At 39.0% G+C, this 72,089-nt stretch overlaps 2 pseudogenes; both read left to right on the top strand.

Moving 5' to 3' along the window:
- Positions 1-37,244: 37,244 nt before the first annotated feature.
- LOC119507709 lies at positions 37,245-40,105 on the top strand (annotated as a pseudogene).
- Positions 40,106-40,803: 698 nt separating this feature from the next.
- Positions 40,804-42,679, top strand: LOC119507708 (annotated as a pseudogene).
- Positions 42,680-72,089: the final 29,410 nt, after the last annotated feature.

Below are 72,089 nucleotides of genomic sequence, written 5' to 3'. Positions count from 1 at the left end.
AAAAAAAATTTTCCTGAGCTAAAAAGACTTATGCATGTAGAGTGAAAAAAGGTCACTACATCCTTGAAAAAATTATTAAAATAAATAGTGTTTTCACCCTTCTCTACCTTATCCTATTCCATTTTATAATTCAAGATGTTATTCATACCCAAATCTCTTCTGTAAAACCTTTACTTTTTATAACTTTCTGTACCTTACCCTAGCCAGAGTTTATTACTTTATCAGTCATCAGAAAAATTTAGATACTTCTACTGTAGCATTTATCATGCAGTATTGTAAATGTTTCCTTTTATTATTCTTTTTTATTATTATTAGAGCAGTTGCAAATTTACAGAAATATCATGCAGGAAATACAGAGTTCCCATATCCCCCCCCTTCACATACAGTTTTCCTTATTATTCACATTTTGCATTAGTGTGGTATCTTTGTAAAAATTCATGAGACAATATTATTATAAATATGCTATTAACTTAATATTATACTGTTTGCATTGTGTTGTACAGTTCTATGACTTTGTGTGTGTTTGTGGTACATAGAAATCATATACAACTTAAATTTTTCCTATTTTCACTTTTCAAATACAATAATCCACATAATCCATTGCCAAAACATTTCCATCATCCAAAACAGAAATTCCAACCAATTAAATATTAAATCCCCATTCTCCTTCCCAACTTGGCCCCTGGTAACCTGTATTCTAGTTTCTGATTTCATGAATATGTTTATTCTTCTTATTTCATATCAGTGAGATCATACAATATTTGTTCTTTTCTGTCTGGCTTATTTTACTCAACCTGATGTCTTCAAGATTCATCCATGTTGCAGCATGCATCAGAACCTCATTCCTTTTTTATAGCTGAATAATATTCCATTGTACATATATACCACACTTTTTATCCATTCATCTGTTGATGGACACTTGGGTTGCTTGCATATTTTGGCAGTTGTGAATAATGCTGTTAAGAAAATTGGTTTTCAAATATCTGTTCCAGTTCCTGAATCAATTCTTTTGTGTATAGACATAGAAGTAGGATTGCCAGCTCATATGGTAATTCCATACTTAACTTTCTGAGGAATCTCCATACTGTTTTCCAAACTGGCTGCACTGTTTTACATTCCCACAATGTACAAGTGTTCCTATTTCTCTAGATCCTCTCCAACACTAATAATTTTCTGCCTTTGTAATAGTGGCCATTCTGGTGGTGTGAGATGGAGCTCATTGTGGTTTTGATTTGCATTTTTCCTGATAGCTATTGACTTATTGACCATTTACATATCTTCCTTGGAGAAATGTCTACTCAAGTTGTTTTCCCATTTTCTAAATGGGTTGTATGTCTTTTTGTTGTTGCACTGTAGAAGATTTTATGAAATCTGGATGTTAAATCCTTATCAGATATATGGTTTTCAAATATTTTCCCAATTCTGCAGGTGGTCTTTTTACTTTCTTGATAGTTTCCTTTTATGAATAAAAGTTTTTAATTCTGATATAGTCCCATTTACATATTTTTTCTTTTGTTGCTCATGCTTTTGTTGTAAAATCTAAGAAACCACAAAAAAAAAAAAACAGAAGCTCTTAAAGATGTTTCCCTATGTTTTCTCCTAGAAGTTTTAAAGTTTTAGTTCTTATATTTAGGTCTTGATCCATTTTAAGTTGTTTTTGTATATGGTGTGAGGTAGGGGACTACTTTCAATCTTTTGCATATGGCTATCCAGTCCTCCAGCACCATTTGTTGAAGAGAATATTCTTTCCTTGCTGAGTGGATTTGGCAATTTTGTTAAAGATAAGTTGCTGTGATGGTTGGGTTCATGTGTCAACTTGGCTAGGTGTCCTAGCTGTCTGGTCAAGCAGGCACTGGCCTGACAATTGCTGTGAGGCTATTTGAGGCTGGTTGGTTTGTCGGATCATCAGTCAATTGACTGCAGCTGACTGATAACTCATCAAGGGGCGTGCTTCCACAGTGAGAGAATGCAATTGGCTGGATTTGGTCCAGGTGATCAGTTGGAGGCTTATAAGCCGGACGGTTAGAGAACCTTCACTTCTTCTTCAGCTGCTCAGTGAAGCTTTTCCTGGGGAGCTCGTCGAAGTTGCCAGTTCGTTTCCTGAGGAGTTCGTCAAAGTTGTCACTTCCTTTCCCGAGGAGTTCGTCGGACGTCTTCCTTGGAGTTGACAGCTTGTGGACGGCTCTGCAGAATTTGGACTCGTGCGCTCCCACAGTTGCGTGAGACACTTTTACAATTTGATAATAAGAGACATCTCTCATTGATTCTGCTTCCAAGCAGAACCCTAACTAATACAGTTGCCAAAGGTGTGAGGGATTATTTATGAATTCTCTATTTGATTGCATTGTCCTATATATCTGTCCTCATGCCAGTAACAGATGTTTTGATTACTGTGGCTTTCTAATGAGTTTTAAAATCAGGAAACCTAAGTTCTCCAACTCTGTTCTTCATTTTCAAGATGGTTTTGGCAATTTGGAGCAGTTGACCTTCCATATGAATTTAATGATTGGTTTTTCCATTTCTACAAAAAAGTCTGTTGGAAATTTGGAATTGCATTGAATCTGTATATAGCTTTGGGTAGAACTGTCATCTTCACAATATTTAGTCCTCCAATCCATGAACACAGAATATCCTTGCATTTGGTTATATCTTCCTTCACTCCTTTCAGCAATGTTTTATAGTTTTCCATGTATAAGTCCTTTACATCTGTCTTAGTTTGCTAATGCTGCAGAATGCAAAACACCAGAGATGGACTGGCTTTTATAAAAAGGGGGTTTATTTGGCTATACAGTTACAGTCTTAAGGCCATAAAGTGTCCAAGGTAACACATCAGTAATCACGTACCTTCACTGGAGGATGGCAAATAGTGTCCGGAAAACCTCTGTTAGCTGGGAAGGCACGTGGCTGGTGTCTGCTCCAAAGTTCTGGTTTCAAAATGGCTTTCTCCCGGGATGTTCCTCTCTAGCAAGCTTGCTCCTCTTAAAAACGTCACTCATAGCTGCACTCCATTCAGTCTCTTTGAGTCAGCATGTTTTATATGGCTCCACTGATCAAGGCCCACCCTGAATGGGTGGGGTCACACCTCCATAGGAGTATCCCACCGAAGTCACCACCCACAGCTGGGTGGGGCACATTCCAAGCAAATCTAACCAGCACCAAAAGGTCTGTCCCACAAGACCACAAAGATAATGGCATTTGGGGGACACAATACATTCAAACCGGCACATTCCACCCCCTGGACCCCAAAATGACATTATCTTTCCAAATACAAAATACATTCATTTCATCACAATATCACAAAAACTTAAACCATTTCAGTAACAAAAGTTAAGTACAAAATCCCATCAAAATCAAATATAGGCGTGGTCAGTCCTAAGACATACTTTTCCTTTAGCTTGGATCTGTGGACTTAGAACAAGTTATATGCTTCCAATATACAAAGGAGGGACATTCATAGGATAAACATTTCCATTGCCATAAGGAGAAACAGTAAGGAAAACAGGGTTAACAGGACCAAAACAGTTCTTAAAACCTGCAGGACAAACTCCATTAGATTTCAAAGTCTGAGAGTCATTTACAGAACAACGTTGCATCCTTGGGCTTGAGAGAGCGGGAGCTAACCCTTCCCAAGGGCCTTTTTGGCAGCTGTTTCCTCTCCAAATGCTTGGGTGAGTGCTCCAACATTTCCACACATTGGGGAGACCACCTTCTTGGCCCCACCTTCCTCAAACCACGGGGCAGCTCCCGGATTCCCTTCCATCTCCGGGGCACATGCTCAACCCCTTCATCAGATTTTGGTACCAGAAGTGGGGTGTTTTTGCTGCTGTGTTTGCAAATACCGAACATGTTGGAATGGCTTTTTAAGTGGATAAAGGGGAGTTTCTGGAAGAATTGTGAGGAGCTTTCTAGAAAAGGCCAAAACTGCTTTAAAGAGACTGTTTATGGAAATATGGACTCTAAAGATACTTCTGATGAGGCCCTGAGCAGAAATGATGAATGTGTTGTTGTAAACTGGAAGAAAGGCAATCCTTGTTTTAAAGTGGCAGAGAATTTGGCAAAATTGAGTCCTGGTGTCAGATGGAAGGAAGAATCTGGAAGCATCAACCTGGAATATTTAGCTGAGGAGATCTCCAGACTACGTGTGGAGGATGTATCTTGGCTTCTCCTTGCAGCTTATAGTAAAATGCGAGCAGAGAGATACAAGCTTAGAACTGAACTCTTTGGTTCAAAGAAACCAGAAGTTGATGGCTTGGAAAATTATGGGCTTCCAGTGGGTGGAATCCCAGAAGCTACAGCCCAACGTGAGGATATAACCAAACATGGAACCCAGCCGCCATTTCAGTACAAGCCAAGATTGGAAAAAGAGTTAAGCAGAAAGGATTTGTGGAAAGTCCTGTTGTCTGATGGCTTTGACCCCTGTGTGCTTCATGCAAAGCCAACAGAATTTTTGCGAGATCTTTACAGACAGAGCCATTGCCAGTCTGGACTGGAGAAGACAGACAAGGAAAAAATTAAAGGAAAAATTTCTTCAAAGACAGAGCCATGGAGGTTGAGGTCTGGAGTCAAGAGGTCTTGGGCTGGGAGAGCGGATCAGCCCACATGCATGGAAAGGGTGAGTCTGCCCTGGAGGTTGAGGGCGGGCTTTCTGCCTCGATGCTCTGGAAGAGTTTTGCCACCTCAGGTCCCAAAGAGGGTGGAGCACATTTCCAGGGAATTGGGGAGAGCCTGGCTGCCACCACACTGTTCTGAAGGGGTTGAGCGTGTGCCCCGGAGATGGAAGGGAATCCAGGAGCTGCCCTGAGGTTTGAGGAAGGTGGGGCCAAGAAGGTGTTCTCCCCAATGTGTGGAAATGTTGGAGCACTCACCCAAGCATTTGGAGAGGAAACAGCTGCCAAAAAGGCCCTTGGGAAGGGTTAGCTCCCGCTCTCTCAAGCCCAAGGATGCAACGTTGTTCTGTAAATGACTCTCAGACTTTGAAATCTAATGGAGTTTGTCCTGCAGGTTTTAAGAACTGTTTTGGTCCTGTTAACCCTGTTTTCCTTACTGTTTCTCCTTATGGCAATGGAAATGTTTATCCTATGAATGTCCCTCCTTTGTATATTGGAAGCATATAACTTGTTCTAAGTCCACAGATCCAAGCTAAAGGAAAAGTATGTCTTAGGACTGACCACGCCTATATTTGATTTTGATGGGATTTTGTACTTAACTTTTGTTACTGAAATGGTTTAAGTTTTTGTGATATTGTGATGAAATGAATGTATTTTGTATTTGGAAAGATAATGTCATTTTGGGGTCCAGGGGGTGGAATGTGCCGGTTTGAATGTATTGTGTCCCCCAAATGCCATTATCTTTGTGGTCTTGTGGGACAGACCTTTTGGTGCTGGTTAGATTTGCTTGGAATGTGCCCCACCCAGCTGTGGGTGGTGACTTCGGTGGGATACTCCCATGGAGGTGTGACCCCACCCATTCAGGGTGGGCCTTGATCAGTGGAGCCATATAAAACATGCTGACTCAAAGAGACTGAATGGAGTGCAGCTATGAGTGACGTTTTTAAGAGAGCAAGCTTGCTAGAGAGGAACGTCCCGGGAGAAAGCCATTTTGAAACCAGAACTTTGGAGCAGACGCCAGCCACGTGCCTTCCCAGCTAACAGAGGTTTTCCGGACACTATTTGCCATCCTCCAGTGAAGGTACGTGATTACTGATGTGTTACCTTGGACACTTTATGGCCTTAAGACTGTAACTGTATAGCCAAATAAACCCCCTTTTTATAAAAGCCAGTCCATCTCTGGTGTTTTGCATTCTGCAGCATTAGCAAACTAGAACAACATCCTTAGTTAAATTTATTTATATGCTTCTTTATTAGACATTAGCACTATGAAGGCAAGTTCTCCCATTTCTATATACCCTCCTTACTCCTCCATAGGCCCTCAATAAATGCTTGTGGTGTGTGGTTGGGTGTGTGTGTGTGTGTGTGTGTGTGTGTGTGATTCAGTACTGAGAAAAACAGAAGGCAGGGCTAAGAGACTATTGCTTAAATAGACACTCACAGAAAGAAGTAGAGGTAATGGGAGTCAGAAGTTCAAAATCATACACTGGTTTTTTCCTGTGTAACAGCTGGACTAGGTTTGTACTGCAGAAAAAAATTATAAATGTTAACAACCATTTATAAGTGGAAAAAATATTCAAAGGTACTACACAGTGGACAAATTTGGACTAAATTTCAAGTCAAAAGAACACATTCAACTGAAAATATTTTAAATAAAACAGAAACTCAATCTGCTCACTACCTTTAGGAAAATCAGTTTCAAGATGTTTAAAAAGCAAGTAGAAATTGACAAATTGCACTCATATTAGAAGAATATAAAAGCTTTTCTTTTGCTTTAGGGAATAGGGAATTGAATTTCAAAATTAATAATTTATTATTAGCAGTATCATTCAAACAGAAGATAAAACATCATTAAGTCCCTAATAGTAAAAGTTGAATAGACCACATTCCTTAACAAAAATGCAATAAAATTAGAAAGTCATAGCCAAAAACATATATTAAATTAATTGAAAATTAAGACAAAATAAAACAAAATACAAATTTTCCAAATCACTATCCTAAATGCTAAGCTTTAATTATAGACTATTCAGTAACTTAAAGTAATGTTAAATGCCAAGAAAAATTTGTAGGGTATGGGTGAACTTACACTCAGAAAAATAAAAAGCAGTCTTAAATTAACATGAGTATAAGCTTTGAAAAAGAACTGTATAATTAATTTTTTAAAAAGAGGAGGAGAATCAATATATCTAAAAGCAGAATCCAATAATGACCGTTGCTATATTCTAACCATGTGGCTCACTCTATGCAAAACTGTTTATATTTACTTTATCATCAAAACTTCATGACACTTCTGGTCAACCAAGATGATAGAATAAAATACTCCAGAGTGCTGTTCTGGCATGGAACTTTTGAATAACTAGCTAAAACTGACAGAATAAACATCCTTAAAACTCCATAAAACAGTTAAAGATTTGAAGCAACTGCATGAGTGCATTGAATCAAGAAAACACAGCATTAAAAGTGGCGGGAGAAGAATGTGGCGCCCTTGCTGGCCATCCCCCAATCCCTCACCAGTGCAGTATGGAGCAACTCCAGACTCTCAATGTGGGTCCCTGGCCCTGTTCCAGAGGGATCAGAGTAACCTCTATGAGCATACTGGGGTGTCTATATATCATTGCCAATCTAAAGATATAGCCTGAAAGACTGAACCAGGAACCCTGTGTCTGGCTTACCCTCCTGAACTTGTCCTGAGGCAATTGATTACAAATAGTCAAAGCAATGTTAGAAACAATTAATATTAAGCAACCTAGAACAAAGAATTGCCTGCTTTAAGATGTATAATAAAGCACTCAGGACAGGGATAAAGTCTATTACATAGGAAGTAGAAGGAATATTCAGACTCCTGTAAATGGGGGAATTTCTAAGGCCATGAGCAAGTGCAAACCCATGACAACACAGGTTAAAAAAAAGGCAAAGAGGATCTCCATTTCACTTTTGCCTCTGGCTGAGCTTCCTGATAGGAGAGTTAAACTCTGAAGAAAAGCACCAATGCATGCAGGGCCAATTTGGAAACTATGAAAGGTGTTTTTTGCATTGGTTTGTTTCTTTTTTATTACCTCCTGGAACTCAAGGAAATCTCTGTCATATCACTAGCTGGAAATAAACTTAAGAAACAGAAAACTCAGGGACTAAATCCTAGAGTTAACACATTAAAATATTAAAATTTGCAGTGTTCAACAAAAGATTACAAGACAAACAAATAAACAGGAAATGACAGCCCATCCAAAGAAATAAGATAAAAATTCAGAAACCCATCAGTGAAGAAGACCAGACTTTGGACATACTGAACAAAAGGACTTCTAAAAAATGATCTTCAATATGCTCAAAGAGCTAAATGAAAACAAGGAGACAGAAGTAAAGGATATCAGGAAAATGATTTAAAAATAATATGAGAATCTTTTCAATAGACAGAAATTAGGAGAAAGAATTAGCAAACTCAAAAAAACAACAATTAAAATGATTCAGGCTGATAAGCAGAAATAAAAAAAGGAATTTAAAAAACAGAGCCTAGGAGACCTGTGGCACACAGTCAAATGTACAAATAAATGCCTTGTGGGAGTCCCAGAAGGAGAAGAAAGAGAAAAGAGGCAGAAGGTATATTCAAAGAAATAATGGGAGAAAATTTCCCAAATTTAATTAAAGAAGCCCAATGAACCCCAAAAAGATAATCTTGGGAAGAACAATGCCCAAAACATAGTAGTTAAACTGTCAAATGCCAAGGATGAGAGAGTTCTGAAAGATGCAAACAAAACAACGTGTTATGCAAAAGGGAGCCACAATAAAATTGTGCCTACTTTTCATTAGAAACAATGGAGAAAATAGGCAATGGGGTGGAATATTTAAAGTACTGAAAGTAGCAATTGCCTGCGGTTCCAGTTTGCTAATGCTGCTATTATGCAAAATACCAGAAATGAATTGGCTTTTATAAATGGGGTTTATTTGTTTACAAAGTTAGTCTTAAGGCCATGAAGGTGTCCAAGCTAACACATCAGCAACAGAGTGCCTTCACAGCAGAATGGCCAATGGTGTCTGAAACACCTCTGTTGTCTGGGAAGGCATGAGGCTGGTGTCTTCTTCCTTCGCTCCCAGGTTGTGTTTCAAAATGGCTTTCTCCCAGGATGTTTCTCTCTAGGCATCTGGGAGGTATTCTCTTAGCTTCTCCCAGGCAAACTCCAGAGTAGCAAAAGTCTACTTTCAATGGCCATTTACAAAAATGTTTCTCCTGGCTGCAGCTCCAAAATGTCACTCTCAGTTGCTCTCCAAAATGTCACTCTTAACTGCCCTCCAAAATGTCTCTTTCAGCTGCTCTGCATTCCTTCTGTTTGTCAGCTCTTTTATATGGCTCCAGTGATTTAATTCAGACCCACTCTGAATGGGAGGGGTAACACCTCCATGGAAATTATCCAATCAAAGATCTCGCCCACAGTTGATTGAGTCACATCTCCACGGAAACACTCAAAGGATTCCAACCTAATCAACACTAATACATCTGCCCACACAGGATTGCATCAAAGAACATGGCATTTGGGTGACATAATACATCCAAATCAGTACACCTGCAAGAATTTTGTATCCCACAAGGCTGTTTTTCAGAAGTGAGGGAGAGATTAAAACATTCCCAGATAAAAAAAAGCTGAGGGAGTTTGTCACCACTAGACCTGCCCAACAAGCAATGCTAAAGGAGTTCTTCTGACTGAAAGAAAAGGACACTAAACAGAAGATCAAAGTGACATAAAGAAATAAATACTTCTGGTAAAGGTAGCCATACAGGTAATTTAAATGCCAGTACTATTGTACTATACTTTTTGGTAAGTACCTCCACTTTTTACTTCTTACAGATGCAAAAATACAAATGTATGAAAAATAATGATAAATCTAAGGTTTTGGATATATAATGTATAAAGATATAATATTTAACAAGTACAACAAAAAGGTGGGGGGATGGTGGGGTATTAGAGCAGTATTTGTATATGCAATTGAAGTTAAGTTGGTTTCATGTCAAACTTTATTGTCATAGATTTAGGATATTAAATTTAAGCTCCATAGTAACCACAAAGAACATATGTGAAAAATAGATACAGAAGGAAATGAGAAAGTACACAAAATTGTACTCTACAAAATTAAATAAATATGAAAGTAGGTATTAAATGAAGAATTGAGGTTCAAAAATAGTATGACTTACAAAGGTAAAATAACAACATGGCAGAAGAAAGTTCTGCATAATCAGTAGTTTCTTCAAATATAAGCACATCAAACTCTCCAGTCAAAAGGCAGAGATTGGAAGAACGGAAAAAAAAAAAAAATAACCCAACCATATGCTGTTTCCAAGAGACTCATCTTAAATTCAAAGACCTAGTAGGTTGAAAATGAAATAATGTGAAAAAATATACCATAAAATTAAGTTACCAAAAGCTAGCTGGGGTAACTATATTAATATCAGATAAAGTAGACTTTAAGTTAAAAACTGTTAAAAAGGTCACAATTATCAATAAAGGGGTCAAATTAACCAGAGGATACAACTATAAATATTCATGCACCTAGTGGCAGAGCCCCAAAATGTATGAAGCAAATATTGGCAGATTTGCAGGGAGAAACAGACTGCTCTACATTAATCAGTTAATTAAGTTAGAGGACTCCCACTTCCTGATTTTAAAACTTATCACAAAGTCACTGTGGTCGAAACAACAGGGAACTGGCATAAAGACAGATATCTAAACCAATGGAACTGAATTGTGAGTTCAGAAATAAACCCCCACATCTATAGGCAATAGATTTTTTAAAAGGGTATCAAATCAACTCAATGGGGAAAGAATAGTCTCTTCAGCATTGATGCTGTGAAAACTTGATATCTATGTGCAAAATAATGAAAATGGACTCCTACCTCACATAGTATACCAAAATTAAATCAAAATGTGTCAAAGACTTAAATAAAAGAACAAACACTATAAAACTCCTAGAAGAAAACAGAGGGAAATTTCTTCAGGACCTTGTGTTAGGCAATAGTTTCTTAAACTTTACACCAAAAGCATGAGCAACAAAAGAAAAAAAAAACTTGATAAATGGGACTTTATCAAAATCCAAAAGTTTTTGCATCAAAGGACTTCATTATGAAAGTAAAAAGATAACCTACAGAAAGGGAGAAAATATTTGGAAACCATGTAACTAATAAGGGGTTAATATCCAGAATATATAAAGAAATCCTACAACTCAGCAACAAAAACACAAACAACCCAACTTAAAAATGGGCAAAAGACTTGAGTAGACATTTCTCCAAAGAAGATCCACAAATGACCAATAAGTACATGAAAAGATGCTCAAAGTAAATAGCCATCAGGGAAATGCAAATCAAAACCAAAATGAAATACCATTTAGCACCCAATAGAATGGCTACTATTTTTAAAAAATGAATATCAAGTGTTGGAGAGGATGCAGCCACTATGGAAAAGTTTGGCATATCCTCAGAAAGTTAAGTATGAATTATCATATATCCCAGCAATCCCACTTTTAGGTATATACACAAAAGGACTGAAAGCATGAACTTGAAGATACTTGCACACCAATATTATTCACAATAGCCAAAAGATGGAGGCAACCCAAATGTCCATCAACCGATGAATGGAGAAACAAAATGTGGTATATACACGCAATGGAATATTATTCAGCATAAAAAGGAATGAAGTTATGATACATGCAACAACATGGATGAACCTTGAAATATCACAAAGCGAAATAATTCAGACGCAAAGGGTCTTTATCAAAGTCACTGATATAAAATAATTAGAATATGCAAATTCATATATCAGAAACTAGAATACAGGTTACCAAGGCCAGGGTGGGGGCTTTGCGAGTTAACGCTTAACTGCTACAGTTTCTTTTTGGGGTGAAAGAAAAATTGGGGGAAAAACGGTGGTGATGGTAGCACAACATTTTGAACATAGGTAACACTACTGATTTAAATATCTGAATCTGCTTAAAAGGGGAAATATTAGGTTGTATGTATTTTACTAGAATAAAACTTTTAAAATAAAACCATAGGACTGTCCAATACAATGAAAGCTAATGCATATTTAATAGTATAATTATAATAATATTGTTTCATCAATTGTAACACAGGTGCCACACTATTGCAAAGTGTTAACAATAGGGAAAACTGTGTGGGGGTGAGGGAGAGGGGGTATGTGACAATTCTATTTTCTGCATGATTTTTCCGTGATCCTGCAATTTCTCTAAGAAAAAACAAACCCTCATGACAACATTGACAGGTAGATATTATCTCCAAAATACAGCTGAGAAAGATGAGACTCAAGAAAGTCCCAGCAGTAGAATTGATAAATAAACCCCAGAGCTGGGTTATTGAAAAAATGCATATTTAACAAAGACAAATTCTGGTAAAACTGATCAAGATAGAAGAAAGAAAGAGACATCAGTCAAATACACACTAGAAACAAGAAATGAAATATAACTTAGGAAGTACAGAAGATTTCAAAATTCTCTAGAAAATATGTTAGAAAACATAAAATTGTACATCAATATATTTGAAAAATTTAATGATATTCTAGGAAAGCACAAATTATCACATCTGGCTCAAGAAGAATCAGAATACCAGAATATATCAAAAATCTTACAAGAATTTGAGAAGGCTGACAAAGATCTATTCCTCAAATGGGGACTGGGTCTTTCACATTTGTTGACAGATAATTAACTGGTGCCAGAAAATTAAAAATAGAATACAACTTCTCAAAATACAGAAAGCAGCATAATTCTGATATTAAACCTGTCAAATTAACAAAAAGAAAAGGCAACACAAATAAAACTCACTTATGAATATAAGTGAAAAAAAATTTTGAAGTATCAAATTTAGCAACAGACTTTAAAAAATCCATCATAATAAAATAAGGTTTATTATAGGAATGCAGCAATTATTCAATATTAGGAAAAATAGGGAAATATCATAAAAATGATAGGCAAAAAAAGAAAAAATATATGACTAACAGATACAGGATAATCATTTTAAGAAAATTTAAGATCTAATCTTGATTTACTAAAAATCATGATTAATTAATAAATTATTAATAAATTTATTATTTTTAAAATATGAATTAATAGTTTTTATATCTATTTTAAACTAATAGCTAATATCATATCAATTGTGAAAAAATAAGGGCAATCTCAATAAAGAAGAAACAAACCAAGAATGCCTATTATTACCACTATTATTTAATATAATGCTAGAAGTATAGCCAAAGAAATTAGAGACGGGGTAAAGAGAATTGTAATATTTGTAATAATGTTATAAAATGAATATTATTTTCAGACAATATGATGTATCCTTGGAAAACTCAGAATAATTAAACATCCTAATAATAATAGATTAGAATAAATGAGTGATCAAAAGTATAACACTAAAGTCAGACTGCTTTTTTCAAATCCAAAGTCTGTCCTATACTTTTCTCTATATCTGGCAAATAATTTGATAGACTTTAGTTTCTTTATAGGTAAAATAGAACTTAATTCGTACCTAACTCAAAAGAGTATGAGAGAATAAAATGTTTGCCATTCGATTTGACATGTAAGCAGAGTTAAGTATTTAATTAATACTAGCTCTAATTAATGTTAATAATTTCTTATATACCAAAAATAATTCACTGGAAAATATGGAAAAAAAAGCCTGGTTTATAAAGAAATACACCTAACTCATAAAGAGTCAGAATCTAGAATACAGGTTACCAGGGGACAGGGTGATGGTAAGGAAAAGGGAGTTAAAACTTAAAATATGCAGTTTCTGTTTGTGATGATAGAAAAGTTTGATAATGGATGGCAGTGATGGTAGCACAACATTGTGCATGTAATGAACAGCACTGACTTATTTATATGAATGTGGTTAAAAGAGGAAATGTTAGGCTGTATATATGACACTAGAATATACATTTTTTTTAAAAGCCATGTAATTACACAGCAGACACAGTGAACCCTAAGTTAAACCATGGACTATAGTTAATAGCATAATTATACTATATAAAATGATACATTACACTATAAAAAATATATCATTTTATATAGTATATTGATAAAAATGCTTTTATCAATTGTAACAAATGTACCACACTAATGCAAGGTGTTAATAGCATGGTATATGGGAAACCTGTATTTCATGCATGATTGTTCTGTAAACCCACAACTTCACTAATATAGGAAAAAAAAACAACAGAAAAAAAGAAATACACTTAAAATTTTGCTGAAAGGCCTTAAAAAGTTGAATAAATGGACTACATACCTGAATGGAAAGACATAGCTTAAAGATGTCATTTTATCACTAAAGTGTTCTAAAATTTAAGAGAATCCCAATCAAAAACTCCAGTGGATCTTCTGAAGAACTTTAAAGATGATCCTAAGGATCACCTAGAAGAAAAAAATGCAAGAATACATTAGATATTATTTTTCTTTAAAGATGAGTAACAAGCAGGATAGAATGGATGATCTCATTGGTTAAAGTGTATTACAAATGTTACAGCAATTAAAACTTGGTACTACACAAGAAACAAATTAGACCAATGGATCAGAATAGAAAATCCATAAATAGACCAAAAGTAAGCATATGATATAAATATTATTTAAAATTGAAAAGTGAAGGATGGATTATTTACTAAATAACATTAGGAAAACTGACAAATCATTTCAGGGGGAAAAAGTAAGATTATCTACTTTGAATCTCATCCTTCAGTAAATGCAGATGGATGAAAGATCTAACTATGAAAAAAAAAGCTATGAAATATTTTAAAACATAAAGATGAATATTTATATAATATTTGGTGAGAAAGTTTTCCTCCCCTAAAAATGTCACCATATGCAGAAACCATAAAGGGAAAAAGTAGATTGATGTGACTATGCACAAATTAAAAAGAGAGAGAGCTCCATTTCCACTGAGGTTGCAGAAAGCCATAGCAAGTGAACATCACTCCTAAACTAACGAGAAAAATGACAGATGATCTACAAAATTATGACTTTTCTGGAGCCCATCAGAGAGCTAAGGCCAGTATGGAATAGCTGGAAACTCCAGGCATATGGTCAGTGTGCACTCCCTGGTGAGCGCTTTTCCCCAGGCCTTCTCTGGGCGCTCACAAGAAAGCCTGGACGAAGGCAGGAGGCCCTAGTCTCCCCTTGGTGACGTGAGCCTGCAGGAGGAGCTGTGCTGCTGGGGGAGAGGCACAGAAATCCTGCCCACCTCCCCAGACCCTTCTCTGTTAGGAAGCAAATGCTGGCAGGGGCAGCAAGCTCTCTTGCCCCAAGGCCCAGGCACGCATCCATTGCTTTCCAGGAGGGATAATATAAAACATGTCTACCGCTGGGAAGGGACGGGAAACCCTCCTACCCAAAGCATAAGGCAAAGATCCATGCTACCAGGTAAAGGGTAGAAGCAAAAATGCTCTGCCCCTGGGAGAGGGACAGAAAACTTTGCACCCGACTCCTACCACTCTCACATGCTCCCAACCTGGCTAATCTACTCCTCGAACGCAGCCAGTGTGTACTTGCCTTAATGTCTTTTTTCTAATTGAGGTAAAATTCACATAACATATAATTAACCATTTTAAATTGTACAATTCAGTGGCATTTAGTGTTTTCACAATGTCATCAAATCATCACCTCTATCTAGTTCCAAAACATTTTCATCCTCAATGGAACCTGGACCCATTACCAGTCACTCCTCATTCCCCTCTCACCTTAGACCCTGGCCACCACTGACCTGCTTTCTGTCTCAATGAATTTATCTATGCCGGACATTTCAAATAAAAGGAATCATACAATATGTGATCTTTCTGTCTGGCTTCTTTCATTTAACATAATGTTTTCAGAGTTCATCCACATTGCAGCATGTATCAAAACTTCATTCATTTCTAAGACTGAATAATATTCCACGGTATGGATGAACCACATTTTGTTTATTCATTCATCAGTTGATGGACATTTGGGTTGTTTCTACCTTTTGGCAATTATGAATAATCCTGCTATGATACTTACAAACCTCAGTGTTTTTGCCCTAACTATTCTCTCTGCCTGGAAAGCTTTTCTCAAGGATTTCTGCAAGGCTGGCGCCTTCTTGTCATTCAGGTCTCAGCACAAATGCTATCTTCTAATTGGTCTCCCTGACCACTTTTCTAACATAACTTCCCAGTCACTTGCTGTCCCATTTCTCAGCACAACATTTCTCACTATCTAATATTATTTTGTTTGTTTCCCTATTGGTACACCCCAAATAGAATTATATTCTTAATGCATGAGAGAAAGGAATTTTTTTCTGACTTCTTTAGCTATGTATCTCCCCACCCCAACAGTTCCTAGTATGTAGTTGGTGCTCAATAAATATCTACTAACTGAATGAATAGAATAATTAAATAAACAAAATAAAACAACACTTTATTTTTGTCTATCAGCTTGACAAAGATTTAAAAGAACTCCAGTAAATAAAAGAACTTCAGTGCAGTGCAAAGAAAAGAGCACTTCCATATACTTACTCCTGGAGAGAAGATAAAATGATAAAAACTTTCTTGAGAGCAATTGGGCAATAAGTATCCAAAAGCTGAAAATTGTGCATATTCTTCATGGTAGCCATTCTCTACTTCCACATGTTTATACTGAAGAACAAGAGCTCAAAAATATAGACTGAAGGGTATTTTTGCAGCAGTTTTATAAAAGCAAAAAGGTGAATCCCCACAGTATTCAATCATAGAAGACTAGTCCTACTCAGGGCATCAGTACAAGGGACTCTTTTAGGCCATTAAAAGGGATGACATAGATACATATTTATTAAGATGAAAAATTATCATGGATTTTTGTCAATTTAAAAAAGCTTATCACAAAAAACAGTATGTTAACAAAGATCTAATTTTGGTAAAAATGATGCACGTGGTGATGATTGAGTGAGAGGAAAAAAGACCAAAATGTAACAATAATTATTGTTGGGTGGTGTAATTATAGGTAATTATTCTTTTTCCTCTTTTTATTCATATTTTTTGTAATTTATTTTAAATCTTCTAAAAGATTTACATTGTAAAAAACAAATGTAAATAAGTAGAAATAATAGCAGGTGCATAATACAGTTTTTCTCTTGAAAACATGAAGCAGAAATAGTGCACTTATCTGAGGCATGTATTTGATTTAAGCAGATGCCAAATTTATGTGGGAATTTTCAGAATTTCAGCATATTTAGAGTCTGTATTGACCTTTCACCATATTAGCATCTCAAGTTTGACCAACAATTGCTTTTCCTCTTAAAACTTCCAAAGCTAATAACAGCACTTTATAGCAGATTTTCCCAGATTATAAATAATGAATGTTATAAAGCATGCTAATGATGTCACACCTCTGGGATCCTTTTGGATTCAGTGCACTAAGTCACAGACAAACAGGACATTTTCGTGACATTCTGTCTATCCTATCTCCAGGCCAAACTGAATTTAAACCTTTCTTGAGGAGACAACGGTCTTGCCTTCTGCTAAACACTGCATAGGTGGAAAGGACATGAATACCCCTGAAAATAGGACTCGAGAAGCCTGAAAGAGTTAGGCAGCTTGCAAAGACCCCCTATATTAGGGTCAAGATGCAGCATCAAGGGAAGCCCAGATCACGGTGCCCGGCTTGGGTAGGGTTTAGGTAGGTCTTGATGCTTAAACGGTTAAATCGTGGTGGCCAGTGAGGCAGCTGTGTGGGTCCAAGCAGCAGGTTTAAGTCTGTGAAGAGCCTGGTGATTCTGGGCCACCCAGTGACTCCCTGGGGGGCTAATGAGAGAAACCAAGATAGAATCCCAGATGGAAAGTCCAGATCAACACTCTGAGATAGGGAAAGGCCACGGCTTAGAGGCCACGGGCATGGGTGGGACTCATCTCTGGTACGCCACCTGCCTAATCCAGGACAAACAATTTAGTTTGAAGCCCTGACTCAGGTAGGCCTGCAGCTGCCCTTGATTAACAAGAGAAGAGGGTGGAGTTAATCTTCGGTGGAGGAGGCAAAGAGACGTAAGAGATTTGGGAGGGGCAAAGGAAGGCCAAGGTCGATACTCTGAATGATATGAAAGTTTTTAAAACAGATCCCTGTCAATAAGGTGATGAAATCAAATTGGGAAGGAAAGACATATATATATAGCAGAAATAAAGAACCTCACATGTAGTAAAAATGGTGTAAGGGTGCATTTTGAGGTAGAAAAAATAATAGCTGGGGCAAGTCTCGAAGGCCTAAATGCAGAGTTCACACTTTTTCCTCTGGGCTTGGGGCGGGGGCACATTATATTTAGTGAGCATGAAAGTGACTTCATGAATATAATGTTTTCAAGTGTTGTATCTGGTGGGTATTGTGAGACTGGTGTGCTTTCTTAAATATACATTTTTCAAGCATGATTTCCCTTCTCCACTTGGGGGTTTTTCAACCTTTCCCTTTATGTCTTCTTAGAGATGTCTGGTTCTGTTCTGTCATATCTATCAGCATTCCAACATTCCAGAGCCTAGATGCTCCAGAAAGGAGTACAGTAGTGATGGCAGCTGGCCTGATGATAGCAGTAACAGTAAATATCATTTTGTAGCCAAGTGGTGCTCATGGTTGAAAACAAACTTCAACTTCATTTAGGGATTTTTTTTTTAGACATAGCCTGACTCTATTGTTCTTCACATCTCATGTTCAAAACAGAATAGAACTGGCTCAGGAACCTTACCTGCCAATGAGCAAATGGCCAGAAGTCACTTAAAATGTTCTATCCCTTGTTTTAAGAATAAAGGAAGCCAGGAAACTGCAAAAGAGAAACTCCGTAGTGAAGCAAAAGGTATGAGTTAACTGTATCCTCAAATTAGAATAATCATTTAAAGAACCTGGCACTAGACCTCATGACACTAAATGTCACTGGCCATCCTCTTTTCCAACAACTTACCTATAACTTGATCCTCCTGGGAATTCTTTGATCTTAGGGAACCATGAACTCATCTCTGCCTTCTATGTTGCATCTGGTGATGATCAGCTATTGGAATGATAAGCTGTTTCTCATACTACCCATCCTCCATCCCCAAATTCTTTCTCTCCTTTGGAGCTGATGTCCATTTTCCTCTTCATTTGCATTATCTTTCAAACCCCTGGACTTGTTCTGCCCTTTGCCTAGGACACTTGAGGGCCTCCGTGTTCTAAGAAGTAGTAACAATATTGCCATGATGACATTAGAAAGAGTCATCAGTAATGACACTTTTCACATTTCTATCACTATCTCACTAATTGCAACATGACCACAAAGCTTTGGGGCTTGAAGGAGAAAAGAGATGATGAGGTCATATGGAGCTTTAGTCAGACGCTCTAATTGCTAGCAGGCAGTTCCAGGGTTTCCAATAGAAACACTTATTTTCCGGATTTTATAACCTGGCACTTGTGACACTGTCAACTTAAACTTGACATGAAAGGCCCCAGGCACAGGAATATAATCACCTCATTCTGAGTTACATTTTTTTTTTTAAAAGGGGGGGATGATAAACATAAATTCCAATAATTCACCAAAGGCTATGTTTAAAAATGACATTTTACAAGCGGTCATTCCTCAGGTGACCATTCTGCCATCTGTGCAGGCTCATCACCATCGATCACCCACAGAGATTTCCAGAAGGAAAGCAGGAGCCACATGCACCGTGAAAAAACCTCATAGGCTCTTTGGGACAATATGTTATTTTAGGCCAGGTTTCTATGTCAACTGTTTCAAGCACATGAAAAAGGTCTGGATACTAAGGATTTTATTACTACTTAATTTTTAAAATGTGTATTTGTACTAAAAATGTAATTGAAATGCATTTTGCAGCAGTTTCAGCACTTTCCTTCCTCATCTGCATTGGTCTCCTAGTGGTGACTGGAGGCCACAATTAACCAACCAGCTGCCCTTGGCTAGGCCCTGCTCAGGGTGTTCAAAGCCTATCGGATGATTCTCAACATGTCATTATTATTGCTAAGCAACAACTGGCTAGAACTGACCCTGACCAAGTGAAGCAAATGATGTTTCAGAAATTCTACAAGAAAGGATCTCTGTTCAAAGACCCAGCAGACTATCTAAAGAACAAAAAAATAAAGCAGTGCTGATGAAAAATAGTAGCAATGACAGTGATGTTTATTTTAGAATATACATACAAGTAAGAAACTCAGCAATTTCCCACCATATGGTGCCACTCAAGCTGACACGGGCAGATTTCCTTAGCCCACACATATTTACCAATCATTTTACACACATTCAGAATTGAGAAAGGTCAGAATATAATTCCCATCAACAGGGATTTATGATCTAGTTATAAAGATACAAGCACACGAGAAACAATCTGTGGAAACGTCATGACTATAATTAAATGTAAATTTTTAAGAGTTGACAGATGAGAAGATGAATGAGACTGGAATAGAGAGGGGAGCCTCAATGAATAGTGGGACCCTGATCCGTGCAAAGGAGAGGAGACATATTCCAAAGGAGAGCTTCCATGTTAGAAGGGTGAAGTGTGGGTGTGGGTGAAATCTTCATGTTACCAAGCACCTAAGATCCAGACTGGGACATCATAGTTACACAGTTAAAGACTGTTGAATGCTAACACCTGATAGCATGTTAGAAGGAGAGACTCGGGCATTTTAACAAGACTGCATTTAACAAGATCCCCAAGTCATTCTAAAGTGAATTTGAGTCTGGTAAGCACCACTGTAGCCCACAGAGGAGTAACTGGGAGAGCAGGAGTTCTAAGTTTACCACCCAGTTCAGCCACTCACTTGCAAAAGGAACCTGGAAAATCATTTAACTTGACAGTGCCTCAGTTTCCTCATCTATAATGGAAGGTAGACTAGAAATGTCTGTGGCAGAAGAATTCTTTTTGTCTTAAATGAAACCCAAATACGTAAAACAGATACTATTATAGGGTCCATCACAGTTGTACACACATAAAATACACCTTGAGGGCAGAATAAGAGGGTTGTATGTGAGGCTGACAAGTCTTGTTTTCACTAACTTTGAAGAAACATGGTAGAATTTTTTTTGTTAACCAGTGGGAATAAATGTAGAAGAAATACGGGAGAGAACAGTTGGTTATATTCCTCTTTTCTCTGTGTTAATGTTGCTCCAGCCACTATGTTTCCCACCTAAAAGTGGACACCAGCTTCATTATCCACTTCTCATCAGCAAATATTAAGAGCTTTCATTTTGTCTAGAAAATAACCAATGCCACTGGAAGAAGTTTAATATGATTATTAAATAAGTGTCCACACACGTATAAATTTTAGAATGTGACTGGCTCAAATAGAAGGACAAGGAGAAGAACAGACAGAAACTAGCATTTATTGGGCACTTAACAAGCATCAAGTTCTAGGCTAAACACTTTACATGAATTATCTCATTTAGTTTTAACAACCTACAGAGAGGTACTATTATTATCATCATTTTAAAAGTAAGGACACACGAACAGAGGCTAAACTTTGGACAAAGGTCCAAAGTCACACAGATAGTGATGGTGACAACTTTTGAACCCAAGTCTCTCTTTCTCCATGGTGCTTTGCTTAACTCCAACCCATGCTGATGTAGCTAAACCTAACTGTCAAAGGGGAGAGGTTTAAAAACTTCAACACAAAAGCAGCATCATGATTGTCTCTAGGTAATCACCAAACAAATGATTCTCAAATTTGGTTGTTCATTAGAGCCACCTGATGGGGGCAGGGCTTTTCAAATCCAGATGACTAGGTGAAACTGAACCCCAGAACAATTTAATGGGACACTCTTAGGTTTGAACCAAGTCCCAACTCAGTCCTCAAATTCCCAATTTCTATTGATATGAAGTCTGAGGATCTGAAAGATAGTTAACTTTCTATCTAGGAAAAGTTTTGCCAGGGTCAATGAATGAGGACCTGATCAACCTATACAATTATCTATGTCTTAGGTACTAGGCACAGTAGGAAGCCCTTACTTTTAAATTTAGGTCTTCAGATCAAAACATCACATTTTTTAAATTTTCATAAAACTTTCTAATTCATATGCAAATTCCTTGTATTTTTAATTAACAAAAGAATACATGATAAGCTCTGTGAGTTATTTGGTGGAGCCTCACTTGAAAAGCAATTTCAGAAGATTCTGGGAAGATGGCAGTACAGAAAGAAGTGGAAGACTTAGTCTCCCCGAGAACAATTCATAAATGAACAAAAAACCACTAAATAACCTGGAATGGTAGCGGGGAGACAAATGTGACCATACACTCAACAGCCACCGACATGAATTGGGAGGAATGCCTGAGATCACAGCATAAAATCTGTAAGTAAAATTGCAGACCCGTGATGAGAGCCGAGAACCTAGAGCCGGGAGCCCCTCCCTCACGGAAGCCGCACCATGCACTTTCTCAGCCCAGCTCCAAATGAGGTTTTAATAATAACTGCTCAATACAGACAGCAAATCCTCAACAAGCAGACAGAGGCTTTTGGTGACAACTGACCTTGGGAGAATCGGGGGAAATATTCTGTCTCTCGTTCTCTCTCTGTGGAGAAAACCTCAGCTGCTCTCAGCCCACAAGGTGTTGCAGTAAAGACAGCCTCACACATTCTGTATTCTGAAGCGAGCTGAGAGCCAAGTGGCCCAAGGCTTCCCTAGAGGGACGGCGCACAGTGATGATGTAGCACGGCATCCCTCTCAGCTGAGGGAGGATCGCGGTTGGGAGGGGGGATCCACTCAGAGAACCCAGGGGTGCTACGCCAAGTCTGGTGGTTTATGGGATACTGAGAGAGAGCTGCCCTTCCTCCCTGGCCACCTGTGCGCGCGCCCCACACTCAGGGTGGGCGACTCCAGCGGCGCGCCCAGGCTGAGCTCTCCAACTGAACACACAAGAATCATTTCCCCACACTACGCAGGAAAAAAGGTTGAGAACTGACTGGAGGGATACAGGTGGCTCACAGACACCATCTGCTGGTTAGTTAAAGTGTATATCACCAAACTGTGTCTCTGAAAAATTATATCAATATCCTTTTGTTTTGATACAACTTGAAAGAACCCTATCAAGCAAAACAAATGCCAAGAGGCCAAAAACAACAGAAAATCTTAATGCATATGATAAAACCAGATGATATGGAGAATACCCTCCAGACACACAAATCAAGATTTCGGAAGAAACGTTATACTTTGCAAAATTAATTAAAGAACTACAATCAAAGAACAAAAACATGGCAAAGGATTTAAAGGACATCAAGAGGACCATGGCCCAGGATATAAGCGCCATAAAAAAGACCCTAGAAGAGCATAAAGAACACATTGCAAGAGTAAATAAAAAAAATAGAAGATCTTATGGAAATAAAAGAAACTGTTGGCCAAATTAAAAAGACTCTGGATATTCACAATACAAGACTAGAGGAAGCTGAACAACATCACAGTGTCCTAGAAATCCACAGAACAGAAAATGAAAGAACAAAAGAAAGAATGGAGAAAAAATCTGAAAAAATCGCAATGGATCTCAGGGATACGATAGATAAAATAAAACGTCCAAACTTAAGACTCATTGGTGTCCCAGAAGGGGAAGAGAACGGTAAAGGTCTAGAAAGAGTATTCAAAGAAATTGCTGGGGAAAACTTCCCCAACCTTCTACACAATATAAACACGCAAAGCATAAATGCCCAGTGAACTCCAAATAGAATAAATCCAAATAAACCTACCCCAAGACATATTCTGATCAGACTCTCAAATACTGAAGAGAAGGAGCAAGTTCTGAAAGCAGCAAGAGAAAAGCAATTCACCACATACAAAGGAAACAATATAAGACTAAGTAGTGACTACTCAGTGGCCACTATGGAGGCAAGAAGGCAGTGGCATGACATATTTAAAATTCTGAGAGAGAAAAATTTCCAACCAAGAATACTTTATCCAACAAAACTCTCCTTCAAATTTGAGGGAGAGCTTAAATTTTTCACAAAGAAATGCTGAGGGACTTTGCCAATAAAAGACATGCCCTACTTCAGATTCTAAAGGAAGCCCTACCAACAGAGAAACAAAGAAAGGAGAAAGAGATATAGAGAATTTTAACAGACTTATATAGTACCTTACATCCCAAATTACCAGGACACTCATTTTTCTCTAGTGATCTCAGATCTTTCTCCAGAAGGGACCATAAGCTGGGACATAAAACAAGCGTCAAGAAATTAAAAAAAAAAAAGAAAAAAATGAATACACTCAAAGAACATTCTCCAAACACAATGGAATACAAATAGAAGTCAATAATTTTTGAACTATAACTCCACTATTTACTTCCTACATGATAAAAAATACACAAACTCTAAGGACAAATCAATGGTTTTGAACTCAATGTAAAATATGTAATTTTAGACAACTATATAAAGGTGGGGGAATGAAGGAGTATAGGAACATAGTTTATGTGCCCTATTGAAGTGAAGGTGGTATCAAAGAAAAACAAGATTGATAGGGATTTAAGAGGTTAATTTTAAGCCCCACAGTAAATACAAAGAAATTATCTGAGAATATAACCATAGAGATGAAAAGTAGAGTTTGGGTTAAGAGAAATGGGGAAAGGGGCAATGGGAAGTTAAGAAAGGAGTGTAGGGTTGCTGTTTGAGGTGAAGGGAAATTTCTAGTAATGGATGGTGGGAAAGAGCATAACATCATTCTAAATGTGATTAATCCCACTAATGGAAGGCTAGGAAAGGGGTGGAATGGGAAGATTTAGGCTGTATATATGTTCCCACAATTGAAAAAAGAAAAAAAAAAAAAAAAAAAAACAGTCTAACTAGACGACAATTGAATGCTAAGGATGAACTTGGATGGGATTGGAGGGTGGAGGACAGGTGGCTCGAAGGGACACAGTTGAGACATAAGGAAAAGGAAATATAGAATGTAAGCATTGTATCATTGTTGAATCTCTTATACTTCTTAGCTGCGCTTAATGGAATTACGTAAAAGAACATTCTTGTTCATGGGAAGTACATACGTGAATTATAGTGTATGTTCAAGGATGTGTGCAGCTAACTCTCATATGTTCAGAAGACAGAGCAATAGATGATGGATGATAGATAGGGAGGGAGGGATGGAGGGAAAGAAATAGTGATGTGACAGCATGTTAAAGTTGGTGGATTGAGCTATCGGGGGAGGGGAGTCAGGGTATGATGGAATTTTGTGTATGGGGCTAGTATTGTTTTTGCAACTATTCATGTAACTTTGAATTTATTTCAAAATAAAATTTAAAAAAAAAAAAAAGAAAAGAAATTTCAAAATGAACTGTCCAGTCCAGCTGTTTGACACATCTGCTGTGTCCTGTTTATTTCCTTGGCAGCTGCCTCTGTACACAGGTTCAGGGTCTGAGGTCAACAGGGTGCCTGCTGGCTTCCAAAATCCCAAGCAGGGAAATGAGAGGAGGATCAAGAGCAGAGACTGTCTTACACTCTGAAACCTGAGCAGCTTCAAAACATGATCTTTTTTTCATTTATAAATGCAAAGTGATGCTTTAATTGAGACCAAGAAAAACTTGGACTGGGATTTTGTAAAAACCTACAGATAAGATTTTTTTTTTTTTTTAATTAGCATCCTGCAAAATAGGTGCTTACCCTAATGCTTTTTTCTCTCTTAGGAGCACTGGTTCCACATCCACCACCCATGAGGCACAGAGTTGTTGAATTAGCATGTGGAGTCTTCTGCCCTGCTCTGATTGCCACTCATTTAGCAACCCACTCTTTATTTCTTCCAGCCCCTGCTAGATTTATTCAAATAGTACCAAACTATTACTTCATGGAGGGTTTCCAATTCCAACAAGAGCCTCCAAAGTGGGAGGTAAAAATATATCTAAGGTGAACTATGAGTGTGGCTTTGCCAAATTCAAAGAGCAGGAAAATTTCCAAGTACCAAATAAGAAAGTGGGCACTCTGACCTAACACTGATGGGTACTTTGTCCTAAGAGAGTCACAAATTATTCTTCTCAGAGCCCAGCTTATTCAAGTCCTAGCTCTACTACTTCCCAACTTAGTGACCTTTCCAAGTTACTTAACAATCTCTGACTCCATCTCATTTTCAAAATGGGGCTTATAATAGTTTCTACCTCATAGGATTGCTTTGAAGAGTCAGTGTGATAATTCTAAGACTAGGGCTTGGCATATAGTATATTCTCAATCATGAGAGGTATTATTATTATTCGTGGGGCTGGTCTATTTAAAAATGAGAAGTAAAAGCACTGGCCAGCTTGTTCCCAATTGCCATTGGAAGTTAATGAGCCAGTGATTTTCTAGAGGAAAGAGCACAAAATTGAACATAGCATTGTGGGTGGAAAAATAAAAACAAAATAAGAGTCATGCAGATCCCCTCCCTGTGATACGTATCTTTTTGTCTGTCTGTCTGTCTGGGTACAGCCTCCACTGTGTATTACAGAAAGCAATCCTGACACTGGTCTACAAGGTGTATATGCTCCACTTTAACCTACATTTTCCTTACTGCAAACTGCTTTCTCTATAGTCAAATTGGCCGAATTGCATGGATATATGCTCAGATATAAGCAGCAAGGAAAGGAAAAAATCATGGCAGAGACAAGCTTTCAACTATTCATGCATTGGAACCGTCAGAGCTTAATCTAGTATTTGTAGTTTTTTACAAAAGGGATGAAACATCGGACATATGTGCTGGATCAGATAGTGGGTTATTGGCCCCAGTTAGGATACAAAGTCCTAATTCTGTTTTGCTTACCAAGTATCTACAGCAATAAAAACTGATTTAGCCCTACATTAAAGAATGAGATAGTAGTGGTATAAAATAGCCAAATACTAGACTGATTGATGGATGTTTTGATTAAATAATATTTTTGTGATTTTTTAAGAGCATCCATAGGTAATGTACAAAGTAAGCAAAAGCAGGTCACTAAACTTGTCATTTAAAAGTTACCTTTTACAAAACATATTCAGATAAGCCTGGTAGCATTATGGTGAGAAACAATAGTGTATTGGCCAATAGTGGCAGCCTAGCTTTAAATCCCATCTCCACTACTTACTGAAGGAAATCAGTGAATCTCTCTGTGGCTTATCTTTAAAATGGGAATAATATTATTAACACAACCTTAAAGGATTGTTTTGACATTAAGTAAATTAATTTATTTAAATGAGTTAGTATATTTAAAGCACTCAGATTGGTGCCTAACATATAGTTAGTGCTATTTAAGTATTTGCTTTCAAAGTTATTATTTCATTTTTTTTTTAAAAGTTTTTTTTTTTTTGAAGGTGAGTATCGATTTGGTGTTTGGTTGGGGTGGTTCCTCCCCAAGATATAAATAATCACAGTTCCCTCTTGGGTTGACGCTCATAATCATGTTTTCTTTTCTGAACTTCTAGCGCATTTAGTAGGTGTGTTTTTCCATCTATCATTTGCTGCTTTGTATTTTTTCTTCCACCTTCCACATTTAGATATCAGAGACGCTCCAAGCTTTTAAAGGAAAGGAAGCATGATTGTTTTTGTTGTTGTTGTTCTGATCCCTTTAACGGCTATTACCTAGTAAGTACTCAATAACTCTTTGGTTAAATGAATGAATTAATGAATGAGCCTGATCCATTGCTAATTAACATATTTATAGGCAACATGGAGGAACTTATGGGTTCATTATCATGCAGTTATTTAATGATTTAAAAGTCTTAGCTTTCTGAGGACCAGACAGTAAGACTAACAGGACGTAGCCTCAGGTCCTCAATACAGGAACCTCCACAATCTGTCAACTTTCTACTTTCTAGCCCTCATTATCATTTTAGTCTCAATAAAACTAAATTGCTTATATTTTCCTAAACATACTGGGCTGTTGACTTTTTCCTCTTACTTTTTTTCTTGATTTTCTTTTTTGGATATTGGACTCATTTCGTTAATTCAAAATAAGTGTTGATCTCCTATAAAAAACCTCTAAAACCCAAGATGACTATTCCAGTTACCAACTTCAGCATCACAAATCCCCGACAGATATAGTGGCTTAAAATAAGATTTTAAAAAGTATTTATTTTGGCTCTTTGGGTTGACTGGGCTCAGTTGGATGTTTCTAGTACCGGGTGTCTCATAAGGTTGCATTCAGATGTCAGCTGGGACAGCAGTAATGGAAAACTTCGATTGGGCTGGTCATCCAACATGGCCCATTCTCAAGACTGGCAGTTGATACTGACAGTCTGCTGGGAGTTCAGGTGTGGCTATTGACGGGGAGCACCTGCACAGGGCCTCACCATACAGCTTGGGGTTTCTCACATCATGGCAGATGAGTTTCCAAGAGGGAACACTTCAAGTGTGAGCAGTCTCAGAGACATGAAATAGAAGCTGTCGGTCCCTTAAAGCCATGCCTGCACACTGGCACAGCATCACTTCTGCCATATTCTATTGCCCAAAGCAGTCACTAACCAAATCCTATTCATAGACTAAACCCATTTTAATTTATAATTCCAGAAAACTGTGTAAGGTACTAACACAATTGTTTAAGAAAAATATTGACTGGATGCTTGTAGCAGACAGATTTAAACATAATAATTATAAACAAAATATTGATAAAATTTATTTACTTGTGTCACTCATGGAAAATACAACAGATTGTCTTATTATTCTCAGATTCAACAATTAATACATCCAATATGCTTTCCCCAAATTTCTTTTTAGTCCCTCATCATTTCAATGCTCTCCCAGCCAGATTTCCAACAGGCAGGGCAGCACCTGAGAGCTGCCAAAGCAGTCCTTACCCAGTGACTGATGGATGTAGGAGTATAAATGCCTTTGCCCTTTGGTAAGATAATCCTAAGGCTTGTGATTTGTACTACTTCCCAGAGTTTCCTCATACAGTTATGCTACCCACATGGCTGACAGCATAATTCACTCATTGCTTTCTGCCTACCTCTCCCTATATCCATTCCCTTTTCTCATGCTAGTGATCCTCATACCTCCCAGGGACTCAGATCATTGACTCAAGGTCAGCTTCTGGAGGAACCTACACAAAGATGGGCAATGAACAAACTCTTGAGATGACTAGAATTTCATTAAAATATAAGCCTACTCTGGCCTATGTCTGTCCCTGTGACAGACAGAACCACAAAAATATTCCATAAACACATCACTATTTATCACCTGTCAGAATCAATATTTATAAGTAACAAGCTGGATTTTTATCCAGCCACTGAATGCTTACTAATTCAGAGGCTGAAACAATCTTGTGAAAATTAAACACAGACAAACCTAGGAAAGCAAAAATGTGTTCTATAAAAACAAGATTATAAAATAAAATAATAGAAAATGTCCCCCAGGGGCTCCAAGATTTGTCGTTACTGCCTCTCCTAAAATGGCTCCATGGAGCTCTGCAAAGGGTTTCTGGGATGTAAGGATGGAGGACAATGTGTCCTGAGGAAGTGGTTTGTATGGGATGGTCAGAGTCAGATGAACAGTGTTTAATAAGGTTGGTTTATGTGTACCAAGGAGCCAGTTCTTCAGGTCTGTAAGGGCTCCAGGACTGAATAGTCAGATGGAGCAGTGAGCATTTTAGAAGTGATCAGTTTCTTTAGTCACTTCGAGGCATAAGCATTACTACATTTCTCACATACTTCCTGGGAAAAGACCCGCTATTCTAGTTTGAATTGTAGACGGAGAATGAATGTAAGGGTCAGCATGACGACTTTCACCAACCCCCTACTGATTTCCTCTGTACTAAATATGCCCCTGCAGCCAGTCCACTGGGTATCTGAAAGGAACGATCCCTCACCCGTAGCTTCACCTCCTGTATTCAGGATGCCCCATGGGCAAGGAAGAGGCAGGAGAGGCCCATCTTACCTGGGTCTGTCCAAGCCTCAGGACCCAAGTGATGTGGAGAGCACTGAGCCTCCACATAGTCTTTCACCCACACTAGGCCTGTCAGCAGCCTAAGAACAATGACCATTATGGCCTAGCAGCCACCATGTTCATTATCAGGCCGTTGTTCTGTGTGGGCCAGATATGGTAGCACAGCCAGTCACGAAAGAGAATAGCTCTAAGACCAAAAAGCCGATGGGAGAACCCCCTTGCATCTTGTTCCTGACAGTATCACCTTGGTCATGTCACTTTCTTGCTCTGAGCCTCAAGTCTCATCTATAAATTTTATGTTTAAATGAGTTCACACTTGGGTAAGTGTTCGATAAATGGTAAATATTATCTATCTTCTACCGAAATGCCCAGATATTCTTTTTCAAGACTCAGCCAGGCTTGGTCATACATTTATTAGCTAGCTATGTACTCACCCCTAGATTCCTGCCTGATTTCAGTAGATGAGTCCTTCCTTTTGTACAGAGGACATTTTAGAAAATACTGATGCTCAGGCCCCATCCATATCAGTTGAAGCCAAATGTCTGCAAGTGAGATGTAACTTTTGATTCAGATGCTTTGGGAGGGTTGAGAGCAACTTAGTCTAAAGTGCTCCTCCTCAGCAGAAACTAAGCAGAATATTATATAAAGAGATTATAATTTTGCCCATAGGGAGCCTGTTTGGTGAAACTCTGAAAATTTTATCCTGTGAGAAATGGTTGTGAATACGTTTAAACTTGGGGAAGAATTTGAGGGGAAGACTTAAGTGGGGACATGAAAACTTTCTACAAATATTTAAAGAGGAATAACATAACTTCTTCTTTATATTGCTTTGTATTGCTATGAGATGTAGAAATTACAAGTGTGCAGATTTAATTTCAAGCCAAGAACTTCTAGTAATTTTCCCAAAGAGAAAGACCAAAACATAATGAGTTTCTAATCACTAGAAATGCTCAAGTAAGGCCAGATGATTATCTTCAAAAGAGATTAGACTGATGATCTCAAAGGCTGCTTCTAATCTAAAATTTTATGAATTAGGATTAAGTACTTCTAGTTTATTCCCTTTTGTATGAGACTTCCCCCTCTTATACACCATGGCCAAATAATGCTTTCAAATGAAGAAGAGGGTTTTCAAAAGCCATTTGAAATAATTAAATAAAAAATAAAATAAAAGTAAAAGGTATTTCTTTAACTTTACCTTAAAACTCATACATTTCCAAGAGTTTTGACAGAATAATAAAAGAGACACTTTTCTTAAAAAAAAAAAAAAAAAACTCAACCTTATCACCATGCCTGGGTATTGTGGTTGTAGGTTTTATGGAAACATATGGCTACACAAATCCTGTGTAACCTTGCCTTTGTGAGCCAATTCCCATATCAGATAGCATCTTTCTATAGAGAAGCTCACACAAAGTAGACAAATTCCGGGTCAAACCCTGAACTGAAAAAAGTGATTATTTAGAGGGAAGAGATTAGGGAGGCCCCTCTCAGAAAACCTTCAGGGAGCTCTAGCTCTTCTTCCAGTTAAGATGTCAGACACTGCTTCTTTTATTACTTATTATTGTACAGAAAAATGAAAGGTATCCGATTATTCCTACCTAACTTGCTCTCCAACATGATATTTTAGATGCCATAATGGGATATTTTTAAGAAGTTGGCTTTGAAGAATGATTTCCCACTCTTTTTTGTTTTGTGTTGTGTTGTTTTTTGGATACACTCATCTGCGGAAGGGAAATTTGTTCTTGTCATATGCCTATCAGGGTTTATTCATCTTTGACCAAAAAAAAAAAAAAAGGATTAAAAAAACCTTCCAAAATAAATAGCAATCACTCCCAGAGCTGGATATTAAGATGCAAAGCAATAATTTGCAGTTTCAAGAAAAGATTTCAAAAGCATAAACATCAGAAATGAAATTCATTGAGTTTCTTCCCATACATCTGACTTTAACCTTGAGGAAAAGGATAAAAATGAAATGTATTTTCTCTCTTCTTTTCGCCTAGCTTTACATATTTGTGTGGCCTAATTTTGATGACTGGATTAAATTTTTCTCTAACTTATACCTTGTCTCTTATTCTTTGCTTAGGACTTACTTCAGTCAAAGAGTTTAGAGATATGGATTCTGATTGTCCTCCGCACTGGAACAAATTATATTATATACTTATGAACAGTCAGAAAAAACACAAAATTTGCCTTTTCACTTTGATCATATACTCTTCTCTCACCCCTCCTGGTACGAGTGTGTCAGCCTGTTTTTTGCCCTTGTAACAGCAGTTTCATAAACATCCCTTTTGTGATAAACCTCTATGAAAACGTATAAGAAAAAAACCAACATCATTAGATTTCTGTTATTATTAAACAGAACAGATTGCAATACCATTACAAGGAAGACAGTGGTACAAGCACAGCACTTGATTAAAGTCATTTTAGGAATGTAGCTAAAATAAATCCTTATTCTTGTGGGAAAAAAATAAGCCTCACCCAAACTGGACTCCCATCTCTTGTTATAGATGGTGTGCGTGCCTCCAGGATTACTGACCACAGGCCACCTGAGACTTTGCTTGGTGAATGAACCAGTAGAAGAACTCTCCAGGGAAGAAATAGGAAAACCCCAAAAGATCCCCACATAGAAATCTTTTAGTTTCCCACCTTCCTTTGCTAATCCTAATTTCCTTGTCTAATTGATACAGAAAATAAACAAGGGACTCTTTAAACATCAAATGTTTAATTATGTTACCCACTTTAATAAATGGAATCCGTGACAAACGCATTTTCAATTCAAAATGGTTGGCATTCACCAATATAACTGCTTTCAAATTTCTGATAAAACACCTAAGGAAACGTGCAAATAGATTAAAACTCATAAACACACTAACATAAGACAAATAGGTCACCCAATACCAAAATCTTAAAGAAATATCCACTAATCCAAAACCTTTGGGGTGAATTTTGTTTCGTTATTAGCACGTCACAAAATCTTTGCTACCAGAAAGCAAACAAATTCACCATCCTGAAAAAAGGTAGGGAGACTTGATTGGGTTACTCTCCTGCCTGTATCCTGGCTCAGTAATCCAGCTCTGTACCAGTCAGAAAAGTTAGCCAGAGCCCTTCTGTGAAAGGAATGTATCCCAAAAGAAATCCCTATTATATTCACTAGATGGTTTCACTCCCCGTAATAATCAAATAGGATGCCAGAGAAGAAGCAGCCATGTCTTCCGGCTCCTGGGTAGGCATAGTTCCTGTAAATCAGTCAAAGCATAGAAAGAGGAGGAAGTTATTTTAAAGCCACCAAGCAGTGCATTCTTGGGATTGTGTATTTTCATAAACTGCTAGATCAGAGTACCAAAGACTGGGATTAATATAGGAGGGGGAACTTTTTACTGTATCCATTGGCAATCACTGGGTCTGCAGAGATCCCCTTTCATTCCAAGATGAGTAAGCAAGAAGCCAGCAAAAACAAAAAGCAAGGTACTTATGAAAACATACATCAGAACAAAGAGAGAGATAACTCATCCTGAAGCTTCAGTGTAAGATTATTACAGGTGTTTGTTCTATTTGACTACCCACAATCTGTTCTCCTTCTTAACAGCTCCCCTTTATATCTGCAGAGTTAATACTTTCCCATTGGGGATCATATGTTAACACTATACTTGGGGGCCCTGCTGGTCCCTAGCCAAAAGACAGTTATCTGGCTCCATTAAGATAAACTAGGTTCTCTTGCCTGCTATTTCGATCTTCAGGAGGGGTCGGAGTTTTCCATCCCTGCAGTAGTGGATGGTTCCTACCCTGAGCCTATTATTGTGGCTTCTCCCAGGCCCACTGACTTGGTGAGCCGTTCATAGCATTCAACTTGTTCCCTCCTCCTTAATTTAACAAGCATCCAATTTTGTTATGTGTGCCAAAACAGCTCCAACTGAATGGAAAAAAAAAAAACAAAACAAAACAATTCTGATCATTATTTCTGAAGGTAACCAGAAAAAAAAATTAGAAATGAATGAAGGAAGTACTGGGTTTGAAGAAATAGAGGAAAAGCAATGATGAAAGAAGTAGACGCTAACATGAAAGGTGGCAGTGACATTCACAATCAAAATATACTCCGGAGCTAGTGTAAAGAACATTGATAGACTTCAGGAAAATGGAGTCCTTTTGGAGAAGACACTTGAGAGGCTCTCTCAGAAAGGCAGAGAGATGAAAAATATTAGAGACAAAAAACGGAATAGCAGACGGTTACATAACTATGCATACATATATATGTATGTACAGTTATATATATTTTAATGGGACAAAAATAATTAAAAGAAGAAAGAGGAAAAGAAAAAAGAAAAAAGAAAAAATGCAATTTTCCAGATCTTGCAGATTGAAAGTACTATCAAAGGGTCAGCAGAATTCATGAAAAGATGCATGTACTGGTTTGGATGTATTATGTACCCCAAAACAACATGTTCTTTGATGCAATCTTGTGGAGGCAGACATGTTAGTGTTGATTAGGTTGGAACCTATTGATTGAGTGTTTCCATAGAGCTGTGACTCAACCAACTGTGGGCCAGACCTTTGACTGGATAATTTCCATGGAGATGTGGCTCCACCTATTCAGGGTGGGTCTTGATTGATTTACCGGAGTACTTTAAAAGAGCCACACAGGCCCAGACGCTTACTGCAGCCTAGAGAGGAACGTCCTGGGAGAAAGCCCTTTTGAAACCAGAACTCCAGAGCAGTTGCCATCCATGTGCCTTCCCAGCTAACAGAGGTTTTCCGGATGCCACTGGTGTTTCTCCAGTGAAGGTACCCTATTGTTGATGCCTTATCTTGGATACTTTATGGCCTTAAGACTATAACTGTGTAACCAAATAAACCCCCTTTATAAAAGCCAATCCATTTCTGGTATTTGCATAACGGCAGCATTAGCAAACTGGAACAATGCACATGTAGGTACATGCTGATATACAAAAGTACAGGAAAAAATCTTATAAGTATCAAGCAGAAATGAAAACTTATCTACAAATGAACAAAAATTAAACTATCTACAAAATTACCTAATATAACACTCCATCCCCAAAGAGACTTGTTAAAAATCATACATTTTGAATCACCTTACTAGTGTTAAGTATATATAAAATGAAACACATCCATTTTAAGTATAAAGTTCAATGAGTTCAGACAAATGTAGGCATTTGTGTAACCACTAACTCAATAAAGATACAGAACATATCTATTAGTCTCAAAAGTTTCCTCATTCCTCTTAGCCTTCCCTATTCGAACGCCTGTCCGAGGCAACCACTGATTTGTTTTTTGTCACTATAAATTAGTTTTACCTGGTCCAGAATTTAATACAAATGGAATAATGCAGAATACGTTCTTTTTTGGTTCTGTTTTCTTTCACTCAGCATAATGTTTTTGATAATAATCCTTGTTTTCACATGTATCAGTAGTTTGTTCCTTTTTATTAAGCAGAGTAGTAAATCACTGTATAAATGTACTACAATTTGTTTATCTTTTCACCTTCTGAGGGACATTTGGCTGGCTTCCAGTTTATGGCAATTATGACTAAAACCACTATGAATATTCATGTACAAGTTTGTGGATATATATTTCCATTTCTCTTGGCTGAGTGCCTAATTGTATGGTTAACTTTATAAAAAAAATGCCAAGCTTTTCCAAAATGATTTTACCATTTCATGTTCCTACTAACAGTGTACAAGAGTTCTAGTTGCCCACATCCTTGCCAACATCTTGTATTTTAAGTCTTTTTAATTTTAGCCTTGTTAGTAGATACGTAGTGGTAACTCATGTTTATAATTTGAACTTTCCTGTTGACTAATCATTTGAGCATCTTTTCATGTGCTTATTGGCTATTTGTACATACTTTTCCTGATATGTCTGTTCAAATCCTTTGTCCATTTTATTGGATTATTTGCTGCTTATTACTGGACAGAACTTTGTGTAGTCTCTAAACAAGACCTTTGAAAAGTACATGAATTTGTAGTATTTTCTGGGTCTGAGGTTTGCTTTTTTATTATCTTAACACTAATTTTCAAAGAATTTTTACAACTTAGTAAAAAGACAAAAAAAAAATCCAATTAATCAATGGACAAAGGACTTGGACAGACACTTCTAAAAAAGAAAATATAAAAATGATCTGAAATAACATGAAAAGGTGGTCAATATCATTAATTATCAGAAAATGCAAGTCAAAACCTCAAATAAGATACCATTTCATTCCCACAAAAATGGCTAAAATAGAAAAGACTGACAACACCAAATGTTGAGAAGCATGTAGGATAACTGGTACCCTCATACACTGCTGAATTTTAACTTGCCACAACAACTTTAAAACCTTCTTTGATATGTCTTATAAAGTTGACAAACATTTTTCTTGTGACTCATAATTCTAGTCCTAGGTATTTATCCAAGAGAAATGAAAACTTGTGTTTTTCACAAAACATTTTGTACAAGAATGTTAATAGCAGCTTTTCCTAATTGCAGAAAACCTGGAAATAACCCAAATGTCCATTGATGGGAGATTAGATAAGCACTTTGTGGTACTTTCATATAAAGGAATACTACTCAGTAATGAAAAGAAACAAACTACTTATACCTACCCCAATATGGATGATTCGTAAAACCATTATGCTGAGCAAAAGAAGCCATAACAAAAAGAATATATACTGCATGATTCTATTTATATGACGTTTAACAAGAGGCAAAACTAATTTATGGTGATATAATTTTAAAAGTAGCATCTATGGAGGTGGGGATTGACTGGAAGGTAAAATAAAAGAACTCTTTGGGTTGATGGAAGTGCTCAGTATCTTGATCGAGATGGTGCTTACAACACATACACATTTATGAAACTTGTAAAAATATCACAGCCATGAGAATTCATATTCTGAATAGCTTCGTCTCAATATAAAAGAAAAAAATTTAGAGAAAAACGAGATAGAAATAAAAGTAATTGTTATGGATGTCTTTAGCAAATCTCTACATACGTTTCATTTGAAAATCCTAGTAAACAATAGTAATAATAATAATTTTAAAGACTGAATAATATAATGAATGAAACTTAAGTAATATATTAAACCCTTAGCTTATCAAAAGAACAAAAAAGATTAGAAGATGTGATGGTTAGGTTCATGTGTCAACTTAGCCAGGTTATGGTGCCCAGTTGTTTGGTAAAGCAAGCACTGACCTAATTGTTACTGTGAGAACATTTCATGGATTTAAATCATCAGGAAGTTGATTGCATCTATGGCTGATTACATGTACAATTGACGGAGGAAACTGCAATTGCCCTCAACAATGAGACATCTCATCCAATCAGTAGAAGGCTTTCAAAGGAGAAGTGCAGGTGGGAGGGTGCCAGTGGAGATTGATGGGGAGGGGAGCAGGGAGACATGGTTACCCGGCATCCCCACAGCCTTGGCTCCCCCATTCAGAATCCTGGAGCCCAGGGACCCAGGCTGCCCGGCTGCAGCCACTGTAGCCCAGAGCATGGTGGTGCAGGGCCCGGCAGAGCAGCCCACTGAGTGAGGCTTGTGCCCCGCCCCCCAGGACTATGCTCCTTACAGCAGCAGCAGGGTTTGAACTTGGCATCAGCTCAGGCCTGGAGCCCAGCAAGGCCCTGGGTAGGCGATGCCCACAAAAAGTGATAAGATGATTGTGAAGACGAGGGCCATGCCGATATCGCCACCTCTAACTCCCTCAGCCTAGAGCACCTCACCTCTGACTCCCAGCACAAGAAAGCAGCATGGTCAGGAGGAGTTAAACTTCAGCTGAAACACAGGCGCAGTGACCCAGCAAGCCAACCTCATTCTTGACATTCAAACAAATTCGGGGAGAACCAACCTGATGTCAGCATGATGCAAATATCTCAGCACAACTGGCACTCTTTGGCACCAAAGCTACCACTCCATTCCAGCTCCTCTACAAGTGACCTCTTCAATTATACCATGCTCATCTGAGGCAGAGCCCTCACCAGTGTAGCTCCTAAGGGAGCATGGAGAACCTGGAACCTAGTAGGAGGTACCCACCCTGCATCTTCTTTCCCCTGCCAAGCCCACCAGCAGCAATGATCAGTTCAGTCACCTCCATAACATGAGAGACTGGCTCACAGCTCCTTCTCCACCAGTTCTAGTGTCCTAGAATATCCACACCCTTGCATCTCTAGTAGTGAAAGTTCAAGCTCCATGGACACCACTTCTGCTTGAGGTGGCCTCCTAGAAGGGATGAGGCACACAGGCATTTGCTATGTCAAAACAGTCTGTGATCTCCAGAGAGGAGTCTCAGCAAAATATGAGGTGAACACTTCAACCCTGTTTTTCCAAGGTCAGGAGACCCGAGCATCAGCAGATGGCCAGGGCTTCAATAAATGGCATAATGTTCCTTGGGGAAAGGGAGTGAGTCCCCTGTCCTGGAACCTGCAGTGCCTCGGTTCCTTGGAGAGTGCCACTGACAACCTGCCTCCTAAAGTGACTGTACCCCTGACCTTGGCTCGGAGTGACAGTTATGCAGCAATCTTGCACCATGAGTGGCCCAGCTCCTGGTCTAGCCTTGATCAGAAATGGTTCTTTCAGCCTCAGGCAAACTCTTCAGGCTCCCTGAAATCTCCATTCATAGTGGACAGCTGCATATTGTACCAGAGTAGAGTCCAGAGAATAGCCCTCCAGTGAAGCCCAAGCATAATGATACCTAGAAGCCTCAACCTGCTCAGCCTCTGCTCCCAACTGGTATCTATGCTGTACCTTCACGGGAGCCCCAGTTTGCTCAGGTGCCCCTGCCTTCCATGAGTGGCAATGGTATGCTCTACCCTGCAATGATCTAGGAGAGTAGATACACAGCCCCTCAGGGAGCTTGTGACAAGCCAGCTAGCTTTGATGAGAATGAGAACCAAAATAGGTCTAGCAGGCCTGGGTTTGCCCTCTCCCAACCCCAAGAACGTGATTTACTGACCCCAGTAGAGAGGAAATCAGAAACTACAGTCAAGTTTGTTCCCTACAAAGTCCATTTCCCAGCAGTGCCTGAACACGAAGAAGATACCTCCTGACGAGACGCCTCACATCTCCCCAAGGCAACAGCCTACATCCCAACGAGAGTGCACCCACAGCAACAAACCATATTCAAACCATGACAGCCTCAAACCCCCTCAGACTCAAGCCTGGCAGGTGGGTGAAGACAAAAGATCTTCCAGCCCCTGGAACCCCAGGAAGCCGACTTTCAGGAAGACGACAATGCCAATTTCTGGAGGAGACTGGAGAGAGAAGGCCTAGGCCAGAGCCCGCCAAGCAACTTTGGCAAGACCAAGTCAGTTTCATCTCTCCAGAACATTCCTGAGAACCTAAGAAGGCACAGCAGCCTGGGGCTAGGAGACTGAACCCAGGAGGATTATGTGGATGGTAGGCTTGCCTCTGCAGTTAACACCAAGGCTGAGTACCCTAGGGCAAGCTGTCTCTGAACAGGGGAGCCATGTGGACAGGTGATTTCCTATCCAAGGACCAAGGGGAGAACCAGGGGCTCTGCCTCTTTCGGTAGCTCAGACTCAAACTATAAAGAACCCCCCTCCCCAGCACACCATAGACATCCTGTCTGGGCCTGGAGGAGGCTCAGCTCAAGCAGTGCTTTCAGTACCGGAAGCCCCACTGCTGTATGCTGTAGAAGGTTTCCAAGACCTAGCAGCGAAAGCAAGAGAGCCAGAGATCCCCGAGTGTGGGCAGCTTCACTTATGGCTGTAACTATAGGCCTAACAGGATGCTTTCCACTAATGATACTTCTGAAAGTGACTTTGGCCAGACAAGAGCCGATACACGTTTTTCTGAATCTGCTGACCTCCTAGCAAAAACGCAAAGGCAAAGTTGAAAGAGGTTCTCTGACAGCCACACGATGAGCCGCTGAGGAAGGGGGCAGCCGGCGGCCGGGGCCCCCACACCGAGGGAAAGAGTCGCCAAGGCGGACGCTGGCCTCCGCAGCCAGGGCACCTGCAGCAAGGCCGAGGGGAAAGACAGCAGGCCCAGCACACCCGAGGCCCCCCTGCTGGATGCCCCCTTCAGCAGTGCTTACCGGAATAGCTTCAAGGACGCAAAGTCCCGTGTCCTGGGGGCCACATCCTTTGGACGCGGAGACCTCGAATTGCGTGCGCCCGCTGCGTGGAGGCTCTGGAGGCCCAGCCCACCTCGGCCCATGTGGGGCTGCCGAGCCCCGAGACGCCACGCGAACCGCACAGCAAGACCGCGGCGGGGGGCGACCCCGCTCAGCTCACAACCCCAGCAGTCCAGAGAGGGGTACGCCGGCGCCTGACCCCCACGCCGAAGAAGGGCTCCCACTCGGAGCCCAAGAAGATGAACGAAGTGGGGGTCTCGGAGGAGGCACAGTCGGCGCTTTGGTGCCTGCAAGGGAGGCGTGTGCGTTTCCCCTAGAGGACACCATAGCATTCGACTCCTCATCTTTGAGCCTGAGGAAAGGCCCTCTCGACGCTCAGCCTTTCAGGGCCACAGATGAAACAGTTTCAACAGAGCTCCCTGGCCGACTACTGTCAAACCAAGACCAGCAAGCGATCCTCCTACTCCTACTTTTCCTCGGGTTGCGGCTTCCCAGGCTTCCTATCTCCGGCTCGGCCCCGCGGCTCACAAAGCCTTCGGCCTCTTCTCGGCCTCTGGCCTGAGTGCGGGAACAGAGCCTACAGCCTTGCAAGGAGGCCGCCCTCCTGCCGGCCGCAAGGGTCTAGGGGGAGACCCCATGCGACCCTTGAGATTGTAGCAACCCTTTCCCTAGGGGGCGCCTCGCAGGGAACATCAACGTGGGGAGCAGCAGACCTGGAAGGAGCAGGCTGGGGCCGCGCGGCTCAGTGGAACTAACTGCAGACCTTGAGGCACCCAGAGGATAGACAGGTCTCCTGGGGAGCCATCCTCCGGGGTGGCCGCGGCCAGGAGTGCCGGGAAGTCCAAGTCAGCCGGGGCTCTGAAGTCTGACTATCCCTGTCCACGTGAGGTCCAGATCACCCCCATCCCCCTCGCCACAGCAGACAAGAAGCAGGATAAGCTTTGGCAGGGGAAACAATGGCTTTGGTCTTCTTGTGAATGATCCATGCTATTTGGCTGACCCTGGTAGGATGGCCACTCAGTTATTCAGAAAGAGGTGAGGAAGAGATGACATTGCACCTACACAACCTAGCCCTTGTTGAGGTGGCTCAGGCTGCAAAGGAATTGGTGGCTCCTCGGTTCCCAGTGAATATCCTGGAATCCTAGACTGTCATAGGCAAGCCAACAGAACACCTTGCCCCAGGCCACTGCCAGCAGGAATGCAGGGGCATCTTACAGACACCAGGACTGTACCATTGACCCAACCCCTCTCTAATGAGCTTTGCCTTCAACTGTTGGTCCACCTACTGCTCACAGCCTGCTTCTGAGGGACAGACTAGAAGGGATGGTCAGGTGGGGCTCTGCCTGTACCCCTACAGTGACCCACAGAAGCAACAATCACAGCTTGACCCAGCCTCCAAGTCCTAGAGGCCCTGAGTCCAAAAGTCCAGAGAATGGGATAGAAGAAGGAATGAGGAAGATGTCCTTGCTGCCTCAAAGGCCTCCTCCTTTTCTAGGGATTGGGCCCACATAGTTGGAGAGGACAGCCTTTCTGAGGAACCCTTGTCACCTGAGTTTGCAAACCTGAAGCACTATAAAAAAATATTAAAAAAAAAAATTAAAAAAAGACAGGAGAGTCTTCAAAGTTCAAGCACCATTTCTGAACCAGACATGCCTTTTCGTATCTGAGTCTGTCATGCAGGCGTCCTACCACCTTGGGAGTTTAGGATGATGCACTGTTTGTGAAGGACTTGCAACACAGTGCCTCCTCCAGCCCCACATTTGAAGCTCTTTCCCCACCCTCATCTCCTCCACCAAGCCTGGACACACACTGATCTCTGTTTTTTCACTTGGATGACTTTCCTCCACATCCTCCCCAAGCCATGTACAAGGCACAGCTGGACAGTGAGGCTTATGAGGAACCCCATACCAGCAGCTCCAGTAAATTTTCCAAGTGGCAACTGCAAGAGAAAGGCCACTGCTTGGTGTAGTCCATTTGGTGGGTAGTCAGATATTGGCTTCCAGACACCAAATTTCTCTCAAGGCTTCAGAGGCCAATGAAATCAATCCTACCTTCATCATGGGTGCATAGCCCCAACTTGCTGGATCTCTTGGAAAGCAACCAAGCCCAGGATAGCCACCTCCCTTCTGGACTCAGCCTTATTCATGAACCGGTCAGTGTAACTCAGGATTTAGAAAAGAAAGCCAAGTCTGCCCCTCAGAAGACATCAGAATCGAGACTCTGGTCAAAGAAATTGTCTACTAAGACAAATCTCTGGCAGGCATTTTGAATCCAGACTCCAGAATGAAGAAAACTATTGGCCTGGTAGAAGGTTTGTTTTCCCAAGATAGTGACTTGCTGAAGGAAAATATCATGAAGAGGAAGGCTGTGCAGAAAGCTGTCAACTCCCCTGGACATGAAGGCAAGAGGAGTAAAGAAAAGGAAACAGTAGGCAGGTTGGTCAAGTATCCTGCCTACTACAGTGTGTCCACTCCCAAGGCTGAACTACTGAACAAAAGCAAAGATATGCTAAAGAGGTGAATGAGGAAATGAAGCAAGCAGATGCCAATGAAAAGAAGGCTGAGTTCATTGGAAGGCTCATTCAGAAGCTTGAGATGCTCCAGGAAGCAAAGAGGAATTTGCTGATGGACATCAAACTCAATAATGCCTTGAGATAAGAGGTGGAGGCTTTGATCAGTAAGCTCTGCAAGCCCAATGAGTTTAACAAGTGCAAGATGTTCACATGAGATTTGGACAAGGTGGCAAACCTGCTGCTCTCTGTCTTGGGGTACCTGGCCAGTGTTGAGAATGTACATAGTGGCATTGGTGAAGATGCCAGTAATGAATAAAGGAGCTCTCTCAATGAGAAGAAGAAGGTTCTGGATGGGCAGCAAGAAGATGCCCTAGAAATCAAGGAGATCCTTGATCGAAAGGAATGGATAGTATTGGACATCCTGGTCAATTACCTTTCGGAGGGGCAACTCCGGGATTATCAGCATTTTGTGAAAATGAAGTCAGTGCTCCTCACTGAGCTGTGAAAGCTGGATGACAAGATCAAACTGGGCCTGGAACTGGTCAAGTGTCTGCTGGAGAGTCTTCGCTCAGATTTCATTCCCCAGGCAGGGCCCTGGCTTTGCCCCCAAACCTTGCAAGGGAAATGACTCCTGTTGGGAGATGTACTTTCAGTAGTGTTTTTCCGACATTGACCTCTCTACTTTAACCACTTCTAAAATACCGAACCAAAAGATCACCTTTTCTCTCAACACTATTTAATCCAAAAAAATGTATCAGTACAAGCCACAATGTAAAGTGTATGGGTTATTGGGGTTTTTCTGGATAGAAGGAAAGAAATTCTATCAGAGAGCAGAACTGTTTTTCCCTTCTCACCTTTCGTGACTGATCTGAGAACTTGCATGCTGCTGGAATACATGTTATGACTTTGCATTAGAAAGAAAATTAATGAAACTGTGAGGACTGGTTGGAAGGTGTTTGGCCAGTCATTTAATTTATCAGGCTGAAATTCACAGAACTATACAACCAAAAGTTAATAATAAAAAGGGCAGAAAAGGAAAGAAACACAAATTTAGGATATTGTTTCTGAGAGTGAGGGAGAGTAGGATGTGATGTGAAGGAGTACATGGGAAACTTGAAAGATAATGGCAATGGTCTTTTTCTTAAAGTGAAATGGTTTATATCATTATTGTTTATACTTTCTATTTGTGCAATAAATATACTTTGGTAACTCTTCACTACTTAATAAAAGCAATATTTTTAAAAGGGAAGAAAAGGTGATATCAGTTTACTTGGAGGAATATATGAATTAGCAAATAGTGATTCCATACCCAAGATTTTCCAAAAGACCAAATTCAAATATTCTCTCCCATGGAATTTATGCATATGGCTATACTTTTAAATGCAGACATTATCACACACATTCTCATTTTTAGTTGAGAAAATATGCTCACCTCTCTTGCTATGTGTGTGCTTTAAATTTGATCTGTGGAACTAAGTCAACTAATTATATCTTGGTAAGTAAATAACATCTGCTGAAAAATTAAATTCTAGACTGTATACTTGGCATATTTGTTCATTTTTCTAAACTACAATCTTGAATTCATTCTCTGTTAATGGTAAGTAAACCACATTTATTTTTAATTTGCAATGAGGATATACATTCAGATGCTCATTAAACATGACTCTGGCTGACTGGAAAACACAAAGTAAAATAGTTTCCAAAAGGTCACTTGGTAGGTTACCACTCCTTCTAGTTTTCACAATAAAAAATGGTTGTGAAAATTTTAAGTGGAAAATATACAATTGTTTAATTAACCTCTTAGCAATCCTGCATGTTAAAGAAGACAAACAGGGAATCAAATCAATCCTGTCCGTAATTCAAAGCTTTGTTTGTCATGATTAATTAGAGAAAAGGACTTATTTTAATATTGGTTTTTTTAACTTTTATTTTGAAATGATTTCAAACTTACAGGAAAGTTACAAAAATAAAACAGGAAAAAAATTCAGAACTCCAACATAACCCCTCACCCACATACCCAGATTTACCAACTTTTATTATTGATTCAGTTTTTGCAATTTGGGAAGGGGAACACAGTGTGTTCCACTTTTTTAACTTTTTATTTTGAATTAATTCCAAACTTACAGGACTGTTACAAAAATAATACAAACTCCACACAGAGAACTCCAACATTCCCCTACTATCCCAGATACCCAGATCCGCCAATTTAAAATTTTGCAATAGTGTTCATATTATTTTATCTATCTACATACGTATCTCTCTCTATCTACCTACCCATCTATCCGTTTTCTGAACTCTTGAAAGTAGGTAATATATATCATGCTCCTTGGGCACTTAATATTGCCATGTGCAATTCCTAAGAACAAAGATGTTCACTTATATAACCGTGTTAAGTGCAGTTATCAAGTTCAAGAAATTTAACATTGATATCAAGATTACAGTCTATATTCCAATTTTTTGTATGTCCCAATAATATCCCTTTGAGCCTTTTCTCCTTCCTTGCTGGATCTCACTGAGGATCATGTACTGCATTTAATTGTCATTTTCACTTTAGTTACTTTCTTTTTCTTCTTTTAATTGTGTGACATTATATTTAACATGAACTTTCCCATCTCAACCACTCCCAAGCATACCATTGGGATTCATAACACTCACAATATTGTAGTGCACTCACCACCTTCCATTACTAAAACTTTCCCATCTCCCCATACGGAAACCATACAGCCATTACGCATTAACTCCCATTCCCCCTGTCCTCTGCTGCTGGCTAATTTCTGCCTCTATGAGATTGCATATTCTCCAATATTTTCTTTGTAGTTATCATGGGGCTTAAATTTAGCATCCTAAATCTTTAACAATCTCGTTTGATTTGTTACCAACTTAACTTCAATAGACTACACAAATTGCATTCCTATACATCTCTCCCCCACCTTTATGTTGTTCATGTCACAAATTACATGTTTATACATGATAAGTCCAAAACCACTGAATTTATTATCACATTTTTATGCATTTGCCTTTTAGACCCTGTAGGAAGTTAAAAGTGTAATTACAAACCAAAAAAACACAATAGTACTGACATTTATATTTACCCATGTTGTTACCCTCAGTGGAGATCTTTATTGCTTCATGTGGCTTTGATCTAATGTCCTTTCCTTTCAACCTGCAGAACTCACTTTAGCGTCTCTTGTAGCGCTGGTCTAGTGATGATGAACTTCCTCAGCTTTTGTGTATCTGGGATTGTCTTAATCTCTCCCTCACTTCTGAAAGACATTTTTGCGAGATATAAAATTCTTGTTTGGAAACTTTTTGCTCCCAGCACTTTCAATATGTCACCCCACTGTCTTCTTGCTTCCATGGTTTCCACTGAGAAATTAACATTTAGTATTATTGAGACTACCTTGTATGTGACCTGTTGCTTCTTTCTTGTGGCTTTCAGAATTCTCTCTTTATCTTTGGCATTCTATAGTTTGATTATAAAATGCCACAGTGTGGGTCTGTTTGGCTTGGGTTTGTCCTGTTGGAATTCATTGAACACACTGGATGTATATATTCATCTCTTTCATTAAATTTGGGAAGTTTTTAATCATTATTTCTTTGAATGTTCTCTACCCCTTTCTTTCTTCTCCTTCTGGGACTTCCACAATTTATATATGCTTGATTCATATATGTTTGATGGTGTCCCCCAGGTTCCTCAGAATTGGTACAATTTTCTTCATTCTTTCTTCTTTCTTTTCCTCAGATTGAATGATTTCAATTGCCCTATTGTCAAGTTCTCTGATTCTTTCTTCTGCTGGCTCCAAACTGCTGCTGAACCACTTTAGGGAATTTTTAGTTTCTGTTACTTATAGTCTTGGTTCTGTCTGGTACCTTTTCATAATTTCCATCTCTCTATGGCTATTTGTGTTCATCTATTGTTTTCCTGATTTCATTTAATTATTTGTCCATGTTTTATTTTAGTACTTTGAGCATATTTAGAACAATTTTTTAAGTCTTTGTCTGGAATGCCCAGTTCTGATCCTCCTCATTGATGGTTTCTAATGCCTTAATCTTCTCCTTTGCCTGGACCATCGCTTCCTATTTATTTGCAAGTTTTGTAATCTTTTGTTGAAACTTGAGCATTTTGATATTTTAATGTGCATTGCTAGAATTTAGACATCTGGCTTCTATTCCCTAACCTTGTATCCAGCTAGTGGTGTGACAGTGCTTTTCCTGATTGCCAGGAGCTAACAAAAGAAGAAGAAGAAGAGAAAGAGGAAAAGGAAAAGGAGGAGGAGGAGGAGGAGGAGTGAGGAAGAGGAGAAAGAAATATTTTTGCCAGTTATTGCTGGTTTTTCAAAGCTTTTGGGGCAGGGGGGATGGTGATGGAGTCCTGAAGCTTCTTCCAATCATCTTGACTGGGGCAGATTCAATATTGTTTTCATGCCCATCAAGTTGAAAAAAATGCTTTATGATACACTTTTGTAAATAAAAATTAATTTATGAAAATTAAAAATATCTCTTTTAATAGATACTGTAAGTTTAAGTGTCTGATAGAAAAATTTTTCATAAAATAACTCTAAACTAGTTATCAACAAACTTTTTCTGTAAAGAGCCAGATAGTAAGTATTTTTGACTTTGAAGGACATGAGGTCTCTGCTGCAACTATTCAACTTTGCCCTTAGAGTACAAAGCCACCATGAACATATGTCTCAGTTTCCTGGCTGCTAAAACAATTACCATACAATGGGTTAGCTTATATAATGGGGATTTATTGGCTAACAGTTTTAAGGCTAGGAGAAGTCCAAAATGAAGGTGTCAGCAAGGTAATGCTTTCTCCCTGAAGACTGTGGTGTCCTGGGGCTGGCTGCCAGGGATCCTTGGTCCCTGGCTTTTCCATCACATCACATGGCAATACACGGTGGCATTTTCTCCTTTCTCTTCCTGGTTCCACTGACATCCAGCTTCTGGCTGTTCCCTGTGGCTTCTCCTTCCATATCTAATTTCCTTTACTTATAAAATTTCAGCCATATTGGATTAAGGCTAATCTTCACTCACTTTGGGCACCCCTTAACTAATTACATCTTCAAAATTCCTACTTACAAATGGGTTCACACTCACAGGACCAGGGATGGGGGCCTTTTTGTGAGGGACATGATTCAGTCACCAACAACATATGCAAACAAATGTGAGTGGTTGTGTACCAATAAAAATTATTTACAAAAATAGGCTGCACAGCTCTGCAAATAAACTTGTTGCTCTCCCCCCTGCATGGGACATGACTCCCAGGGGTTTAAGTCTCCCTGGCAACATGGGACGTGACTCCCAGGATGAGCCTGAACCCGGCATTGTGGGATTGAGAAAGCCTTCTTGGACAAAAAGAAGGAAGAAAAATGAAACAAAATCAACTTTCAGTGGCTGAGAGACCTCAAATGGAGTTGAGAAGTCATTCTGGAGGTTATTCTTATGCATTAAATAGATATCCCCTTATAGTTTTTAGTGTACTAGAATAACTAGAAGGAAATGCCTTAAACTGTTGAACTGCAACCCGGGAGCCTTGATTCTTGAAGACAGTTGTATAAATATGTAGTTCTTAAGATGTGACTGTGTAATTGCAAAAACCTTGCGACTGACACTCCCTTTGTGGGCAAATGAGTAATAAAATAAAGACAAAAATATATATATATAAATAATGGGGGAGGGGTATAAGGGGTATGAGATGTTTTGAGTGTTCTTTTTTACTTATATTTTTTTCTTTATTTTGGAGTAATGAAAATGTTCTGAAATTGTGGTGATGAATACGCAACTGTATGATGATGCTGTGAGCCATTGATTGTATACTTTGGATGGATTATATAGTGTGTGAATATATTTCAATAAAATTCTATTTAAAAACAAAAAACAGGCTTCAGGCCAGATTTGGCCCAAAGGTCATAGTTTGTTTGCCCCCACTCTCAATTGTTATGCCTTTAGCTGTTGGTGTGTGTACTCATACATGGACATGAATACATGTGCACCTATATGCATGCAGGGGTACTTAGTCCTGAATACTTTTCCCAGAACCAGAACCACTCAATATGGATTTAAATGCCTTTGGTAATTCTGCTTAGACAATGTCACAGTTATTTGCTTCAATGGCCATATGGCATGGCATGTAACAGTAACACACTCCTAAGTATAAGTGGATAATAATGATGATGAACAAGACCACTGCAGTTGCAAATCATAAAACTTATCTTAAATAGATGATTGTCTCCAACAATGGGAAGTATCTTCCTTTCCTGCCTTTTTGCCGAGAACTAGATCTCAAAATTTGGTTTATTTTATTTCTGTTTTCCTATTGCATTATGCTTCCTGGAATGTGAACATCAGAAGCAGACCAAAGTAAACTGGTTCATCAGATTATAATTTACCTATGATTGTATTTAATAAGAAAGTATTCAAGTGGAAAACAATATGGCAATTCCTCAAAAAGTTAAATATAGAATTATCATTTGACTTGGCAATCCCATTTCTAGGTAAGTATCAATTTTTATAGCAGCATTATTCACAATATCCAAAAACTTGAAAGAACTCAAGTGTCCATCAACAAATGAATGGATAAACAAAATGTGTTACATAAACACATTGAAATGTTATTTGGCCATAACAAAAAACAAAGTTATGGTACATGCTGGAACAAGGAAGAAACTTGAAAATATTATGCTCAGTGAAATAAGCAAAACATACAAACACAAAAATTGTATGTATTCTTTAAAAATGATGACTAGAAAAAGCAAACTCACAGAGATAGAAAGCAGATTAGAGTTTACTGGGGAAAGAGGAGGATGGGAGTAGGGAGAATGTAAAACTTTTTTTTGGTGTAGATGAATACAAAAAATAAAGGGACATATAGAAGGAAAATAGAGAAAACTATTCAAGCAATATTCTAAAGATTGTTTCTAAAATGAATTATTTTTAAAAAGAGCAATTTTCTTTTAATTACATATTTATATTATACAAAGAAGAACTTGCATTTTCTCAATTTCATGCATCTAGTAAATCCTGTTGGCTCTTTTTTTCTTAGTTGAAGTATAATTAAATTTTTCTCATAAAATTAAGGCTGAAAAGAGCCATCTTATATTTTTATTGTATGGGATTTTTCCTGTGAATTTGAAAGCAAGTGAATACCTGGTTAAAACACAGACGTAGGGGAGAGAGAACTCCATGTTTGGTTTACTGCTCTGCTGTCAACATCTTGAAATCTTTAATAAACTTTTTAACATGGGGGCTCATATTTTCATTTTGCACTAGGTCTCTCAAATTATGTAGCTGATCCTGCAGGGCAACATGAGAATTCAATAAAGGCAAAAAGGTTTTCCTAATAATGCAGTTTAAAAAAATTCAGATCCTGGAATCTCAATAAAATATACATTTGTTTGATGTCAAAGGAAGTTCTCTATTAGGTTCAACTCTTCAGAAGGTGTCAAAGGCAAAAAAGGTACCATATAGAATGAACAGAAAATTCTCTTTTAACTTCAGAAAAATAATCATCTTAATAGTGGCTATTCTGTTTCTTCTAAAAATGGCAGAAACAGCCAGTTTGCTTATGTAGAGTTGACTTTTCTTCCTCTAAACTCTAAAAGATTTTGTTAAGAAGGTGAATGGAGAGCCAGTAGGAGACCTGATTAATGTAAATCCTGATATGGAAAAGGGGAAATAAGGCTCTTCCTTTCACTTGGCAAGGCTTTGGAGTAGATACAATGATACAATAGGGAATACATGGGCACAACACTGTTATCCTCAGAGCTAAGTATTTTTTGTGTGTGCTCAATTTTCACCCTTAGCTCTTAGCAAAGATTACCTCAACACGGACAGAGAAGTGAAGCAGGAATTCTAAAAGCAGAGGCACTACAACAGTCCTAAAACATTTGGGATTGCTGATGAGGAGGTGCAACAGGGGACTTCAGCAGATTCCTAGCAAGAATGGGCCAAACAAAAACAAACAAAAATCAACTCTATTGAAAATTACAACCCATTCTCCTCATCCCTTATCCCACTCTATTTTCTCCCACAACCCCTGTACCTTCTAACAGACTTTATCATGGAAGATCCAAAAAGGCAAGAATCCTGTGCTTAGAACAATACTTGGCACATAGTTGGTGTTCAATAAAACAGTTAATGAATGAATGACCCAAAGACTAGAAGATTTGCAATTGTACTTGGCTTTATACACAATGACTGTTCCTGTTGTGAGAAAGCAGCTACAAATAAAAAAAGCTTGGAGAGAAACTCTAAGCTGTAGAGAAAGACCAGTGGCCAATAATTATACTGTAAAAAACCCAAAAAGAATTTGAACTAGGTTTGAAAATGAGGAGGATGACAGGAATTTTGAGAGCTCTCTGCTATTCATCATTTGTGCTCCCAAAATCTGTTTTAAATGTTGAAGCCTAAAACATGGAACCACAAAGCCTACTTTCTACTTACAATTACTGGTCCATGTAAGCGTTAAAGTAAAACTGTCTTCTAAAAGCCAAATCCTTCTATGCTAACAGGTTAGCTAATGGTGCTTAATCCTTGCTGGATGCCTCAGGCTTATGCGTGGCTTTGTCGGCTTATTTGCCACGGTGCCTCACATCAGGGGCCAAATTACCTCTGTAGTGCTCCCCTGTCATCCCCTCCAGTGCTGCAAGCTCTTAATAGCTCTCAGCCAGGGCTGTTCCCTGTCCTTCCCCAGCCCCCTCCTTTCCACTGTCTGGCCTGAACTTACTCATACAATGCACACTTACCCATTATTCCTTCTGCTTTGCAGCTTCTGTGCTGAACAATCTTTCCCATCCCAGGTCCTGCTTAGGTTGTTTAGTTTTGCTTTGCAAATTTGTTAATTTTTTTTAAACAACAGAGTAGCACTTTTCAGAAACCACTGGGAATCCAGAGTTTCTGTCACCTTCTCTAAGCTTCAGTTTCTCCAAGGTTGGAATGAGACAACGCGTGGCACTTAGGACTAGAGTGGGTCTGCTATTACTTAGGGCACTTTAGTGACAAATAGTAATAATTCAAGCTTGTGTAAGCACCAAATGGGAGACTGCTATATTCAATATTGGGAACAAAGGGACAAAATGCAGGCCTCAGGAACAACCAAAAAGGGAACAATCTCGGGGACGCTGACTCCTATCTGTGGGCCACTTCATTCTTCCCTCCCAATGCAGACAGACATGTTTTCTTTGTTCAGGAGCACACTCCATGGAGCATGGCCACCCACTTCTGAATTCACAAGTGGCAGCTCCATCTGCTGCTGCTCTGGGTTCCAATACCACCATCCCAGTCTGACGGCTAAGTCTGAGACAGGTGTCCTCCTCTGAAGCTATCCATTATGGCCATGGATTAAATGCACATATCTACTAAGAATCCACTTCCTGTGCAGATACACAGAGTTCATCACAGGGTCTGTGGAAGTGCCCAAGGGGAAGACAAACACACAACAACAAAACTTCCACCTAAAGGAAAAGACAATTGAGGCACACAGTGTGATTCAAGGCCCAGGAGTCAGCATCTGATTGGGGACTGAATTTGAGTATATCCCTGAGTCTGCCACACAGATTGTCTTAACCCCAAACCCCAGGTTTCAACAATGGTGTCTTAGAGCAACGGGATTGAATTTAAGAAAGTCTGACAGTTGCATCTGATTCACTGAGAACAGGATTCCAAAAGTCAGAATAAGGCACCCTGCTAGGCTGGTGGTTGGGGCATGTGACAATGGGGACTGGGCTCCCCCAACATCAGGAGAAGATGACAAGGACATTGGGCCTCGGAGCCTCACCAGCCCCAAGGGTGAGATAAACAGCCTAGGCAGCAGAGGTCCAATAGCCACAAGGATGCATGTGAAGGAGAGATTCCCTGAGCAACCCAAAGATCATGGAGGAAAAAGTTGACAAGGTCTAGTGCCTCCAAGGTAGAACCACAGAAACAGCTTTACTATAATTGTTGCTGGCCTAACATTAAACTGCACAGGTTGGTGTATTCTGAGGCATCTTAGTATAAACTACATAAATATGAAATTCAAGTTTCCAGTTGCATTTTCTTCTAAATAGATTTACATTGCAAATAAAATCGCCATAGTTTTCAAAAGGATATAAAAGTGTTCTTCTAAGAGAGGCAACATATTAGTCCTCTACCACCTCAGTGTAAATTAGTTTCATTGACTGAATTTTCTCCCTGAATAGCAGTAAAAACAAAATCAATGGGAAATGGATAAGCAGGCTTCAATGTGACTATCATTTATTGCTAGCTAGCACCCTTCTCTTTAAAATTCCTGTGCAAACAACTGGAAGAGTACAAAAGAAACAAACACATTAACTTTGATTTATGACACCCCATTCTACAAAAATAGCTCAAAAATATTTGAATCTGAGGGAAACGTGACCCTGAAAGACTGTCTAAAAGCAGAGGAATGGGATGGCTCAAAGATGGATTTTCCCTCTTCTACAATTTTGCACAGGATAAACTTTGCTTGATTAAACTAATCCAGATATAAAATAAAACACCAATATGTCTCAGATATGAGGACAAGATATTCAGAAAAATTATATTGCCCTCCTCAAAGAGAAAAAAATCTTAACAGAAGGCAGTGAAAACATAACTCTTTAGTTTATTTTAATATTTTCTTTTGTATCTTCTTCTCATAAACGATTTTATTTCACTATTTTTATATAAGTCTACTAAGTGTATACAAACACCTGACCTTAAATCTCAGATTGAAAACAAGACTCAAAACTGTTCTCATTTTTCCATCTTTGTCAAGGGTGACCAGACCGTAGTGAGAGTGGCTTTGCATTTTGTTGATGGAGAAAGTCTCCTTATTTTAGTCATGATTCCAGCTCTAACAGGCAGGCTATTAAAAATAAAACCTCACATTTCTCTTGCACCTTATCATTTTTAAAGTGCTTTGTCTTACTTGCATAATCTCATTTGACATGAGAAGGCATTTTCTAACATTCCCTCTCATTGGAATGTTTGGGCTTACAACTTTGAGGAGTCACGGTCCATTGGGTTCATTGTCTGGGATCGCAGCCGGTAATCCCAGTGGAGCGGTTTGAGCCCATCCAGCTGCCATACCTTGTCATGTGGAGGACCAGGAGGGAAACTGTGCAGCTGACTGATGCAGACAGGAGCAGCTGGGATTGGAGTTGAGATGAGAGAGGCATCCAGGGAGGCTGGCGTAACTGTAAGGCATGGCAGAGAGTCCACTCGGGCAGGCAGTTACCCAGAGAGAATGATCCGGATAACCAACCTCAAGGAGATCCCATCAGGTGATGCTCATCCAGGAGCAGACCCAGTAGGGGATGCCAGCAGTCACTTAACACTGTGGTTGCCAAACACTATCCTGTCATATATCTCATTCACAGATTTGGCCATAGCCACATACCTGGTATGCCATTATAAGTACTTAATATTTTCTGTGAAATAGGCTTATCTTTTATTTAAATAATTTTATTTTTAAAGAAAACTTATAATTGTGATGGTAAGTAGAAAAATAGGATCACATGTCATCAAAAGAAAGTAAGCAAAGAAATAAAAACAAGAACAATATTATTAAATTCTGGCAATACTGTTTTTCCCCCAGAAGCCTGAAGCCTGCTCTCTGTTTGAAAAAAAGGAGATAGGCAAGTGTTAGAGAATGTTAAAGCATATAAGCTTGAAGCAGAAACTTACTGCAGGATTTATATAGAAATATTAAAAGACAATTGAAAAGGCAATATGGGATTTGATATTATCTAATGCCCACCCACGGACCATTGCTAGTGGTGCTCAATCCACACTTGGGAAAATAACCAGACTCAGCATTAAGAAGCGTGTCAGGAGGTGGCAAGATTCATCCAGTCAAAATCAATAAAAGAAATCCAGACCTGGGAATAAGGAGGCTGTAGAGCAAGGGAGGGGGCTGGTTTCCCCAAGAATTGAAAGATGGGAGAAAAATAGGAAAACAGGTAGATCCCTGGGTGGCAAGTTAGAGTATATTTCCAGGCCTCTAAACCAAACTGCACTATATTCCACACTATAAATTATGGTGCAACAGTATTGAAATAGTATAAGATGGTAATAAAGTTCCTGGAGACTGAAGCCTGATTGCCTGGGATTGAATCCTACCTCCACCACTCACTAGCTCTACAGCCTTAGAAAAGTTGCTTAACCTCGTTGAGCCAGTTTCATCTAAAACTTCATAGGAAAATGGGGATAATAATAGCACCAGCCTCACAGGGCTGTGATGAAGATTTATTGAGGGAATATATGCTAGAGATATTGAAAGGAACCTACCAAGTGGCAATTTCTATATGTGTTTGTTCTGTGTGGTGGGCAGAAAAATGGCCCCCAAAGATGTCCACATCCTAATCCCAGGAAACTGTGAATATGTTACCTTTCCTGAAAAAAAAGGGACTTTTAAGATGTGATTAAGGTTAAGGAACTTGTGATCGGGAAATTATTCTGAATTATCAGGGTGGGCCCAACCTAATCATATGAATCCTTAGAAGAACCTTTCCCAGTTGAGGTCAGGCTTGGAGGGAGATGTGACAATAGAAGAATCAGAGAGATGCAACATTGCTGGCTTTGAAAATGACAGAGGAGGAGAAACTAAGATGGTGGCTAGGTGAAACAGGGCAAAAGAACACCTCCGTGAAAAACACTAGATAAAAACCAGAAAGTGACCCAGAATACCGGTTACAGTGATGCGCCAGCTGGACAAGGTCTGCTAGTTCCACAGGGGCCGTATACTTGGTGAAACCGGGAGTCTGCATTCTGAAACGAGTGAGTAAGCTGGCTGTAAGACCCATAGCCACACAGCGGTCTGGGGAAGCCAGGGCTTGGAGTTTGGAGACCGACTGGCTCTTTAAAAAAAAAAAAAAAAAAAGTAAAAACCCAGAAACGGCTGCAGTTGTGATAGTGGGAACCACGCAGTAAAACACAGCAAGAGGGAGCTGGGTCGGCCTCTCGGTGTCTGGCCTGGAAGATAGCCTGCTGCAGATACCCTTGGGGCTGGAGGAACGGAGGGGAGAGCTGGAACCAGAAAGGAACCCTGCGGCTAGCAGCTGGCCCCCCGGAAGGCTGGATAAACTCCTGCCCGGGGCCATCCCCACAGCCCAGAGCCCCGCCAGTAGTCCAAGAGCTGGGAAGGAGGAACTGTGGGAGGAGGGGGGTTGAGATGCCCCATTCAGCCATCTTTGCATCAGGCTGAAGGTCCCCTGCATGGCCCAGCGGCCCAGGGCTTCCCTTGAGGGACAGTGTGCACTGGTGACGTAGTAAGCAATCTCTCAGCAGAGGTCCTGGAGGATCGCAGCTGGGCAGGGGGACCAATTCGGAGAACCCAGGGACACTACGCAAAGTCCGGTGGTTTGTGGGACAGCGAGAGAGAGGGTCTGGGGCTCTTGCGGCAGCCTTGACTCTCCAGGAACCTGGGGGATTTGAGTATTAAAGCTTCCCTTCCTCCCTGGCCACCCAGACACATGCCCCACATTCAGGGTGGATGGCTCCAGCAACACACCCAAACTGAGTTCTCCAACCGAACCCCACAAGAATCATTTCCCCATGCACCGTGGGGACAAGGTGGAGAACTGACTTGAGGGGTATAGGTGACACAGACGCCATCTGCTGGTTAGTTAGAGAAAGTGTACGCCACCAAACTGTGTTTCTGAAAAATTAGATTAGTATCTTTTTTTTACAACTTGAAAGCAAAGCAAATGCCAAGACGCCAAAAACAACAGAAAATCTTAATGCATATAATAAAACCAGATGATATGGAGAATCCAACTCCAAACACACAAATCAAGATATCAGAAGAGACACAGTACCTCACACAATTAATCAAAGATCTACAATCGAGGAATGAAAACATGGCAAAGGATTTAAAGGACATCAAGAAGACTATGGCCCAGGATATAAGCGACATAAAGAAGATCCTAGAAGAGCATAAAGAAGACATTGCAAGAGTAAATAAAAAACTAGAAGATCTTATGGAAATAAAAGAAACTGTTGGCCAAATTAAAAAGACTCTGGATATTCACAATACAAGATTAGAGGAAGCTGAACAATGTCTCAGTGTCCTAGAAGTCCACAGAACAGAAAATGAAAGAACAAAAGAAAGAATGGAGAAAAAAATCGAAAAAATAGAAATGGATCTCAGGGATACGATAGATAAAATAAAAAGTCCAAACTTAAGAATCATTGGTGTCCCAGAAGGGGAAGAGAAGTGTAAAGGTCTAGAAAGGGTATTCAAAGAAATTGTTGGGGAAAACTTCCCAAACCTTATACACAATATAAATACACAAAGCATAAATGCCCAGCTAACTCTAAATAGAATAAATCCAAATAAACCCACCCCAAGACATATTCTGATCAGACTCTCAAATACTGAAGAGAAGGAGCAAGTTCTGAAAGCAGCAAGAGAAAAGCAATTCACCATATACAAAGGGAACAGCATAAGACTAAGTTGTGACTACTCAGCGGCCACCATGGAGGTGAGAAGGCACTGGCATGACATATTTAAAATTCTGAGAGAGAAAAATTTCCAGCCAAGAATACTTTACCCAGCAAAACTCTCCTTCAAATTCGAGGGAGAGCTTAAATTTTTCACAGACAAACAAATGCTGAGAGTTTGCCAATAAAAGACCTGCCCTACTTCAGATACTAAAGGGAGCCCTACTGACAGAAACAAAGAAAGGAGAAAGACATACAGAGAATTTTAACAGACATATATAGTACCTTACATCCCAAATCACCAGGACACTCATTTTTCTCTAGTGATCACGGATCTTTCTCCAGAAAGGACCATAAGCTGGAACATAAAACAAGCCTCAAGAAATTAAAAAAAAAAAAAAAAAAAAAAAATTGATTATACTCAAAGCACATTCTCCAACCACAATGGAATACAAATAGAAGTCAATAATTTTTGAACTGTAACTCCACTATTTACTTCCTACATGATATAAAATACACAAACTCTAATGACAAATCAGTGGCTTTGAACTCAATGTAAATTATGTAATTTTAGACAACTATATGAAGGTGGGGGAATGGAGGAGTATAGGAACATAGTTTATGTGTCCTATTGAAGTGAAAGTGGTATCAAAGAAAAACAAGATTGTTACGGATTTAAGAGGTTAATTTTAAGCCCCACAGTAAACACAAAGAAATTACCTGAGAATATAACCATAGAGATTTAAAGTAGAGTATGGGTAAAGAGAAATGGGGGAAGGGGCAATGGGGAGTTAGGAATGAGTGTAGGGTTGCTGTTTGAGGTGAAGGGAAATTTCTAGTAATGGATGGTGGGAAAGAGCATTACAACATTCTAAATGTGATTAATCCCACTAATGGAATGCTAGGGAGGGGGTGGAATGGGAAGATTTAGGCTGTATATATGTTTCCACACTGAAAAAAAAAAAAAAAGACAGTCTAAATAGATGACAATTGAATGCCAAGGATGAAATTGGATGGGACTGGAGGATAGAGGACAGGAGGCTCAAAGGGACACAGTTGAGATATAAGGAAAAGGAAATATAGAACGTAAGCTTTGTATCATTCTTGAATCTCTTGTACTTCTTAGCCGCATTTAATGAGATTGCATAAAAGAATGTTCTTGTTCATGGGAAGTGTACATGTGAATTATAGTGTATGTCCAAGGATGTGTGCAGCTAGCTCTCATATGTTCAGAAGATAGAGCAATAGATGATGGATGATAGATAGGGAGGGAGGGAAAGAAATAGTGATGTGACAGCATGTTAAAGTTGGTGGATTGGGCTATCAGGGGAGGGGAGTCAGGGTATGATGGAATTCTGTGTATGGGGTTAGTATTGTTTTTGCAACTGTTCCTATAACTTTGAATTTATTTCAAAATAAAAAATAAAAAAATAAAAAATATAAATATAAATTTAAAAAATTAAAAAAAAGAAAATGACAGAGGTCTACAAGCCAAGGAATGTGGCAGAAACAGATTCTCTCCTTGAACTTCCAGAAAGGAACAAAGCCCTGTAGACACCTTGGTTTCTGCCCAGTGAGACCTAAGTTAGACTTCTAACCTACAGAACTCTAAAATAATAATTTTGTGCTATTTTAAGCCATTAAGATTGTGGAAGATTAATACATTACAATTATTACAAAGTGAAGCAAGGACTCAAGTCCTAATAACTGGAATCAAGACATAAGTCAGAGCTGGTCTTCAGGCAAAATACCACGAGTACTAGTCTAGAGCTCCTTTAGTTTCCCTTGACTTTGAAGAGAATCAGCCCCAGATCTAGAAGTAAAACTGGGTCAAGTAGCTTTGGTAGTGTGGAACAAGCAGTGCTATGTGTTCAGCAAACTCTTTTATTTTTCTCCTAGACCCTTAGGAAAACTATGTTTTCCAACCTGCATTGCATCTAGGTAGGCCATTTGGGACAATGGAATGTGGAGAGAAGTGAAGTATGCCACTTTCAGGTCTGTCCCCAAAATATCCCAAATGATATTCTATAATCTCTTTCTCCAAAATGATGGAGCTACATAATCAAAAGCACCCAGGTCCCAGCAATTGGAAGCTAGCTTCCCCAAACAACTTCCCATCCCATTCCCAAAGGTGACTTGAACAAGAAATTATTTTTTAATTGTATGGCTAGGTAAATTCTTCCCTTACAGCAGTTAGCTCTTACTTATCCTAATATAAAGGACCAGAGAGGGCAAGACAGCATTATACTTCCTGTATAACCTTTATTAACAGCTGAGAGCTCAGGAGCAAGGTGAGGACAGCAGTGGCATCTGCTGACTGTGAGCCGTCTGCCCCTCCCATGATTAGGCCATCAACAGCATCCCCTATAAATTCAGCCTCCCATTATTTTATTGAAGAATTTTCAATTGAGGGACAATGTAGCTCCTCTCTAATCCCCTTAAAAAAATCACAGGCCCCTGATTTAGATACTGCATAGCAACCAATATGGCTAAAAAAGAAATAGAATCTTAGAAAACCTATTTATTATGCTTCTACAAAAGCCTTACAGGATCCATAGAGAGAATATGTGAAGTAGTCTGCTTTTACATCTCTTTTGACCCTTTCAGTCACAAAATAGGGAAGGATGATCCCTATCCTGAAGTTTGTATTTAAAATTAAATATCAAGGCAAGGAGATCTCATGGGTCTCCCCCATGAACATGAAGCACAGCACCGATTCTCAACCAGTGTCAATTTTGCCCCTTAGGGGACATTTGATTTAAATATATTAAGTAAGTAATAGTACAGGAGGTAGTTTTGAAGATGTTGCATATGAATGGCTGAATTCTGGAGAACACTGCTACCTTTATCTTTGAAAAAAGGATTGCTCATTTTCTCATCAAATTTTCAGATAATATTTAGATGGTATTGTTAGAAGTATGGAACAATAGAAATATTTTAAATAGCAAAAACAATTGATGAATTTCAATAAAGATGATACAAGGCAATCCCTAAAGACAAGCATCCACAATGCAAATACCAGGAAGAGATCTAGGTGTCATAGTGGACTTACAGAAGAGCAAGCATGAAGAAAGAATGGTTCTTTAAAAGTCTCTCTCTGTGGGTAGTTAGGAACCTCATTTCAGATCCAGTCCCTCCAACACTGTAGGAGGAAATGTCAATACTCATGGCAGGGATTCAAGGATGAGCACAGGAACTTTAGGTCACCAAGGACCACTGAAAAGAAAACAGAAAAGAGAACTGGCCCCAGGCACAATTTTTTCTTACCTTTTCAAGACAGGACAGGAGAAGCGAGAAGGCAGCCAGTGGCATGCAGTTGATGATGCCATTTGGGATACTGGTTGAGGCAGCATGTTGATGGGCAGGAGCGAAGATGGTGGAAAACTCCTAGAGAAGTCCCAGAAGTAATATGCATATCCCCACATGTGTGGAACCAGAAGTGTGACTAAGGCCCAGAAAAGGAGAGCTGAGGACGTATCAGGTGCTAAGACCCTCCTTCTAAGTATATTGCTGGCAGGTGAGCAAAGACCTGTATTGTCAGGGAAGGGAGCTGACTGACATGATAATGCTGGCAGTGGTGGTGGGAAGGAGCAGGAGTTTGGAGGTACAGCATTTTCCTTGACGCTGTGCTTAAAAAGGGAGTGAGCTATGAAATGACTGGATCTGTTGTTCATAAAGAGCCTAATGGTCTCATATAGATAAAATTTTTGAGACTTCCCATTGAGATGTAGTGATTTTCATGAAATTTAGAAGTTTAGGATAAGGGAAGAGTGGGCCTTCCTTTATAATATCCCAACAATGTTTTCTCCACATAATTTGAGTACTCCATCATGAAGTATTAATGGGATTTTTCAGCCAGTTAAATACTGCAGCAAATGCCATCAAAATCTAATTAGTAGTAAATTGAAAGTGGCCAAGAAATGGAAGTTGGTGTGAAAATAACCTATTCCCTACTGATTAATAATAGCTACCCTTTGTTGGGTGCTTAAAATGAACCAGACATTGTGCCAAGTAAGGCCTTTAGAGCCATCATCCTATGGCCTTTAGTCCTCACAACTACCACAAAAGATAGACACTGTGTTCCCCAATCTATAAAAGAAGGATTTGAAGCACAGGGTAACCTAAGTAACCCGTGCAAAATCAGTAGGCTAGTAAGCAGCAGAACCAGGACAGGTCAGGATCCTCTGGCTCCAAAGCCAGACATGTAACCTCTGCACTCTGCCGTTTCCCCACAGTTCCGTGACCCATGGTGTTGGGCAAGACAAGAGGCTGTTACCTCATCCTTTCTCCCCAGCTCTCCATTGCTCTTGGATGGGCTCTAGAGTATTTGCAGAGAAGACATATGTTGAAGGAAAACAAGTTCTGCTTTCATCGAATGAACCCTCTACCAACTTCCGCAGCTATAGAGCACAGCCATTAAAAGCAGGGGTCTACCAGCTATGGAACCTTGAGAAAAGTGACTTTCTAGGCTTCTACTTCTCTATCTGTAAAATAGGGATGATAATAAAAGTACTTAACTTAAAGGTTGGTTGTGCTGATTAAACAATTCAATGCATATAAACCTCATGACAGTATCCAACACGTGGAAAGCAGTCAGTAAGAGTAAGTTATTATTTGCACAAAGATCAAACCAGTGCTCATCACTACTCAAGGATATAGATTCTATTTAGCAGACTTGGAATTCCTGGAGCCCAGTCTGAATTTAATGATTCTTAACAATGTCCCTCACTCAATCACCATTCCCTTCTCTTTTAGTTAGGAGAATGCTAACTACTTGATCATGGGTCTCCATGACTCTGGACAGCCCTTTTCAAATCTATCCCTTCTCTTTTCCAAAATTTTCTGGAACTTCCCCCTGGACGAAAACTCAGGTCAGGCTCTTGAAATAACTCAGACAATGCAGTGGGATTTAAAAGCAACACATTTCCTAACCCTCATATCCCCCTTTTAAATCTCAAGCCAGCTTCCATCACACTCAGACTGCATTCAACATGGCATGCACTCTCACCTGCCCCTCCTGCTCACCGCTCCCCAACACATTTGCTCCCTTGTATAAGTCAGTCTCACACACTAGACTGGTGGCATGGGTGTGGTATTTTTCTTTGTTCTTCCTGCATTACTGTGTCACCTCACCCCCAAAAGATATTCAGTAGGCAACAGTGTTTCTTCAAGAAACAATTTCCTACAATGTGGCACTGTGACATGGGTCCCCAAGATGACCCCCAGAATCACTGATTTTCTGGAAGGATCCATGAGACTCAGAATATATTTCCATTCATGGCTAAGATTTATTATAGCAAAGGAGTACAAAGCAAAATCAGCAAAGGGAAAAGGTGCACGGGGCAAACTTCCAAAGAGTACTGTCCCAGTGGAGTCACACAGGATGCACCTAATTCCTCTTGCAAAGAAATGTAACAGCAAATGTGAGATGGTGTCTACTAGAAAAGTTCAATAGAAATTCAGAGCCCAGGTTTTTATTAGAGGCTAGTCACATAGGCACACTTTGCTTAACACATACCAAAATTCCAGACTTCCAGAAAGAAAGCAGATGTTTAGCATAAACTCTATTTTTTTTTTTTTTTTGCATGGTTTAAATACAGTGAGTCACCCTTATCATTTAGTGAAAATTTCATAACAATATAAGGACCTGTTTACCAGTCCAATACCAACTTTGCAAGCAGGCTTTCCTAAGGATAATATTCTCAAGACTACTATGTTATCTGTCTTCTACAAAATCACTATGAAACATGAAATCATTGAAGCTAGATCTTGTACTTGCTTGGAGTTCTCCTTTCTAGCAGTTGTCCATATCAGGGTGAGGAGCTCACAAGTAACTTGGTACCAATGATCACTAAAATATCAAAATTTGCTTATGTAAGTGAGTGAGAATTTAAAGACATTCCTAGAATATTGTCATGTTGCTTGCTTTCTGCTAAGATTTCTTTTATGGGAAAGAAAGAAGCCAGCACAATCAATGCCCTGGGATTTGCACAGGGGAGGGTCACATGAAGGAGGATACACTTCTACTTTGATGCAGAAATATAAAATTGAAAAAGTGTGATTTAGTTAAAGCTCCTAAAATAAAAAAATGGAAACTGAGGCCTAAGAAATGTAGCCCTTGTTCTCAGAAGGCCGCTAGCTCACGAGGGGTGGGTAGGTGAGCACAGGGGTACTGCCCCTGGACCTTACGACAGACTTCTGATCTCTAGATCTTCCCCTTACTTTAGTTACAGAGAATCACTGATTTTCTTGTTCTTCTTTTTTTACTGTCTCTTAACAGTGGCTTTCAAGAATCTTTTCAAGTGACATGGCAAGTTGCTGCTGAGGTGCTCTGAAATGAGTGGAAAGCGTTATTTCACTTCTGTCATCATTTGAACTCATACAGTTCAAATGAAGATAACTCTATTAATATTATCTGTTCTGCACACCTATGATACAGAGCAACTGCATTTCATTTAAATATTCTTCATAATAAATTTTTAAAACAACACTTTAATGGTGAAATCAAACATATCTAAGTTTTTTTCTTAGTCCATTACCAGCCCAGAGGCCTTTTCAGCCTTCACATTAATTTAGAATTCTATATCCTGCCTTTCAAAGGAGCGCCATGTTTTTTTCAAGGTCTCCTTGACCTTGTGATTCCTTGATTTATGCTCTTCCCTCCAATCAAAGTCACACAGTATCTTTTTTTTTATACACCACGTCTCTGATTCCCAGTTGTTATAAGATCACATTGTATATTGCTGTATTTGTTACATCTTGAGATTGAGATATTGATGCTTTGGAGAAAAGGAATTCCCTAATGCTTGGATTAACACAAGACAGAAAATGCCAAAGAAAATGGCACTTTTCCCTGCAAATTAAATAAAAAAAAAATTTAAAAAGATGGTAACTTCTTAAGTCTTCAATGAATGAGGAAAAAAGAGAGTCAGAAGCCTAGAGAAAGGAAGAGAAGAAGGGCAAAAATGGGGCTAGGAAAATAGGAAAAGATACTCACCAGGGAATCAGGCAAGAGGATCCTGGATTCTGCAAAAAGCTGAACAACTGAAAGAACCACACCAACTTCTCTGTTTAGTAAAACTTCTGGGCACTTTTCCTTCTGTGGTCCCATATTACTTTGTGTATACTCCTATTTACCTGTAGTCACTACAAAATAATGTTACGAGTCTGTCTCTCCACACCACCACCTCATAAACGAAGGCAAGAACTCAGTCCTTGTATTCTAGGGTCACTACAGATACTACCACAAAGCCTGCAAATAGGAAGGAACATCCAAGGCTCTTATTACACACCTATTAAAATAACAGAATGAATAAATGAATAAAATATAAACATATAAGATGTGAATGAATAAAGAGAGTGAGTGTAATTTTTTAGAAATGGCTTGAATGGAGATGTCAGTATGACACCAATTTTCTATCTAAAGGGCACTATAATTGTAAAAACTGTTTCCAGAAACTTTGCTAAAGAGAAACTTATGGAGCATTCTCCCACCTTTACTAGACCTTTTCTTTGCTTCAGCCTCAAATGTTCCTTTCTTTTGAACTCTGTGTCTGAATCCAGGCAGCACTGTGATTGTGTGTGTGTGTGTGTGTGTGTGCATGTGTGTAAGCATAAATGCATGCATGTAAGCGTGAATGTGTGCACATGTGTTTTAAAGTCTCAATATATTTCTGGATTACCAGTGCTGGCCATGCTAATCAGCAAAACACACAGTTATTTTTAAGCTTCAGTCCCAAGAGAAAATATCTCCTACGGCTAAGAACGCATTCTAACCAGCATCCAGAGTTCTGTATAAACAGCCATGCATCTGCCTGCAGATGACTTTAAACCATGAGACAAACTTCTACCTTCTGCCCTTGTCTGATTTAAAGTCACATTTAATATTGTTTCTCCCAGAGCTTCAATTACAAATGAATCTTTTTTTAATTTCAAGTACTGAAAAAATAAGCAAAGCAGCTGGGGTTGCAATAAATCACCAGAAAAATGTGCAGGAACTTTTCAGACCAAACAAGTAGACAAGAACAGCTGCCATCAACAATAGGACATTTTTTGCCAGCAAAGCTGATCTGTGGGGTTGCTAACATGACCACAGACATAGGGGACTGGTGGTTTGATGGGTTGAGCCCTCTACCATAGGTTTTACCCTTGGGAAGATGGTTGCTGCAACGGAGAGGCTAGGCCTCCCTATGGTTGTGCCTAAGAGCCTCCTCCCGGGTGCCTCTTTGTTGCTCAGATGTGGCCCTCTCTCTCTGGCTAAGCCAACTTGAAAGGTGAAATCACTGCCCTCCCCCCTATGTGGGATCAGACACCCAGGGGAGTGAATCTCCCTGGCAACGTGGAATATGACTCCCGGGGAGGAATGTAGACCTGCCATCGTGGGACGGAGAACATCTTCTTGACCAAAAGGGGGATGTGAAAGGAAATGAAATAAGCTTCAGTGGCAGAGAGATTCCAAAACGAGCCGAGAGGTCACTCTGGTGGGCACTCTTACGCACACTTTAGACAACCCTTTTTAGGTTCTAAAGAATTGGGGTAGCTGGTGGTGGATACCTGAAACTATCAAACTGCAACCCAGAACCCATGAATCTCGAAGACAGTTGTATAAAAATGTAGCTTATGAGGGGTGACAATGGGATTGGGAAAGCCATAAGGACCACACTCCACTTTGTCTAGTTTATGGATGGATGAGTAGAAAAATAGGGGAAGGAAACAAACAGACAAAGGTACCCAGTGTTCTTTTTTACTTCAATTGCTCTTTTTCACTCTAATTATTATTCTTGTTATTTTTGTGTGTGTGCTAATGAAGGTGTCAGGGATTGATTTAGATGATGAATGTACAACTATGTAATGGTACTGTAAACAATCGAAAGTATGATTTGTTTTGTATGACTGCGTGGTATGTGAAAAAAAAAACAAAACAAAGGAAGAAACAGCTAAAAAAAAAAAAAGTAAATGAGGACAACAAGTAAATGAATAATAGGGAGGGATAGGGAGTATGGAATGTTTTTGGTGCTCTTTTTTACTTTAACTTTTATTCTTATTCTTTTGTGTGTGTGGTCATGAAAATGTTCAAAAATTTATTGTGCTGATGAATGCACAACTATATAATGGTATTGTGAACAATTGATTGTACACTGTGGATGACTGTATGGTATGTGAACATATCTCAATAAAATTGAATTTGGAAAAAAAAAAAAAAAAAAAAAAGCTGATCTGTGGGACACCATCTCATGATGAACAGGTGCTTCTCAGTCCACTAGATCCCGAAGGACCTACTTACATAGACAAAGATCATCCCAAAATCAAAAGGAAAATGCTCTCCTGAAAAAAAAAAGTAATCAAATATTTGAAGTTTCTCTAGCTTACTTAGACCACACTTCCATCTTTAGTTAAAACAAACATAAGAAAACGCAGTCTTTTTTGACTTCTATCAGTCGTTAGCATGATGGAGGTAGCAAATCTGAAAAGACAGAATGAGCTAAAACATGTTCACTGGGTGATTCTTTCTACAACCAGCACTCACTAGGATGTTCTCAGCTTCAGACCTTCCTTGCAGGCCTGTCCTTGCTTTACCTCCTCTCCTGTAGGCTGCACTGACCTCAGTGCCTCATTGCCATCACCTTCACGGTGGATGGCCCTAGGTCACACGAGGCTCTCTGTTGGACACTGATGGAAGATAAAAGACACTAATGAAGGGGGGAGAATGGAGAGACATGGTTAACAAGTCACATTCTCTCTTGTATTTCAACCAATGTTAAGGCTATTGTGAAACTGGCGGTTTGTAACTGGTATGTTCATCAACATGCTTAAAATAGCATTCTGTCTATAGCCAAAAAAGTTATGAACAATTAAAATAAGCATAATATTGATATTGATGAGCATATAGATGGGCTTAGCCTCTCCTTTACAACCGCAAGTTTCACCCTAGCAAGCCTCAAGATCAAGGGCTTGACTTACAAAGTACGGGGTTCCTAAGCTCATATAGCATATGTTATGTCCATGATAATCCATCCATAACTCACATTATCATCACTTAGTTGTACAATCCGCATTAACATGATGAACATAATATTGATATTGTTGAAAACAGAAGGGTATATGGGAAAAATCTATCTATTGCATACTAGGGCTATAATTAATAGGAATACCTTACTGGTAACACACAAATACTAGGGACAAATAATTAAGGGCTGACAAGAGCTATGAGGTGTTTTGGGTCATAAGAATTGTTTAAAATGGAGAGTGATGAGGATTGCACAACTAAGTGATGATAATGTGAGATATGGATGATTATTGTGGACATAACATATGCTGTGTAAACTTAGGAACCCTTGCTTGGATGAAACTTATGGTTGTAAAGAGGAGGTTAAGCCCACCTATAATTATGCCTAAGAATCACCTCCAGTGAACCTCTTTAGTTGCTCCATATTTCACATGCTAAGGCCTTTCATGCCGTATTTTACCTAAGCTGACCCGACCCTTTGGTAATAAAAACAAGATATTTCATAGATAAAATTAGGGAGGTGTCCAAATCCATGTGTGTTGAGCACATAGAGAATGTACTAATAGTAAAAAGATCAGTTCAGTGAAATACTTGGTTTGATAGATGTTACTTAAATTCTCATGAGACTTGTTAGGATGTGAACACTTTTAAAAATATATGATTAGAACAGACTGTGTGGTGAAGCAAAGTGAGAACTAAGAAATTATTTATTACTTTTGTTTAATTTACATAGCCACTTGGCATAATTGAAACACACATGAGCACACACACGCCTTCTTTCCCTCAATAGCTTTAACTCTTTCAGGCTAAGTAATGATGCATGCTACTCTGGAAAATTTGGCCAAGATGCTGCTCTGAAGGCTAAGAGACTAACTTGCTTCTTAACTCATTCAAGGGAGTGTCTCAGACACTGAGAGAAACTGGCTTTTTAAGCAGCTTTTATAAATTATAGGTATGCTGCTTTTGAAAGAATTCTTTTTTTCTCCCACATTAATATACCTTCTGTCATTTGCCTCCAGAAGATAGTGGCTCAAAGCCTGAGTGAGCTGCCAGAGGATCCCAAAGAGCTCAGTGAGCTGTTGGCCAGAGCCAGAGATACCTTTGCCCGGGCTGAAAGCAACCATGCAAAGAAGAAAAAAGGGGTAGGTGAGAAATTTTAAACAAATAGATATTCTTTCAAGAGTGTCTTTATCCAGAAATAAGTCAAGCTCAAAACAGCATTAAAGAAACAGCAAGCAGCTTGGCTTTGAAAGGCAGCATCTAAGCCAGAGGACAGTTGTCTTTTTTGTTTTCTAGTTTTTCTTTTGTTTTGTTTTGGGTTGTTTTTTGTTTATTTTGTTTTTGGTATTTATTGAGAGATGCTAAGTTGATTCTTTTAAAATAAACTTTCAAATAGTTAGTGTCCAAAAGCCATGCTCTTCAACATTAACTGTATTTCCTACCCAGCACACCCTGCTTGCTGTGATGGAGCCTGGAATCACTGCTCTTATGATTCCCGATTTCTTGGGTTAGTCTGATTTTGTGTTTTCCCTATTGCACCTTCCAGCCTTATGAACTGTCTTCATTCCACCCTGATACCCACAGTAGCCACAGAAAAACTCTCAGTTGTCTTCCACTTTGATTCTAGGTGGGATGGATTCTTTTTAATACATAAATTCCTCAAGACCTGTATTGGACTTCCCACATGTTCAGTAACAAAGGAGCTCTGACACTTACTGACAGTCAGCAGACATCATCTTATTCTAAGGAGATTCACCATACATTCACAATTTTAGCTGCATCAAGTAGATGCAGTAGAGATACTTATTTATGTGTGCTTGTGTTCTCCTTTTAAGTCAGTGTAAAAAGATATGATTCTATCTAAATCCTAGCGGAGAGATGATGGAAATTGAGATTTACGTATGCTATTGCTATCCTGGAGGAAGTCAACCTCTGAGCCTCAGTTTCCTCCACCGTATATAATTGAAAGGACAAGTCTGGATAACAACCATTCTGTCTTCACCCCATGTATTATTTATACAGTGATGACGATAAATAGGGATCTTTAGAATCTCTGCAAGGTGATCTCAAAATCTCCTGATAGTTAGTGGAAAGTTACAGCAAATCCAAAACTTTTATTCTTCATCCCTCATGTGGAACATTCTGATTATATGTGGGGAGAAAGCCCTGAAGCCTTTAAAGTCATAATAAGCAAAAGAGCTCGGATCCCAAATTTGTTGTTTTCCATTTAATTACAGTCCTTGCAAGGATTATAGAGGGAACTGAACACACTGTTGGACAAATGCTTTATTTTAAATACCCAGGAGGACAAGCTTACAGGAAATTTTAAGAGTGTATAATCTTTGAGTTATGTTAACATTTTATTTTGTGCTGGCTCATACTTAGAAATGGACTTTGAAAGGCTAATCAAGGCTGTGAAATAAACATGGAAAAGAAAGAAAAAATACATATATGAATATATGTCTAGAGTTATATATGGATCTCAACAACAACTTTCAGCAATGAAGTAAATTTTTCCCTTGCAAAGAGAAAGTAAATAAATATGAAGAAGACAAAGAAGATACTCAGATTTTTTTAAATGAAATGTTCTGGAAATTCCAATAGATCTAACTGTTTGAGGGAAAAAAGACTTACAATATTCTAAGTTTATATTTAGGGACTAAGTAAAATAGACAATGGTGAGCTTTTATAAAAACTATTTGAAATTACATGGAGCTTACATCTGTGCTACATCCCATTTTCCTTCATTTTGTTCAAGTCATTTGAATTTAGGGGGAAATTTAATCTATATGTAGTGATTCATTTCCACAAAAATTATGTAAAAATACTATGTTGAATGTTTGGTGTGTTTTCAGGAACTTTAATAAGGTTTTTGTACTTCTTCCTTCAACCACAGATGACAGCATGCCAAGAGGAAGAGAACTTATACATGATATTTATAATACTGCTTACCTACTTAAGGGCTGAGGTTTGTGGGCTACTAGAAAAGGGTGGCTTAGAGGAATAATGATGCAAATATGGGACACTTTGATGTCTGCAGCATTTTGAGCTCATAGGACTACAGGTGTTGAAAATCTAAGAGCATAAGTAAAATTATTCTGGCAGTTTCCCATATACTAATGTACACCAAGGTGACCAAAGTATATAAAAGGAAACCGTTTGCCCATGAGAAGTGAGTGGCCTCAGCTTTGAGAATTACTTCTTCCACTTAAAATTAATGATGATTTTGTTCTTTGTCTGTTTTCATTCTTCTCATTTAGGTAGAACTTTTATTTCTGGAGAGAATGTGCTCACCTGCCCTCAGAAGAAGTCCAACCAAGCTAACTTACCTGGCCTAGCTTAGGAATGGGGAGTGCTCTGACTTCCACAATGCAAAAAGCTCAAGAAGAAAAATGATTGCCTCAAATTTTTGTAGGAGCCTCACTGATCCATAATGATCTCATAATCAGAACTGAACTAACCAATTCCATTCCTCCTCTCCATTGACTACTAGTTCCTGTCCCGAGTTACAGTCCTGTACTTTCAGCAGTAGGAAAGGTGAAATGCAATGGTCTCTAAACTCTGATGCTTACACTTATTGGCCCAACTTGCTGGCAATGAGTATGCTACTCATTTGTTTTGCATTATAGTATCCTATGACACCTGGTTGCAATAGTGCTGAGGGTGAAGGGAGGAGTGGGGGGAACAGGGTATTGTGAACAATGACAGGGGGTTAGATGAGGTCGGAAGAAAGAGGCACTAAAATAATGTCATACCAATTTTAATAAATGCAATTTGATATTTCAACTAAACTTCAACCCTGAATGCCTGTATTCTGAAAGGGTACACAGCTTAATTAATAGCAAGCAGAGCACTCCCCTCAGCTCCAGATTCTTAAACCAGATCCCAAAGCTCAGAGCCACACTACACTGAAAGCCTGAAAAGGGAATTCCTTGATTCAGTGAGTGAGAAGACAGCTAGACGGAATGCAGTGACCTGGAGGAGAACATATAATCCTGTTAGGAAGGGTTAGGGACCCTCCCTTCAGGCTGAATCGTAGAGTCGAGTAAGCGGAAATTGGGAAGGATTCCAAATGAGGGATTACCATATGCCAGCAGTTCTCAAACTGGACTCAAACTGGACTCAGGACCCTTTATACTTTTAAAAATTATCAAGGATCCCCAAAAAGTTGTTTTATGTAGGTTATATCTCTGAATATTTACAATATTTGAAATTAAAACTAACTTTTAAATATTTATTTATATTTTTAAGTAATAATAAACCTATTACATGCTATCATAAATAACATTTTATGAAAAATAACTATATATTCCAAAATGAAAAACTTTACTGAGAAGTGTGGCATTCCCTTATTGTTTTACATTTTTTGCAAATCTCTTGAATATCTGCCTTAACCAAGAAAGCTGGAATCTCATATTAGCTTCTGCATTAAATTTGTTGTAATACATTGTTTTGGTTGAAGTATATGAAGATAACACAAAAATATAGTTGGGAAAGGGAGGAGTGTGTTAATAGCCTTTTCAAATAATTGTGGATTTTATTTTTTGCTACCCCACTAAAACCTGTCAAATGGTAGTTTCTTAAAGATAAGTTGCAATTCGGAAATTTGAAGCCGTAACAATGAATTTTCCATGCTCTGTTATATTAAAATTCCTTGGATCTTTTACCCTACTTGATTGATTTTTCAAACTCCTGCATGGTCATTTGGAATACATTAAGTCCCTAAACTCAGAGACCGAACTATGCAGATCTTCCAAATGTTGACACATTGTATTATACAATTCACCCTGGAAAAAAAAAAAAAAATACCACATTTGTTAATATCATCTCCAGTCTCATGGAAAAGTGTTTAAGTATTAGGAAGCTGTTAAGTTCACAGTGATGGTTCACAAAAATTCTAATTTTTGGTTGAAAACTTAAATTTTATCATCAACAACAAATATTGTTGGTTCTTTTCTTTAAAGTACAGGCTCATTTCACTCATTTTTGAGAAAATTCCTGCCAAATACCCAAGTTAAACTAAACATGGTTTGTCTGTCAGTCATTCTTTCAAGTAAAAATGGTATTCAATGAAAAGAAAAAAAAAAAGCAGTTAATTTTATGAAAAATACAGTTATTTTTCACAAAATCACAAAAGTGCTTTCCTCAAGACAAGGATATTTCATTACACAGCAGAAGTATTTTATGTGTAGTTTCCATTTTGTCACACAGAATATTAAAAAGACATTTACTTCAGTGCCTAGATTTAATAGAATTAATCATTTAAGCTGCTTCATCAGGACATTTTTAGGAGAAACTAGAAATTTCTTACGCTGCAAGTACATGGTCGTGGATTTGTGCTAAGATGTTGAGAATTTTAACTACCATTGCTTTTTATACAATCGGTGCAAATATCAACACAGTGAAAAAGGCAAATAATAATGTTTATTATTCTGAAAATAGTTTTGACTCCTGAAAATGTCCTGGGGACCCCCAGATATCTGCACATGTCATGAATCATTAGCTTTTCAAAAGCCTTTAGGTGGATAAGACTTGAGAGTGAAATGGGAGATGTGCCATATTATAGGATCCAAAAGATTTTCATGTGATTCTTTCAGCTTTTCAGTTAAATAATCTGCAAGCAATGACAATTCTTCCTTTCAAACATATATATATATATATATA

Source organism: Choloepus didactylus, chromosome 13, assembly GCF_015220235.1.
Source record: "Choloepus didactylus isolate mChoDid1 chromosome 13, mChoDid1.pri, whole genome shotgun sequence".
In the NCBI taxonomy this organism is placed as follows: domain Eukaryota; kingdom Metazoa; phylum Chordata; class Mammalia; order Pilosa; family Megalonychidae; genus Choloepus; species Choloepus didactylus.
The sequence above is the reverse complement of the archived record's forward strand: the minus strand, read 5'-3'. Positions and strand labels throughout refer to the sequence as shown.